General features: G+C 36.6%; 2 protein-coding genes across 2 annotated transcripts; both read left to right on the plus strand.

The window, feature by feature from the left end:
- The first annotated feature begins 576 nt into the window (after positions 1 to 576).
- LOC143580400 (ABC transporter B family member 12-like) lies at positions 577 to 1,618 on the plus strand. The gene is made up of 4 exons (XM_077063431.1): positions 577 to 727; positions 804 to 1,021; positions 1,342 to 1,461; positions 1,562 to 1,618. Exons 1-4 carry the CDS (start codon positions 577 to 579, stop codon positions 1,616 to 1,618), a joined length of 546 nt encoding a protein of 181 aa, XP_076919546.1.
- A 3,523-nt stretch (positions 1,619 to 5,141) lies between these two features.
- Positions 5,142 to 6,513, plus strand: LOC143580405 (cytokinin riboside 5'-monophosphate phosphoribohydrolase LOG8-like). Its single transcript, XM_077063436.1, has 6 exons — positions 5,142 to 5,228; positions 5,314 to 5,344; positions 5,694 to 5,793; positions 5,867 to 5,937; positions 6,082 to 6,225; positions 6,301 to 6,513. The coding sequence occupies exons 1-6, from the start codon at positions 5,179 to 5,181 to the stop codon at positions 6,379 to 6,381; spliced, it is 477 nt and encodes a 158-aa protein (XP_076919551.1). The 5' UTR covers positions 5,142 to 5,178; the 3' UTR covers positions 6,382 to 6,513.
- The last annotated feature ends 65,576 nt before the right edge of the window (positions 6,514 to 72,089 follow it).

Genomic DNA, 72,089 nt, shown 5'->3' on the forward strand with positions numbered 1-72,089 from the left:
CATAATATTTGTGCATGCCTGATCCTTTTGGAATTTACAAATACAAAGGGCTCATTGTTGTGGATGTTTAATGTTATTCAGCTACGTTATTAACCAGATATTCTTTTGTTTTATATTAGATTCTTTTTGTTACTGCTCTAGCAGGCGTCTGTTGAGGGTTTGACTTAGAAACATTTACGGTTCGGTGACATGGTGGTAACACAATCATGCATGGTTAGTCAATGTTGTTGGGTTGGATAGAGTGCAATTTCCTGTTCAATTATACTGTTGGTTGATCCATATGACATTGTTGTCTATGGTCTATGGGCTTTGATAGGCATGGCAACTTATGTCGCAGCCGTCGAGCGGGCTGAGCCTTGGTTAAAAATTTGACAGCTCGGTTTAATTGTTGGTCTCTATGGTCTATGGCTATGATGGCATTTCGATTTTTGGCGTGGTAACTTGCGTTGCTGCCGTCGAACGGACTAAGCCTTGATCGGCTGAGCAAGACAATTTTTAAATGAAATAGTTGATTATCTTATCATAACAACTTTAAAGTAAACAATCACATATAAATGCCCCTCTAATTGTAGAAAAATGTTTTGTTTTGTAGTGGCGGCATTATGGATGATGACAGGAGAAAGACATGCTGCAAGAACAAGGAATTACCTAAAAACAATATTAAGACAAGATGTTTCCTTCTTTGACAAAGAAACAAACGTAGGGGAAGTTGTTGACAGGATGTCTGGTGATACTGTCTTCATAAGCCTCTAATTTTCATCTATATGTAAATTCCTGGAATGCTAATAAAAATATTTTTTCAGGTTGGAAAATTCACACCGTTAATGGCAACATAGGCGGTTTCCTGAGAGCCTATGCCAAGGGATTGCTTCTAACACTTGTCATGTTGACCTCTATTCCTTCATTGGTTATTTATGGTTCACTTATGTCAGTTACAATAGACAAGATGGCATCACGAAGCCAAATCGCTTATGCTAAAGCAGCCACTGTAGTCGAACAGGCACTCGGATCAATCAGCAAGGTAATATATATATATATATTATTTTTTATATTTATTTAAATCTTATAACATTCTATGAATCTTTTCAAGAAACTACAAAGACCGTAGCTATCCATTTCATAGTAAAAAATACAAATCCAAATTGTGTTTCATATTAATAAACAAGTATAGTATTTTTTTACTGTTTTCTGGAGTAAATATGAAATGATATATCTTTTAGAATGATGAAATAATGAAATGATATTTACTGAAAGTGTTTAAAGTTCTACACTATATATAATCAAGACTGTTTACTAATTACTAATTTTCTTTTTCATTGAGGTTGCTTCTTTCGCGGGGAGAAAAAAGCGGTTGAAGATTACAGTAAGTCAGCTATAGATGCTTGGTATCAGCCGTCTGTTGTGGGTTTGGTTGAGGAGCATTTACGGTTTGGTGACATGGTGGTAACAATATCGTGTATGGTTAGCCTTTGCTGTTGGGCCTGCTCATTTTTATTCTTGGTTAATTATTTTCGAAAATCAAATTTTATTCTTGGTTGATACATATGACATTACGTTGCAGCCGCTGAGCGGACTGAGCCTCGAGCGGACTGAGCCTCGGTTAAGAAGGTGTGCTTGATTGCGGAACATGTAAGATTTGCTTTAACCGTCAGTTGGTGAATATCACATTGTTCTCTTATGGTCTGTGGCTTTGATGAAGCTTCTATTTTTGGTATGGGAAATTACGTTGCAGCTGTCAAACAGGCCGAGCCTCGGTTGGTAGTGTTACCATAACATATTTGATCTCAACTTTAACAGAGGTGGTGTTAAGAGAAAATATCATTCGTGAATAAATATTAAATGGACCTGTAGGTTTTTGTAGTTTTAACATTTTTATTTTAAAATTTATTTAGTATGTTTTCTGTTTTTAATTGCTCTGAGAAGTCAAGTGTTAAATACACATTTTTTTATTCTTTTATTATGTAATTTATGCTAAATATTAGCTTTCAGAAGTGAAAGTGCTAAACATGTGGTGCATCTGACGAGTTTGCAATTGTTTAGTCAATTTTACTGTAGTTTCGTGTTTCGTGTCAAATTTCTGTTAACATGTCATTTTAGGTGACATTTTGTTAAACTCAGCTGGAGTTTTAAGTTGTGAATGGGTGTCAGGCAATTTAGTAAAAGTTTTGAGGTAATACTTCTACGGCGGAAGTAGCTCAAAGTGAATTTTTTTCTAGGTTTTTTGGGATTACATAGGTGGTTTTTCATGGTGTTACGCCCCTCCCCGCAACGCGGAGGTAAAACTACTAGTTATTTATAAATATAGGTCTTGGTTTGAGTCAGTTTTCTTTTGCAATAATAAGGTGTTTGATCGATCATTTGTCTTGAAGTGTTATCAAAGCTATAAAGTGTTTGATCGATCATTTGTCTTGAAGTGGTATTAGAGCTCTGATACCACTTCAAGACAAATGATCGATCAAACACTTTATTATTGCAATAGAAAACTGACTCAAAAACCCCTAGGTTTTGAAGTACGACAACTAGGTGCTCTTACTTACGCAAGATTACACTTAACACTTGACACCGCCCGTCGTTCGCTTGCCCTCCGTCCCCTTAACAGCATTTAATAGTTAGGGGTGTACCATATACTTAAAATAGCATAATAATAATATTAATAACATAATATATACTGTATAATAAATAAAGGTTTCTCGTTGCCACATGTTATCAGATAAAATAAATTTTACAAATTTTCTCTCATCTTTCTCATATTAAACACATTTCTCTTTTATATTAATAGTTTTATATATATATATTTTTTCGCCCTTCTAACATCTATTATTTTATTATTAATTGTTTATTGGATTACATCGAAACAGAAGGCAAGCAGGCAACAAGCTGCGCCGCTACCCCTTTGTTTATATGTATTTATTTTTCTTTTCAATCTATTATTTTCTCTTTTTAATAATTATTTCTTGATTTAAAAAATATAATACCAACATAAATATACTATTTAGTTTTATATTAATATGTTGTTTAGTTATAAGTATTAAGCTTTTATATGTAACGATTTTTCACGTTGATTTAGATAAAATAATTGATTTCAAATTCCAGACAATGAAGTTTTCAGTTTATATTTGTTTTGCAATGAAAATTAATAAAAGTTAAGACCAATCACTACAGATGGTTGATTTGTTTTTGAGATAAAACATGTTTTAACGCATGGTAAATTATGTGTTTCATTATCTAAAGTTGAATGCAAACAAAGTAAAGCCACTAATTTTGCTATGGAGGTTAAAATCTATACTATATAATAAATATAAAAGATTTCTCATTGCCACACAAGATATATTTTTAAAAAATTTTCCCTCCCCGTTCTCATATTAAATACATTTCTTTTTCTTATTAATAGTTTTATTATTTAACTTTTTTTCTTTTCAATCTATTATTTTCTCTTTTTAATAATTATTTCTTGATTTTAAAAATATAATACCAACATAAATGTACTATTTAGTTTTATATTAATATATTGTATTAGTTATTAGTATTAAGCTTTTATAACTAACGAGTTTTCACATTTATTTAGATATATAAAATAATTAATTTCAAATTTCAAACAAGGAAAATTTTACTTTATGTTTGTTTCGCAATGAAGATTAATAAAAGTTAAGGCCAATCACTTTAGATTGATTTGTTTTTGAGACAAAACATGTTTTAACGCATAGTAAGTATGTGTTTCATTATCTAAAGTTGAAAGCAAAATAAAGTAAAACTACTAATTTTGCTGTGGAGGTTAAAATTACCAATATTGTATACAAAAAAATATTTAAAGGTTTAGGAATTTTCAATCTTTTATTTCCATATTGTGTAATTTATTCTACTAGACATCATATCTTTGTATATGTTAACATTTTTATATTTCACATTATGTTATTATTTAAATAAATTTATTTACTTTAACCCGTGTTTTATAAAAGTACCTAACCTAGTAATAATATAATATAATAGTAATATTAGGGGACAAGTTCAAAATATGTGAAAGTGAGATGTGAGAGGCATTAAAATGAAAAGTGAGAGAAACAAAAGAGTTTAAAGAAATATGATTCTCGAGTGGGACAACCCCCTTTCAGAATAATAACTTGCGATGATGGACAAGTTGAAAAGAAAGATGATTATTATTATTAAATGACCCTTTTTGCTGTTTTTTATTGTTTCCATAATTAGATATTATTTACCAGGCTCCAAGCAGGTGTTAAATCCTCCATGTGGGCTTTCTTTTGTGGCTTCCTTTCGTCATATACGCTGAAAATTGAATTTCGAACATATACTATAATAATTATATATTATTATTATATCTTCTAATATATTAGTCTGTAATCTCAGTTTTGTTCCCAAAACAAGATAAATGCTCAAACTTTGATTACCCTTTTTATTATAAAGACTTTGGATTTAAAATGGAAGGGGGTTCAAGCAGCAAGTTCAAGAAGATTTGTGTCTTCTGTGGAAGTAACCCGGGTTATCGGCAACGCTTCAGTGTTGCTGCTACTGAATTGGGAGATGAATTGGTAATTTGATTGATTTCCTTTTGTTGTTTTATTTTGAAGTTTTTTGTTGTTTGCACTCCATCTGTTTGATAAAATGCCTTTGAAATTGGATTTTATGGTTTTATGATTGAATGTTGTGGATACGAGACGTAGGATTAGGGTTAAGGACTTTTAGGATGGTTGTTATGGGTGGGGCCTATTAGACTTAAATTCTCTTAGACGGGTGGCGGCCTTATGTTTTACGTGTTGTTGTTATACTTTTTTACGTTGTTTCGGTTATTGGTAGCTTAGTTGTGCTATATTTTTAGTACTGTTCATGGCGTATAGTGTTCGTGTTGTTTCACGTGCACCTTGTGTTTCTAATATATTTTTCATGTCCATGTATCGTTATTGGAGCCAAGGGTCTTACGGGAGAATAGAGGTATGGTTTGGTTATAACTTACATCCCACCCTCCCCAGGCCCTACCAATAGCGTTGTTATGCGTGGGATTTTACTGTGTATGGTTGTTGTTGCTGTTCTGATTGAATGTTATTGGGATTTTTGCATCATCAAGTTTTAATGTCTTGTTTCCTTGTTTAAGTTTTGTGATTGTTTTGTTAATTATAGGTTAGTAGGAAGATAAATTTGGTATATGGTGGTGGAAGTGTGGGTTTAATGGGTATGGTGTCTCAGAGAGTTTTCGATGGAGGTTGCCATGTTCTTGGGTAATATACACAAACGTCAATTCTTGTTCTGTTCTTTATTTTAATGCTGGTTTTAACAAAATCATTGGTTCTTATTCACTTGCAGGGTTATACCTAAAGCTCTTGTACCACTTGAGGTGTTTCCCTTATAAATTTTGAATTTTTGAGTTTGTTTTAAATCTTTCTTGTCCTTGTTAGTCTTCTTTATTTAGTATGTTACATTCCTGAGGTTAAGTATGCAGCAGTACTTGCAGAGGTTGTGATTATGCAGTTATGTTTGATCCATGTAGGACCACATGCTAATAGTTTGAAAAAAGATAATGCAAAATCACTCTAAACGATCATATAAGCATAATAATATGACAACACATGTGTAGTTTGTAGTTTTGATAGTTCTGTGCTAGCAAGATCGTTGTCCATTATTTAATATCTTTTCTGTTTGCATCTTTTTGTTGAATTATAGCCTCAATTTACTAATTTTGGTAGATATCTGGTGAAACTGTTGGAGAGGTACGGATTGTTTCAGATATGCATGAAAGGAAAGCTGAAATGGCTCGAGAATCCGATGCCTTTATTGCACTTCCCGGTATCTTTATAATCGTGTTCAAATTTCTTAACTTTTTACCTGAAATTTGTATTCATGGTGACACATATTTCAGGAGGTTATGGCACCATGGAGGAAGTTTTAGAGATGATCACATGGTCACAACTTGGAATTCATAAAAAACCAGTGAGTTGTCATTTGTATTGTTTTGAGAATCGGTAGTGACAGTGTCAACTCGTTTACTTATGAAGTTATGAAAGTTAGCTAGTGAAATAATGTAAAATCGGTAATCGTATATTCATATTTGACACAAATAATTTATATGCTCAGGTTGGTCTCTTAAATGTTGATGGATATTACAACAATTTGCTTGCTTTATTTGACAATGGAGTCAAAGAGGGTTTCATAAAGCCAATTGCTAGGGACATTGTTTTATCAGCCTCAAATGCACTAGAGTTGTTGACTAAAATGGAGGTATAAAGAAATTAAACCATAGTATTTTAGTCTTATCTATTCATTTATTTACATTGCATGTCATTCTGGCTACAGCAATACAAGCCCGAGCATGATCATGTCGCACCTCATGAAAGTTGGCAGATGGAGCAACTGGGGAACTATCCAAACCAATGAACAAAAACCAAATTGGCTTCATTCAACTTTTAATTCCTTGAGTTTGAAAGTTTTGACTTTGCTTGATGAATATCTTCTTAGCAGGTTTGATTTTATGTACTCATTTTCATCTTGTGTGGGTTTGGTTGTGCTAGAAAAGATATTAGCTGTAATGGTTTTCCTTTCTATTCCCTGTTTTAATTTGAAAGCTCGAAAATAATCGTTACAAATCATACTCCTAGTTAAGTTAGATCAAGATGTTTGACCTTGACAAACTCAGATTGTGTTCAAGCTGGATGGAACATGAATTGTTATCATGTAACACCATAATTCATATGTTATTAGAATAACATAGCAGAGAGAATATATTAGTTATGGTTTATTGCTCTATCTTTGTAGTAATTAATAAATTTGATTTGATTATGTTTCTTTTGTAGTTATTCTCATCGGAACATTTAAAATATAGGTGCTACTAAATGTACCTCCCTCCATATGATTTTTACTAAATGCACACCTTTTAGACTTATCAAATTAATTACTATTTTCCCTTAAAATTATTTACACATATTAGTCCCTTCAACATTTTGTTTTACTTAATAGTCTCTAATAATTATATCAAATTAAAAACTCTTTTGTTATTACTAATTATTTTATTTATTTTATTTATTGTCATTGTAAATATTATAATTATTTTTTTTAATAGTATCAATATTATATTAGTCTCTCTCTCTCACACACACACACATATATAAATATAATAATACATCGATAGTGATAATAATAAATATTATTATGATAAAGGACAATAAATACAAAAAGAGTGAACAACAACAATAATAATAATAATAATAATAATAAAACATTATAGGAATAAAAAATAAAAATAAAACTTTTATAAAGAGACCACAAAATTTTAAAAATGTTAGAGGGTAGTAATATATCAAATAAAATTGTTGAAGGTACTCAAAGTTCATGGAAGGGAGATACGTTTATCCTAACCCTTAAAATACTTGATGAATAACAACAACATGTAACGGGGTTTCCATTATTCTATACAACACCATAGTATTATTAACTCAAATTAATTCATGTTACTATACCAATAAAATAAAATACTGGTCGCCACATGTCAGTCCCATATTGATTCTTGACTATTTTTTCCCTCCTAAATTCTAATCTCCAATCTCTTTAATTCTAGATATTTATAGTAATGATATTAATGCTTGATAATTTAAGATTGTTATTTATTTTAAGAAACTATTAAAAAACAAACCGAATATAAAGGGTTTTAAAATTTTTTTTACATATCATACACCAATTAAATAAACCAATATTTGGGAACTACTACTAATAGTCAAACACAAAACTTAATTAAATTAATAAATACTCCGTCTATTGTGTTTAATTATACGCATATATAAAGTAATCAGAATAATTAACTGAGTAGAAATATCCATAAACAAGAAAAAAACATATGTTCTTCATTTTTTTATATTTACATTTTGTTTACATATATGTAAAATACTTTATTATATAAAATTTTTTAATGTTTGTTCTAAAATGAGCTTAAAATTATATCAAAAGTAAGAGATTTTTTGAAACCCACTAATTTCTTTCTTGTCAATAAATTTACGTTTCGTCTAAGTAAAAAAAAAAAAGAAACTCATCTACACAAAAAAAAACAACAAAATTTCCTATGATCATTGGGTAATTTCAATATCATTTTGAACGAGAAAGAAGATTTTGTAACTTAATAATGCAACTAATTTATTAAAGAAAAATCATCTTAATGATTAATTTGATTTGTTGACGTTAAATAAGGTGATGGGCATGTAGGTTTGCTGAAATTAAATTTGTAAATCAATTAAAATAAATTTATAAATCATGCTTGAAATTTGAGTTCATACCATAATTATTCACCAATCAATATTAGTTAACTTCAATCAATGATTTAATCTCTAATTCAATGCATATTCCGGATTCGGATACTTACATCCTTACATCTATTTTGTCACAATCCATATTCATTTGTTCATTTTCACAAATAAGTTAATACAAAAAAATTATGTAAGAGATTTTCTCGAATTTGTAAATTTTGTATTTTAAACTTCTTATCTATAGGTTAGATTTATCTTTAATTAATGTGGTTTCTTTCTTTCAAATAATTCATCTGATTAATTTTAAAATTTGTGAAATCCCGTGTATTACTCGGGTTCTAAAACTAGTAAAATATTATAAGCCATAGAAAATCGTCTTTTATAAATATATATAAGATCAGGATCATGAGAGAACTTTTTTGGAAATTGCACCCTTTAAACTAACTGACGTGACACGTGATTTTTTTATTTTGGGAAAATTCCCAACATAGTCCCTTTTAGAGAGATAAGTCCCAAAATAGCCATTTTTTGTTAATTATTTTCAAAACTTTGTACTTGAGAGACACATTGGGAGAAGATATAAATTATGAGGGAGCATGCTAAAGTTTTAAAAATATGTAGGGAGCAGACCAATTATGGGAAAATGTTGATGGAAAAGTCCAAATTTTTTCAAAATATTAAGGGAGCAGGCCATATTTTTTCTTAACTTTTTTTCTCAAAATACAGTCTCCCAAGACTGTTTTTTTATGTTTCCAACATGGGCGTACATATTTTCAAATTATAGGAAAATGGGCTTTTTAAAATTCGTCTTGGGAGACGCATTCAGAGACATTTGTTCTTAGGAGACGAGATTATTGTATTTCTTCTTATAAGTTGGATTTATTCTAATTTCGTGCACTCCGGCAATACTTATTTAAATTCCGTCTACACCGACATGATTTAATTATTATCCGTCTACACCTCAAGACGGAATTAGAATAAATCCAAATTATAAGAAGAAATATAATAATCTCGTCTCCTAAGAACAAGTGTCTCTGAATGCGTCTCCCAAGACGAATTTTAAAAAGCCCATTTTCCTAGAATTTTAAAATATGTACGGCCCAGGTAGGAAACATAAAAAAACAGTCTTGGAAGACTGTATTTTGAGAAAAAAAGTTAAGAAAAAAATATGGCCTGCTCCCTACATATTTTTAAGACTTTGGTCTGCTCCCTCATAATTTATATCTTCTTCCAATGTTTTCTCAAGTACAAATTTTTGAAAATAATTAACAAAAAATGGCTATTTGGGGGCTTCTCTCTTTAAAAGGGACTATTTTAAGAATTTTCCCGTAACATTCGGCCTCTCGTACCACCAATATTGTCCGCTTTGCCCACGAAGAGCTCACAATTTGTTTTTGGTTGCTCAGGTGGAGACTTCCCAGGAGGTCATCCATCCTGCTACTACTCCCACCTGAGCACGCTTAACTGTGGAGCTCTCCTCTCGTCCACTACCATTAAGCCCAAAACGCGTTGGTGATTTAAGAGGCGGGACATTTACTTATGAACCAATGATCTCTTCTGTCCACAGCCAATGTGGAATTTGCCTAGGGTGTTACATTTCCCGAAAGAAAAAAAGAAAAAAAAATCATGTGTCACGTCAGTTAGTTTAAAGCTTGCACTTGGGGAGGTGTTTTTTATGGAACAAATAAAAAACAATCACTTCACTGTGAATTAAGATACGAATTTCGTAAGTGTAGTGGTGGGTTGAAAGTTGGAGGAGAAGTGACATGTGGCGCTGGTCAGGATGAGAGGCTAGAAAAAATTAGGGGCGTAACGATGAGGCTTGATTAATTAGCCCCATCACATTGTCAAGCCATATTTTTTAATTTTCTTTTTATAAGTAAATTAAACAAATAATAACTAATTAAATTAAATAAATAAAAATTCATTAAATTAAATAAATAAATAAAACATAAAATTAAAAAACAAATATTAAAATAAAAAATACATCAAAAAATTAAAAAAAATACATATAAAAATATTAGTTTATGATTCGTCTTCGCTTTCTTCGTTTTGTTGATCGTTTTCGTATTTGTTTTCGTCTTCAGTGGGAAGATTATCCCAAACACGTTAAACCAAATCCGCCTTAAGTTAGTTATGTATCTCACTTGATGTGAGCTCGTGATTGTTTCTTATTCGTTGTTGTTCGGTTGGTTCAGGTAATTGTTCTGGAATGCTTCCTGGTATATAGTGTTAACATATGCTTTGCTCTCGTCCTCTAAATTCATATTACGCAATATGATACACGTATACATGGCATCGCTCATTTTTGCCATCGACTACACACGACATGGGTTTTTCACATAATGCCAACATTTTTTACAACCCCGAAACACCTCTCAATATCCTTTCGCGTAATCTCTTGCTTCTTCTTATAATATTCTTTTTTTTCTTCGATAAGGTCTTGAACGTTTTCACGAAGATCGAGTACTCCGGATATATCCCATCTGTCAGATAGTAGTCGTGACGGTAGTAGGTACCGTTGGCATAAAATGGTAAGACCGGTTTGCTACAGTTGATGTAATACTTCAGCGCGGGCGTTGAGAACGTTTATGTCATTGTTGGACCCGAAAGCCAAAGTAGGCCGACTAAACCCAAAGGTCTTGTGAACAAATGGCTTGAAGATTAACCGTTGGTACTCCATGTTTACCACGAGTGTATTAACCTCGCCATGCGGTTGGACAGTTGCCCCACTTTTAATACATGCAATCTAAACTCCAGATCATGCCAGTAAAAGAATGTTTACTTTCATGTACCTCGTATATGCGAGCTAGGTCATTTGAAGTTGGATTCCTTAGATAACGACCACCGTATAATTGTATTATTCCTATGTAAATAAATAATTAAAACAATTTGAATTAAAGGAAAGTAAGTTATATAAAACAATTTAAGTTATACTGACGCAAAAATAATTAATTTAAAACAAATAAAATTTAACTGATGCAAAAATTCTCCAACGCGTCTCGTGTCATTTTCTCCGCCATCTTTAAATAGCCGTCGTTGATGTCGGTCGTGTTCCCGTATGCGAGAACGCATACCGCCGAAGTACACTTTTGGATGGCGGTGAATCCTAAATACCCTCTTGTCGCATTTTTGTTGAAAATACGGATATTCTCGCTCCAAATCTTCCTCAATACGCAAAAATAAACGTCTAGACATCCGAAAACGACGTCTAAACATAGCGTCTAGGCGGGTCGTCGATGTCACACCCCAACTTAAGGCGGAAATGTCGGGGCGTAAGCATGATTGTTCACAGCTCAAGGTAACTATTATTAATAAATGTGACAATAACTATTAAATTAATTTATTTCATTCAAAACACACATCATTCAAATAAAATAAATAATCCAAAAAACAAACATTAATAATCCCAATATTAACTTAAAGTAAATTATCTTTTAATAAATCATAGAGTCTCGACTAGGTGTCCATAACTTCCATCTTCAAGCCAATCTATAACCTGCATATGCGTTGAAAATAAAAATAGAGTTGTCAACAATAAGTAGAGTGAGATTGTCACCAGATTTGCAATGATATATAATAATATGAAAGGTAAACAAATCGTAAATAATTGCAGTAAATATAACCAAACCATGAGCAAAGAAAGTGTCAAGATACCATTGCCAAACGAATCGGGCGCTGGTTAACATGACGGTCGTATGATCATACTATAATGAGAATATGTTGGATCTCTCCGAATGCGTAAAATAAACAAGTAATCATGTAGCAAGTATGTTCGATTAATCACACACAATATCATGTTTGCTAGATTAAGATATGTATAATAAGAAATACTAAATAGTATGCATATGTCCCAAAACATTTGAAAACATGGTAAAATAGGGGAATGACAAAAACTCACCTTAAACAATAAGCAAGTGAGTAAAATAAGAATAAAATAAACGATCTTCCGTTAATGCGCCAAACGATATAAACCAACAAAACCTGAAACTTTGAGATAAGAAACTATAGTAAAAATGAACTCGTTGCCGCTGGAATCAATCCAAACGGATAAGTAAAACTCCGGTTATGTTAGATTTAATATTTAAACGAGTCGGTACTGACCAGAATCCGAACGGTGAGTCAGAAGTCGGGTTTTGGTCAATAGCCTTAAAATTTCGTAACGAGAATAAAAGTCTTCTGGATCGAACATTGAATCCGAGCAGAAGTATGACAAAACATAAAGTCAAACTTGTTGATTGTTTTACCCTTTAACGGGTTTTAATGAGATTGACCAGCCAACACCCTTCAATCACCGGAATTGATTGAAGGTTATTGACTAGTGAATAGGTATGAACAAATTCTCAGTTTACAACATATCTGGAAAATGAAAGAATCAACAGAAACTAAGAGTCAAAGGTCCAAAAGCAAGCAAGGTCAACCGTTTATGCGTGTATCTTCAACAATAATGCAAAAACCAAGAAGTTTGATGAAGCACAGAGAGGGGTGATGTCTGGAGAGGCTCTATTAGGGTTAGAGCAAAGTTTGTGGCAGGTTAGAATGATCTACCTATTCTAATAAAAGAAAATAATTGTGACACATGTTATTCATCTAATAATTTTTTTCCCACCAAAACTCCTTCACTTTTATATCTTATAAATTAAGACATTTAATATATATTTTCTATATATAAGTTAGATAAATCTTATATTTAAGTTCAAAATTCGGTTATAAAAGTCAACATAAGTTTCCATATCATCTCCAAATTTAAGTTGTTTTTATTTTATATAAAATCAAATTTATTTAACTAATATAATTTATTTCAATAAACAAAAAGATTAGTTTGTTAATAACATATACAATAATCATATTACAATAGTAAAAAAAAATGAAAACATTATATTAAAAAATATTTGATTTAAATAGTTTCATTTTGGGTTCTTATAGTGTTCCTTGGAGTTTAACAATATTTGTTTGATTTTATTTTTATTATTTTGATTTTGAATATGTTTTGACAAGTTTCCTTATTATTTGATTCATATGATTTTAGGGTTTTTTTTGTATTTCGTCGAATTGATTCGTACTTAATTCTCATCTTGAATGTGTTTTTATCTTAATTGAATGATTTTATTGCTGTTTTCATGTTGTGAAGTTTGGTAGAATAAGCTAAGCTACATAGTTAACTAAAAGGAAACAAGTTAAAAATAATCCAAAATATGTATTTAAATGTACAAGTACCTTTTAATGTTTTCTATGAAAAAAAATATTACTTTGTAGTGTTATAGGTTGTATATTTAGCACATTATTTGCGAACATTATGTTATTTTTAAAATTTATTTTGTAGGTTCCACTAATTTTGATTTCAAGGACATAGTTGGTATTTAGTTTTAAAATTTTAGTAATAAGAATAAGAAATATATATGTAATATATATTTTTTTTCACATACATTATATACTTATTGATTAACTTTATTTGTAAATTTATTATTTAGATCATCTTGTGTAATACACGGGGTCTAAAACTATTATGTTTATATAGGAATTACGAAAACGAATCAATTATGGTTAATATGCTTGTTTAAGCAACCGAATATGAAATTAATGAGTAAATCAATGAAATAAGCTGTAGATTTTGTGCTTGATCAGTAAGTTATGAATATGGACTTGTATTTTAGTTATAATCACTTTCTTGGACCTTAATTTACTCAACTTATGCCTAAAATAATCGATTTACATGCTAAAAATGAGTTAGGAAAGGTAATCAAGCAATGGATCTGCACAACAGTCCCCCCGTGGCGCACGACCAATAGGGGTCTCACCGTATCGCGGCGCTCCGGGTGCCAAGAGGTAGATTTTGAATTTTGACAGTTTAGGTCCTTTAGTTTGAGAATTGGATAAATAATATAATAAACCTTTTATGCATATAACAAGAAATGAACATCATGTAAAGTTGGGTATAAAGTGAACATAAGAAACTTAAATACTTATAAATGCTTCATATTATTAAGGATTAAGATCCAAATAAGGTTCGCATAACGATAAAATGAAAACAATATGAATACGGTAAAACCTGAGATGTTACAGTCAAAGTAGTCTTCTATCAAACGAACGTTCGCGGCCTCACGTCTCAAGTGATATGCGTTCGTCTCGAGCGTGGCTGAGAACTAGTCGAACCAGAAGCCATCTTATTTGCTACGGCTCAAAATGCACCCAAAATCTCAGCTTCTTCCTCCGCCGTCTCTTGTATGACCACAGCTACCTGCTTCCTAGTATTAATAAATCATTCCTCTATATCGCGAATGTTTATAGATGAATCCATTTTTGGTTAAGAAGGTTGAATGAATTTGTTTTTGGATGTTGACAAGGCGGATCTTGAACATCTAGTATGGATAGGCCGAAAGTCACGAGACACAAAATTTTTTTCCCTACTTCTAAGTTTTGGGTCGACAACCCGGTTCGGGTCGGGTCAAAACATAAAAACTCTATATTCCATCGTTCAACTACAATTATTCTACTTACCATTATTACACATAAAAAAACGAATTTTTAAACAAACAAAGACAAGATGCGAGGAGAAAGACGAGTAGCTGGAAAAGACAAGATGCAAGGGGAAAGATGAGTACCTCAAGGCTCAAGTTCAAATTCAAAAACCGAATTCTCATAATCAAAAACACATATTCCTAATTCATGAAGGAGACCAAATTCAAGCACTAATTCTTCCAATAATTCAAAACCCTAGCATAACAAATAAGAAATAAAAACGTTGAACTTGTTGCTTGCCTAATGTCTGAATTGTGATCCGTGAGCACTCGGACTCGACCCTGGTCTAGTGGTCTAAGTATTCTACGAACGCCTTGCTTCTGCTTCGGTTAGATTTTATTTTTCACTCCTTAGCCCAAGACAAAAACTCTTCTGCTTCAGTTGTTTGATTGGTGTTGGGAGTGTGGACTTATTTTTAGTATTTTTTGTTTAAAAAAATTGGGCGTATGAGCTTTCTTTACGCTTATTAGGTAAATGGTTTCCCGTTCGTTGGCTTTAAGGAATTTATTAAGAAAAATCAAGTGTGGGCCGGACACAAATTATATGAATGGGCCGGATAAAAATAATATGGACAGGCCGGACGCAATATATATATATATATATATATATATATATATATATTGACTTTTTGGAAAAAAAAATTACTCTATTAAACGAAATGGCTAGATGGGCCGAGGCCTGCCTTGGCCCATTATATGATCCGCCTTGGATGTTGAGTTGGTGTACGAAATGATGAAAATGGTTGAATTGGTTAGGTATTTATTAAGTTTATTGATTAATTTTTTTTAGAATATGACCGTTATCAACGGTCAAATGATTAAAACAATATCTTTTGTTTCCACCGCTGGTGATAAACCCACATGCCCCCCCCCCCCCCAATTTCTCCCCACTTCTCGCCGGGGTTAGGGGTGGAGGGGTGTTCTCGCCCTAAATTCTAGCCACATTACGGACAGTCTAATTGTGTTTTTATTAGTAATCTTCGTGTTTAATGAAACGTACGTAATTAAGCTTGCTTACTGATTACACTTACTGAGATAAGTGAGAACTACCTGAAGATGTAATTACAAACTGTCGTTAGGGAGCAGGTGTGGTTTTGTGCAAGTCTAGTAATGGTTGCAGTTGCATTACTAAGAACTATGTATATGCATATTTTTTTAACGACGAAATTCTTGTAATCCTGTCGTCTGTCAGACTTGAAACTGAGACTTCCCCCTCTCAAACTCATGTGTTTAAAGGTTTTATCTTTGTCAATAGACCACTATCCCATTGGCATGTATATGCGTTGTGCATATATGCGTTAAAATTGCTAGTTTATAAATGATTGATTAAATATGAAACCATAAGTGATTTCATGTTTCAATTGAATTTCTTGACGGGTGAAGAAACACTAACCGGACCCCGGGCAGATTACGGATAACCTGGGGGTTAGATGTTTCCCACGAGGGGTTAGACCCGGTAAAGATGGTTCTTCTGATAACCTGCAAAACAGACACCGTGAGCTTGTCACTGAGAAGGGGGGGGGGTTCCTCCTTGTGACCACCCTCCGGCGTGAGAATCAGACTAGATTGCTCTTTAAATATAAATGTATATTAAGAGATTGCTAGAGCAGATATCAGGTATAATATGATGATAATATGATAAGATATGATAAGATGAGAGGGTCATACCATTTGTGGTATTTATAGCCGAAGGTAGGTTTCCAAGGAGGTGTGGCCGGCTGCAATAGTATTCCTGTTCCACCAACAGTGGCCTACGCACGTGCCCTGCTGGTAGTTGGTGGGTAGGCAGCGGCTGATAGTGACCAGGCCTACTGTGTTCTATTCCTTTTCCACCAACTGCCGGCTATGCACGTGGTATGACAGGAGTTGGTGAGTAGGCAGCGGCTAATAGTGACATACAGTACAGGAGCATGCTGCTCGCCATACTGTTGTCAATAAGCTGTCGTATCTTTAGTCAGATCTTTTGCCCATACCTCGTCAGGTACAGTACAGAAGATCTTCCCGTATCGTACGGACTGGCTTATTTGGGCGGGAGTATTCCCCCTCCCGCCCTTGTGCGGGATTGTTCCCGGCTTTGCTCATTCCTTCAGGTGACACTGAGTGATTGAGAGCTAAGTGCCTTGTCCGTGTAGCCTTGCTGCGCGGGTGGCCTTCCCTGATGGCTTGTATCCGCAGCTGCGGGAACAGGCAGAGTCCTTCACCATTGGGAGGCATTTCCTGCGGGAACAGCTTGCGTACTGCGCGTAAGGACGTCACGTCTCTGAGCATGGTGGGTCCTGCAGATCCAGTTGGTTTCTGCGCAGACGTCCCTCTTCAAGGTGAGTCTTGCGGGTCCAACTGGGCTCTGCTGGGACCTACCTCTTCAAGTCCCTCCAGTCCAATGTTCTTCTCATGAGTGTTTAATAAAGTGAGGTGAACTTTTGGACTTAAGCAAAGGGTTTTGAAAAGGGTTTTTTAAGGTTTTCCATGGGGATTCTTCCCGCGGAAGTCCTTGTCACTTGCAGAAATTCCCGACTTTCCTGCTTGATCTTTGGGTATGATGCGGGTAGGTCTGTAACCTTCTCGCAAGTCAGGAGCGTTGAGTCCCACTTGTGTGGATTCTCCATGGGGTTTTGGTAGTTTTGAACATAGTGATCAATTATGTTAAAACCACCAATTCCATCCTGGAGCTTCAAACAATGTAGTTCTCGACGTTCCCGCTATGCGGGGATGTTATTTCCGTTTCCGCAAGCATTGCCCAGAAGATCCTTCTTGGTTTCAATTCCCAGCGGAACGCTAGGTATGTGAAGGGTTTTGCCTTGACACTCTACCCGCGCTCGTCTTACGGTTACTTTACTTCCAAGGTATTCCTGGCGTCAATTCCCTGCGGGTGCTAGGTATGTGAAGGGTTTTGCCTTAACACTGTACCCGCACCCGTCTTATGGTTACTTGGTTGCTGAGGTATTCTTGGCTTCAATTCCCTGCGGGTGCTAGGTATGTGAAGGGTTTTGCCTTAACACTGTACCCGCGTCCGTCTTACGGTTACTTGGTTGCCAAGGTATTCTTGGCTTCAATTCCCTGCGGGTGCTAGGTATGTGAAGGGTTTTGCCTTAACACTGTACCCGCATCCGTCTTACGGTTACTTGGTTGCCAAGGTATTCTTGGCTTCAATTCCCTGCGGGTGCTAGGTATGTGAAGAGTTTTGCCTTAACACTGTACCCGCATCCGTCTTACGGTTACTTGGTTGCCAAGGTATTCTTGGCTTCAATTCCCTGCGGGTGCTAGGTATGTGAAGGGTTTTGCCTTAACACTGTACCCGCATCCGTCTTACGGTTACTTGGTTGCCAAGGTATGGGGTATTTTCCCGCTTACTTTTGAATCTTTTTGAATTTTTTTTGAAATTCGAAGAGTTGGTGAAAGGATAAGAACAGTCCAAACCTCTGAAACGTCGTGCGACGGTTTCTTCTGACTGTGTCAGGACGTGCAGAAAGTTATGGTGACGTGACAGTACATGGTCATTCCAGACGCTTTTTCAGGCGCGTGGGCGCGATTTTTCGGGCGCGTGGCCGCGAAATTAATGGTACGCGTCCTGTCAACAGCTGTTGCCAGCTTGCTTTTTGCCACGTGTCATAGTTTCATTGCACCTTCAATTTCTCTCTCTTCCGCATTAAATTCATCGCATTAATTGCGATTAGTATATAAAGGGGGAGAGGGTTCTTTGTAATCCACACTTTCACTCTTCTCTTCATCTTCTAAACGATTTCCGGCGAATACTCACCTTTTCAGGCAAGCATTCTCTTGAAATCGTTTTCTTCTTTCATCTTGTAAGATGTCTTCTCATGATCTCGAATCTACAGCCGATGACAAGAGTACTGCTGGCGAGTGCCAGTGTGCTCTGCCCGTCGATCTGTGTCGGTACGTCGTCAGGAAGTTCATGCTCGAGTCTCTCGAGCCTGAGTTTCCTGAACCCCATCAGACGGTGTACGATGCCCCCAGAGGCAAGATCGGGGTATATGCTGCATTCTTTGTTTATGGGAATCTTAGGTTCCCATTGACAAAGTTTGTTTACCGTGTCCTTGAGAGGCACGGTGTGCACTTGACCGAGGTGCACCCGATGGCGATTGCCAAGATTCGGCACTTCGAGTGGGTGTGCCGGATTCTGGGCATTGAGCCCTATGTTGACCGCTTGATGACCTTCTACACTTGGAGGTGCATCCAGGGGTGGTATACTCTAATAACCCGGATTAAGGGTTTGAAGATTTGCGCAACCGAGCGCAGTCTTCGCTCGTGGAAGAGGGAGTTCTTCTACATTTCGGCTCGCGCCATCCCCCTTGCCATGAAATTCAAGAATGGGCAAGCACTTCCCAGCCTTCACGCCTCCAACTACCAGGAGGCGGAATGGTTTCATGAGGAATCCGCAGATGGTCCTCCGTTGGTGCGGAAGAAGAAGGCTGCCGGCGGGAAGGGGAAGGAGAAGGTGGCCTCCACTGTCGATCCGGTGCCTCGGTCTGATTCGGAGACCGAGAGCGAAGAGGTGGCGGGGAATCCCGGTGGTGATAAGACCACCGCTCCGGAGGTTGCGACTGTCACCTCCGGAGAGCCCAAGAAGACGACGGTGAGCGGCGCAAAGAGGCCGGCTCCATCGGGTTCGTCCCCGCCTCTCCGTACCTTTAGGCTCAAGAAAACCCGTAAGTACAAACTTCCTTTATCTTTTAACTTCATAGTTTTCCATCATTAATACTTATCTTCTTTACGCAGGCGTGGATGTTGACGCATTCCAGAGTGGAGCGCAGAGTATCCCTCCGCCCATGACGGTAGGCTTGGTCAGCCTACCTGAGGCGACGACCCAGGCGCCTGCGCCTGCTTCCGCTGGTTCAGTTGCTCACTCCTTTGAGTCGACTGTTCCAGCTGTGATGACGTCACCGCCGGCTGTGAGTGCTATTTTTACCGCATCTTTCACCGAGCCGGCGGTTACTTTTGCTGCGGATTCCGCGGCTGCGACCGCGGCGGCTTCTACCATGCCTCCGTCATCGGCAACGACGGCCGAACCTTCAGGTATGCATGGGGCTTATCGCCAACCTCTGCCTCCTTCCCATCTGCCTGACCTCTTGGATGGATTTCCGTTGGGTTCAGGTGATGGGTTTGGCGGCTATCGGCCTGTTATTGACCCTATAGGTGCGTAGGGTTCTTTTGGCCCATTTTATATATATATATTTTTTTATCATCTTTTCCTAACTGCTTTATGTTTTTTGCAGTGTCGGATTCCAATGAAGTGTATGTTCCACGATGGAACATTCGCCGAGGAACAACCCTTCGCACCCCTGTGGAGTGCATGGAGTGGGCTCGTCACGCTACTCCCAGTGGTGCGTTGGGGGAAGCCATGGCTAGCTACCAGGACGGTAGGCTAACCAATGAGCTTCGGGTTCTCCTGGCCCGGATGCAGCCGCGCGTCGAGCTGCTTTGTCGTGAAAACGACAAGTTAAAAGCAGCTCGTCTTCAAGAAGTAGCTCGGGCGCGGGCTGTCCGGGAGGAGAACGTAAAGCTTACCGCAGCTGCTGCGGAAAAGGAGAAGGCCTTCAAGGCCCTCGAGGTTGAAGTTCAGGCCCGGCTCGAGGCCCGTTCCAAGGCTGCCCAAGCTGTTAACGAACAGCTTCGGCTGGCTAAGGAAACTGCAAGGAACGCAACCGAGAGGGCCACCAGGGCTGAAGCTGTTGCTGAGCCTCTACGCGTGGAGAATGAAGAGCTTAAAGCCAAATTAGAGGCTCTCCAGCAGGCTCATGATGCCTTGGCGATGGAAGACGCCAAAAAGCTCCAGGAGATCTTGGACCAGAGGGGGGTGCTTGACCATACTGAGCGGAAGCTAAAGGGCGTCGAAGAGGCTGCGGCTAAAAAAGTGTTGCTTGCCAACCTCAACAAGAGTGAATCCGAACGCGCCCGTAACGAAGCTCAAGCTGCCCTCCAAGAAGCTCTGGTTGCCAAGGAATGGCTTCTTCGAGAAGCGTTGTCTCAGGTATGCTTTTTATTTCTTTACGCTTTTCTTTGTAAATAGAAAAGGTTCTGATACTTGTGTATTTTCTTGTAGGTTGTGCATCGGGTCTTCTCAGAGACGTCTTATGATGATGCTATGAGCGCAGCCCTCAACGCTTCTCATGAGGATGGGGAAAAGGCCGGCTTCCTGCTTGGTCTAGGGTTCGTTGAGAAAGGCATCCCGCCTTCCAACTTCCCTTTGTATAATGTTGATACTGAAGCTGTTTACGACCAAGCAGTGAATCAGTACGCCGCCTTCCCACATCCGGTGGTGGAGAAGGTGAATCAAGTTGCTGCTGCTGATGATGGGTTAGCTATCCTTAAAGCTTTCCTTGAACTGCCACGATCTACTGATGGTGCTGGTCCAAGTGGAAGTGGCCCTGAAGCTTGATCCTGAAGATCCCTTCCCACTGCTAGGATAGATTTATCTTGTATAGATTTATTTTCTTGTAGGCGGGTAGTTACCCGGCCATTCTTGTAATGAATCATTGTGAAATATAAATCTTTGTGCGGGTAAGACCGCTACTTTCTCTGGATTCCTTGCTTTATAAACGTTATATGACTTGCATACTTTAGTTTAAATTAGCAATTTTCCAAGTGTAGAATAAGTTAACCTTTGAACGTGGTAGATAATAGGTTGAAGTTTTGCTTCCTCTTTCGTGATTGTGCGGGTAGGACCGTCACTAGCACTTAGTAGGATGGCTAAACTTTACCTACATCTGACATGCGTGGAGGTTTTCCTCATCTTTTTGAAATTTCTAGGTGTTTAGGATAAGTTAACCTTTGAACGTGGTAAATAATAGGTTGAAGTTTTGCTTCCTCTTTCGTGATTGTGCGGGTAGGAACGTCACTTGCACTTAGTAGGATGGCTAAACTTTAACCTATATCTGACCTGCGTGTAGGTTTTCCTCATCCTTTTGTTTAGAAATTCTGTTTTGAATTAACCGTTCGACGCGCGGTTGTCAATAGGTTAGTGTTCAGTTTCCTCTCATGATTCATGCGGATAGACCGGCACTTTCATTTAGTAGGATGACTGAACTTTTCCCCTTCAACTGACCTGCGTGAAGGTTTGCCGTTTTTTGGGTTTATGCGGGTTTTGCCTCCTTCCCCACGCAACGACTTTCCACGTAATTATGCGGTGAAAACCGGCATATCCGTGTTGAATAAATTAACCGTTCGACGCGCGGTTGTTAATAGGTTAGTGTTCAGTTTCCTCTATCATGATTCATGCGGATAGACCGGCACTTTCATTTAATGGGATGACTGAACTTATCCCTTCAACTGACCTGCGTGAAGGTTTGCCGTTTTTTTTTTTTTTTTTTTTTTTTTTGGGTTTATGTGGGTTTTGCCGCCTTCCCCATGCAATGACTTTCACACTTATGTATGCGGTGAAAACCGGCATCAGTGTTGATAGTTCATAAAGTATAAATGTAAAATCATCAGCGTCGATGTTCTAAGGAGAATCATTTCCATTAGAAGTGGCTCTTGGCCTTTTCTTTACAAATTTGGAATTGATCTACATGCAAACTGTGTAATTGAGCTCCCTTTGTTGGGATGGGAGTGCCATCGAGCCGATACGCACCTGGTTCGGGATCTCGTTCTTTACGCAGCATGTAGTCTCCACATTGAAGCTGGAATTTTTATTCGTGTTTTCCCCAGCTGGGGTTCTACACGCATCAGCCTGCTCAGCGTTCATTGCGCCACGAGGTGCGCGAGCGTCCCATCTCTGACAAATGCTTCGACCATGTCCTTCACGTCTGTGCATTCTTTAGTGTTGTGGCCTTTTGTCCTGTGAAAGTCACAGTATTTGCTCCGATCAGCATTGGGACGATGTCGGATTATTGGAGGCTTTGGCCATGGGAGCTCCTCAGTGGCGAATATCTCGGTGACGCTTTTGGTGAGCGGCGTCCATCTGGAGTTCTGGTTCGACTGTACGTTACCCCTTCCGCCTAACCGATGTTGCAAGCCGGATGAGGTGTCAAAGTTTACCCTTGACTGCCAAATGCCTAGATTCCGCTTTTTGTTTAATCGGGCGGTAAGGACGTTGTCTTCTCTTGTTTTCTAGGTGTAGAGGTTTGTGCTCTGTGGGAGATCTCTACCCAGTTGCTTCTCCGTTTCCGCAAAGCGTTTTGCTGCTGTCATGATGGCATCCCATGTGGATGGCATGCCATCTTTACCCGTTAAGGTGCGGATGAGCTCTGGGTCGTTCGCGCCCTGGATGAAGGCAGCGCGAACAAGATCTTCGCTGATATTACCCAGACTTAGCTTCTTTGAGTTGAAGCGAGTGATGAAGTCTAGCAAAGATTCATCTTCCTCTCGAATGCATTTGAGGATTGTCCATTGCTCCTCGGTATACTTTCTTTGCTGGTTGAAGTGTTGGCTAAACTTCTGTTGGAAGTCTGCCCAGTCGTAGATGTGGTTGACCGGTAGACGATCGAACCACGCTCTAGCAGCCCCAACAAGCGTCATTTGGAACATGTAACACCACGTAGGTTCCGTCCAACTACTGACGGTTGCCCCCGCTATGAATCTGTTCAAATGATCATCTGGGTCAGATATACCATCATATGTGCCTATGCTGGACATTTGTTTGGCACTTTTTGGGGCAATTGCTTCCGCAATGTCCCTTGCAAATTTGGACGTTCCCGCATTTGCAACGTTTGGTCTGAATGTTTTGGAGAAGTGGACTTCCACCTGTGTTTTTTGGTTTGAAGGCTTCTCCAAAACGCCTTCTCGGTTGGGAGTCTGTTTCCTTACGCTTCCCTTTTGCTCTATGGCGAGGGTTCGCGTCAGAGTCGGATTCCTCCGAGTCATCGTCCAAGTATTCTTCGAATTCGTCAGCCTGTTGGACAGAACGCAAGCGTTCGTCCAACTCAGCTTGGAATTCCCTCTGACGTGCCTCCGCCCATGCCTTAACTTCATCGAGTGTTTGGCGGGGGAGTCTTGTTCGTTTCTCTAACTGGGTATCGGTGAATCCCAGTGAGCGATTATTTACTGCACTTGCCCCAGCTTGGGTAACTGGGGTAGTGTTCGTAAAATTTACTTCACTTGCCCCGGCTTGGGTAACCGGGGTAGTGTTTGTAAAGACTGTGTAGCCGGTATTCCCCCCAGTAGCTGGGGTTGTGGTTACCGGAATTTCTTTAACCATCTTTCCAGAAGTTTGAAAAAACTGAAAAGAAATGAAGTTCTAGCTTTATGCACGGATGGCGCCAATGAAGAAACACTAACCGGACCCCGGGCAGATTACGGATAACCTGGGGGTTAGATGTTTCCCACGAGGGGTTAGACCCGGTAAAGATGGTTCTTCTGATAACCTGCAAAACAGACACCGTGAGCTTGTCACTGAGAAGGGGGGGGGGGTTCCTCCTTGTGACCACCCTCTTCAACGGGAGATCTGTACTGCCACCGATAATGCCTTTTAATATATAGCTAGGTTACAAAACCTATATCATTTGACGAATTCAGCCGGTATCATTTAAGTTCGTGACAACAATGACACCAAATCCAAAAAATAAATCTGTGAGAGCCCAAAACGGTATCGTTAGTATAGCTTATGATCAAAGAGAGATGAATTTAGTTGATATTAGTTAATTTTGCTACGGTACTGACACTAAACCCAAAAATTAAATTAGTAAACGCCCATAGTACTTGTGTAGCATATGATATAAAAAAAATATTCAAAATGACGTTTATTAGATTGTTAAAACTTGGGCATTGAAGCGGCGAGTCAATGCGAATTTTGTCGGTTTCAGTTACTTTCTTTATGGTAGAGGAACTAAATAAAAAAAACAAAACTCGTATAACTTATGATACAAAAAATAACATATTTAAAACGCCGTTTATTCGTTTGGGAAAATCAGGGTGTGGGCGGTGAGTTGGCGGGAATGCAGTCGATTTCGGTTCAGTGATAAACTGATAATAATAATAAAATGATATGTGGTACCGTCTATCACTTTCTATCTATATATTACGATGGTTTGATGGTGTAGTAAGTAAATAAATAAATCCGTCAACACCTAATACAACAAATTAATATATTAAAAAGCAAAATTCAAGTGTTGTGGTGAGTCGACATGGATTCGGTCGGTAATCGGGTTACGGCACCGATAATAAACCGAAAAAATAAACTAATCAACAAAACTGGCGGCAAACAAAAAGAAACACCGGGTATTGCGGCCACGAACTGACGCAAATTCGGACAGTGATGACATTAAAAAAAATAAAAACTACGAGTTACAATTGCGTCTTAACGGAATTTCGGACCCGAATATAACAAACTAGCATATAAAAAAAACACGGCGAACCAAAAATTAAAAACAAACCAACGTGTTGTGACCTTGAACCGATGTGGATTCGGCAAACATAGATGGTGAATTGGTGTCGATTATTGATGTAGATTATTGATGATCAAATCCTTTTATTTTTGTGTTGATTGTTTCCACTTCAAAATGGTTGATTAGTAAATATGTTATCTAGTGTAACATCCCGAAATTTCTAAAGTAATATTTAATATATTATTTGTCGGGTGAAATAAACGAGTTAGTGGAACGATAATAATAATAGCAAAATATGAAGACTTAGTAGGATAATTAGATGGGATTAGATATGGACCAAAAGGAAATATGGGCCTTCGGTCCATGGGCTTAAGGGAGTATAAATACCCCCTTAAACCCCAATCATTTCCATTCCATCCATTTATCCATCCTAATCTATACACACTCCAAAACACACAACCCGAACCAAGATCCAAAGGCAAGGACCCGAGCTCGTTGGTGCTAGATCGTCGTGACGAACCAAAGCAACAAGTCCAGCTCGTGTTCGTAGTTCGACTCATTTACGGTACGTTTATATCGAGAACATGTTCGTTTAGGTTTGGATTAGTATAGAAATGATAGATCTGTGTTTGTATGGTAAAAACGAATCCTACAAAGCTAAACTTACTGAAAATGGTTAAGATTTGATGGGTTAATCGATTGATAAAAGAACCCGTAACCTATATGCCTAAATCGCACCCCTTAAACATCGATGTTAGGTCGATTTGATGGTTGGGGTTTGTAGGCGCTGGTCAGACGATTCCGTGGATACCTAAATCGAGTTATTTGGTTAAGAAACGAAGATGATTAAGGACGAACAGTATCTGCAGCCGACAACTTCGCCTGCAAGCTAAGTTCGCCTTATGAACTTCGCCTGCAAAGCTAAGTTCACCTGCAAAGCTAAGTTCGCCTGATGACAACTTCGCCTAAAGCTAAGTTCGCCTAAGGTTTAACTTCGCCTAAAGCTAAGTTCGCCTGATGACAACTTCGCCTGCAAAGCTAAGTTCGCCTAAAGTTTAACTTCGCCTAAAGCTAAGTTCGCCTAAGGTTTAACTTCGCCTAAAGCTAAGTTCGCCTGATGACAACTTCGCCTGCAAAGCTAAGTTCGCCTAAGGTTTAACTTCGCCTAAAGCTAAGTTCGCCTGATGACAACTTCGCCTGCAAAGCTAAGTTTGCCTAAGGTTTAACTTCGCCTAAAGCTAAGTTCGCCTGATGACTGCCCCGGACCCCCGTTCGTTGTGGGTAGTAATTAAGATTAGAAAGATGATATAAGTAGTGATAGTTAATTGATATGTATACTTGTTATACAGTCAGCCGAGAACAACTGAGGAAAGGGATTACGATTAACGGTGAACGTAACCGTGTTCATGTGAGTTTCTAGCCCCATTTATGTGTTATGTTTTCGGGGCTGTGTGCATACTCGATATGTTTGTTAATACGCTTATCCTAAGAGATAAGTGTATGCCTTATGTGAATGATGTGATATGTATGAATGATGGCTTGACGGTACGTGAACGATCTTCGGATATTGCACGTACTGTCAGGTTGTAACGCTAAGTATAAGGTAAGTATGATATGTATGCTTATGTGTATGAATGTGATAAAGTTAATAAAAGCAGGAAAGGATGGATGTACGGTAACGAAGAGGGAATCGAACCCTACTAATATTCGAGAACTAGGGAACCGAACCCTACTAATATTCGAGGAAAGAGGGACCGAGCCCTAATAATACTCGAGGAAGGAGGGTACCGAGCCCTAATAATACTCGAGGTATGATGTATGGTTGTATGGTAACGAAGAGGGACCATACCCTTATAATATCTGTGATGTTAGGGACCAGACCCTTATAATATCTGTGACGTTAGGGACCAGACCCTTATAATATCTGTGATGTTAGGGACCAGACCCTTATAATATCTGTGATGTTAGGGACCAGACCCTTATAATATCTGTGAGGTTATAGGGCGAAAGGCTCTTTAAAACGTATGATTATGTATGTAAAGAAAGTATGAAGGTAAGAATGAAAGTATATGCAATTATGTGTGAATGAAAGAAAGTTAAGAGGTTAAGTATGAAATGTAAGAAGGTATTGTATGATTATGTGATTAACTAGAACTCACTCAGCGTAGCTGACTTTTAGTATGCACGCAGGTGAGTAGGATGAGGCAGCTCGCTTGAGGAGACACGTGGCACCGAATAAGAGGCTGGCATCGGAAGACTCAAGACGTTTAAGTTTAATGTTTTGTTAATTTTGAAAGACAAAATGATGTTTTAAGACAAGACGTGTTTTGTTATTAAATGTTTTATGAAAGCTTTTATATTCCGCGAATGTTTTAATTAACTCTGATATTTAGAACTGCGTTTATGAGTAAATCCAACACGAAAGTAGGGCTACCGGTAACGGGGCCTTACATCTAGGTGGTTTAATACTGGCTTGATATGGAACGCTTATTTAGTTTTTTATGATGAATGCAGAATGTTGTTATAGTAAGTACAATAACTATTTTAATAATTATTTTGAGAATCATAATTAAAATAATATGCCTTATTTATTTTTATTATTTGGCAAATCCCGTGTAATATACTTGTTCAAAAGCTAATAAATTTATATTGAAAGATTTATCAGAGAACTTCGGTTTTGATCCATATGGTTTCTTAAAATTATCAATTTTGGTCCAATAGTTTATTTTAGGCTTTCATGGTATAATAGTTTCAATTAACTATCAGTTTTAGTATAATCCACTAACATCATTTACCAACTGTTAGTTAATACAACTTTGAGGGACATTTTTATATTTTTCATAAACTTTTAATTCATACGAATATTTCTTTTTTTACTAAATATAAGTTTTATACTTTTTGTTTTTTTTAACTATTATGGTTTATTATATTTGTTTATATATAAAACATATACTGTTTTTTAAATATTTTTTTTCGAACCAGAGCTTTTATGCAACTGTGTATTTATTTATTTGTATTTGAATACTTTTTTTTTACTTTTTATAGCCGTAATAATATCTAGGCTTTAAAAAAACAGAATATTTATTTTTTTAAGTTCCATTTTAATTCTACACTTCTACTAATTATAGATGATTTAGATAACTTAACGTTTCTGCTTTTACTTCTCAATGGTAAAAAGAGCACATGTTTATTTTATATTGTTTTTATTTACTTTTCAAGACACGGGGGGGGGGGGGGGGTTAAAAATCTGTTTATTAATTTTAATTCCTGGTTTGTATTTTTTTCGAACAACTAAAATTTTGTATTCTATAGAGTTTGAAACAACTATTTCACATCTTAATCACATTGCCAACCCATCAAAATGGGAATGACGTCATGGTTTGTATTTATTAAAAATATACACTTGCATAAAAGCATTAGTTTCGAAAAAATATTTATTAAAAATAAAAAGTGTATAGATATTTATATATAAACAAATATAATAAACCATAACACTAAAAAATAATAGAAAGTATAAAACTTAATTTTGGTAGAAAACCCAAAAATTCTTATGATTAAAACTTTGTGTGAAATACAAAAAAGCCCCTTAAAGTTGTATTAAATAACGGTTGTTGGATGACGTTAACGGGTTGTACTAAAACTAATAGTTAATTGAAACTATTGTACCATAAAAACCTAACTATTAGACAAAAATTGATAATTTTAAGAAACCACAAGGAACAAAATCAAAGTTCTCTCAAGATTTGTTTAGAAATTTTGGGTGCGTCACTATGAGTGAAAAGTGCAATGTGCAACTCTATGATTGCACGAGTTGCAACGTGTCTCTCTTTCATTGGTCGTGACAAGTCATCAATTGGTTGTAATAATTTTATGTAAGAAGATTTAGTTATGACCCTAGGCTCGTAAATCCGATGTGGAAAATCCTGGCTTTTCTTTGATGAACTGAACGTGTCATTGTGAGTGAAAGGTGCAATGTGTCACTTTATGATTGGATGAGTTGCAACGTGTCACTATTTGATTGCCCATGACAAGTCATCAAGTGAATGCAATAAATTTATGTACGAAGATTTAGTGGGGCCCTTGGTTAATAAAATCCTAAGCGGAAAACTCAAACTTTTCTTTGATGAATTGAACACGTCAGTATGAGTAAAAGGTGCAACATGTCACTCCATGATTGCACGGGTTGCAACGTGGCACTCTTTGATTGGTCATGACAAGTCATTAGACGATGAAGGGTCTATGTGGCAGGCATTGTAAGCCGATTGTTTTGGGTATAAAACATGAAAGCGGGTGCCTGAAGATGTAAATGAGCTGAGTGCCGAATTAACACATTGAAATGGATCTTCAAGAATTAGAGAAAGACCAATGAAGGCTCAATTTAACATAGGATATTTGTATTGGTTAAAAGTTCATTGTTACTCTCGGAGGTGGAGCATTATTTTCAGTGAACCATCGTTGTCAATTGTAAGTTATGTTTGCCTGTGGTCTTGAATCCACATTGAAATGCATTTTTTTCTTTAATGTTTGACCATGATTACTATTGTTTATAACTTCAATTGTTGTATTACCTACAAGGTGATAAGAAAGTTGAATCTTTGGCTACTATCACAAAGTTTGATGATTTGCATTTTGTCGAGAGAGAGAGAGGATTGTAAGTCTATTGTATGTTATTGCTTTTACCATGTATTTATGCTCATATAATGCTCTAATCAAAAAGCCTAGTCTCCTAACTTTGATGAAATCAATGTTGATTTGATAAGCAGATTACATGACGCACTGCATATACCAATCCTGTCACTTCTTACAAAAGCCGGTTCAAGGCAAATGGAGCACAGATTTTATGGAGCAGGTGGGGGGACCTCTGGCTGTTTCCTCCGGTTCTTCATCTCGTGATGCCCTTCTGCTGGACGGTTGAAGAAATCACCAAGCTTCGAATATTCTAAAAATTGTAGTTATGATCGTGTTCGTGATTGACTTCGTGAAATTGTTCAGTGTAAAGTTCAAGAGCTTGAGTTTAGGTTTCCTGCTTATAGATTTGCAGTTAGGTTTTGCTGGGATTTGTTTAAGACTTGCAATCCTCTAGTTAGCTTAACTTTTCGAAGCGAATTCGTGTTAAGTGTGCTTGATGCAGAGTTCCTGTTTCGATCCGTGTTTAAAGACTATCAATCTTGTATCTATTGTTTATTCGTGTAATAGATGTTCTAAGAATATATTAATAAAAATGATCTAATATTTGACATTAATTAATAAATTATTTGATTTTATCAAACAGGTGATTTGATTTACATGAAAAGTTATATCCACCCAGGTGCATTTAACAAATTTATCAAACAGTTAACACTTTTAGTAAAATTAAGTAGATGCACTAATATAATTATTCAATGATTGTGTAATTGTGTTGAATATATTCCCGTCTCTATTTTTTTTGGGGTCAAGTTATCCAAAAATAAGAATAATAAGAAAGATTTGTGAAAAAAAAGACCCTAAAAAAATAATAATAAAAGTCATACCTCAAAATTAAAAAAAATAAAAAAATAAAAAAACAGAATGCTTCCCCGTCATTTTTGATCTAAAAAAAAAATAAAAAAAGACAAACTGTTGAGGAAAAAAAATTATGCCTTCTTATTTATCATTGTGTTTTTATTTATTTTTGGTATTGATTTTTTTTACTTGACATTGTGTATTTTTTTCTTGCTTTGTGTTATATTTCTCAACATTATATATGTTATATTTTGCGATATATTCTGTCTTTTTTATCGTGTTTTTATTTATTTTCGTTATTGTGTCTTTTTTCTCAACATTGTGTCATTTTCGGGGTTATTATTTTATTTTGAATGTGAAAAACGTGGGAAACATTTTAGTTATATTTTATTTATATTTTGAGTTATAATTTTTTTATTATTTATTTTGAATTTTTTTAAAGTTTTTTTTTCCACAAATTCTTCTTAAACTCTTATTTTTGTTTCCCTTTTGTAGTTTAACTTTTACCTTCATAAAATCCTTTGAAGACAAATATCATGTCAAACGACAATTTTGCTCCTATGTCTCTATCATGACCACAACCTCTCTTCTCGTAATGTTTGCACTTCTACTCCCTCTCTATTTCAGGTCTGTGGGCAGTGGCGGATCCAAAAAATTTTCTTGCATGGGTCGGAAAATCTTTGGGTCAGTACTAAGTTGCTTATCGCTATATAAATTTTTCTTCGGTCTGGTTCGGTTGTACGGGTCGGGTCAAATCGATATATAATTTCTTTTTCAATCCGCTTTGGTCGTTTTAGTCGGGTTAAATCGGGCGGGGTCATATGAAAAAAAAATAATCACACAACATATCATATTACCATATAACAAAAAAAAAATACATGATACGTCATTAGTTATGCATAATTAAAATACAATATATTTATAGTTGTTTTCTACGTGTTTTTATTTTGTGGTATCTAATCATAGTATCATTCGTTCGATATTCATATATTAAAAAAGTTATAAAAGCAAAACAAATGTTATTAAAAGTTAAAAAGTTAATTAATCATATACGAAATAAATGGTTAAGTAATTTTGGCAAAAAAAAAAACATACTGACTTTTATGATATATTAGGTTATAAATAAACTAACTCAGAAATAACTAAATGTTTTGTTGATATTATCTATATTTTCACATGTCCTATTAAATTTTGGTAAAATAATGGGCTGTGAAAGAGAGTTAATAAATGCCCATTACGTCCTTAAAATATTAAATTAGGTCATCTTCTTTTTTTCTTCTTTGACTGCAACATAAGAATACTTCTTTGCGTCGGCTATCGGAAATATGGTTGGTTTACTCATTTTTTTCATCTCAAGTTCTCTCTGTTGGTGGTCGTTCTCAAATCCAAAGGGGTCGGTGTCAAAATTTCATAGGAGTCGACCGGAATTTTAACACATATATACCACTAAAATTTTTTTTCTCACAGGGGTCGGTTAACACATATATACCAATAAGATAGCTACGCCACTGTCTGTGGGCCGTGTCTCTAAAAACTTCCGAGTAGATGGTCTGAAGATACCTCGATTGCAGAATAAAAGACTATTTTGCCCCTACCAAAGGTGGTTCGGTACTTCAGTTAAGTTCAATCCCCAAGAACTCAAACACATGACGCCTCTTAAACGCTTCTGTTTGATTTGACTTATTCAAACCGGACGATATATAAGCAACACCATGATCATAAAACACTTTTGTTGCCTTGTTTGAGTTAATTACAATTATGTGCCTTAACTTCTTGATAATGACACTTTGAAGTAATTTGATCTTTTTGTGCCACCCTTTTTAATTAGCTGCCTTATTTGTATAATCGACCACTATTCTATATATACAATCACTGTGTGTGTTTATAGTAACTAGTTTTTTTTTTTGGAACGGCAAATTTCATTTTTAAAACAACTAGCAAGAAGCTAGAAACCGAACAAAAGAAAACAAGATTACAACATAAAATTACACCAATCACAACAAATTTTTGAAAGACGAACGATTTTTTATCCAAAGAAATTCCAACAATTTAATATCTTCCACAGTTTTGGCGAAGCAAATCGTCTTATATGAAAAGATGACTTCGTTTCTAGTCTTCCAAATGCACCAACACGCTGTGAGAATAATCCCGTATAAAACCTTGTTTTTTAGTCCCCAAATTTCTAGTTTCATAATAATGTAGCAAGTGGCGCATCGAAAAAACATAGATGGGAGGAATGTGACTGTGACATTCGTCAATTTCGGGTCTTGTTTGTATTCGTTTTTGTATTTGTTTATTATGTAAACCGACCCGATTTGTAAACCGAAGCTTATGTTATAATCAAAATGATGGATTTATGTTACAATATTATTTCATACTTGTTGGGTCTTGAAAACATCCTATTTTTATTTTTATTTTTATTTTTATTTATTTATTTATTATTTATATATATATATATATTTGTTGTTTTGTGTTTTTGTCTTGATCCATTTTGCATGAAAACTCTTGTGTCTCACATCCATATTTGCAACATTACCCTATATATACACCACCTTTCCTCTTCATTTTCCCTTGCTACAACTCAAAAAAAAAAAACTCTCTCAAACATCAAAGATTCAATGTTATCTTCTTAAGTGTTCTTAAAGGTTTTTAGTCTTTCATCTTAATTAGTTTATGTAGCCTTATTAATACTTGTTATTGGTTGTGCAACATATATATAATATACACCCCTTGTTTACCTTTGGTAGTTACTTCTCCGATTCCGGTCGGTGAGGTTTCGGACCTCATAAGGCAAGGTTTCATGGAGGACTTCGTGTCCTTGATATATATATACATCTATATAACTTGTTCATACATATTAATTTTGCTTATTTTAGTTTGTTGGTCATGTTTACAAGTTCCATGGTTATGGGTTTTTAAGAGTCTATGCATCGGTTTAACCGTAAATAGTTCTAAACCGAACTTTGTTACTAGTTTTGCTAAATAATTGTTTAAGCATACTTATTGTTAGATCTAAGTTTCTAAAATCATTTTTTTTACAAATTCTATGGTTATGGGTTTGTAGAATCTTACCTCGATCTTAACCCGAAACATGATCCGAACCGAAAACCAAACTTTTGTTTAAAGACTTTATTGTTAACTATTGGTTGTAAAACTTAAAGTATTTTTATTTGTACATTATTATACAAGTTCTTTAGTGTTTGGACATGTGGAAACCATTTATGAACTTGTTGTGAGATGGAAACCGAACCAAACCGATTCTTACTCGCTTAAGACACACAAGTGTGTTTTTTTTAGCCATCAAGACTTGTATATTTCTTTAAAAATAGTTACAAATTGATTTTTAAATATTTTCTTAAGTACTTGGAAATGTTGGATCTAACTTGATCTCATAACAAAGTTTGGACCGACAAAACCGAACACTCGCTTAACGTGCGTTGTTAGTTCTAAAACAATGGAACTACATACTTGGTTAAGTCTTATTAAATTTTATTGAGTTATCTCATAACATTCAATATTTTGGAAAGTTGACTTTGGGTTTGACCAATTATCAAGACCAAAACCGACAACCCGAACACTCGATAAAAAAAAACCGTTTTAGTATCTTTATTCCAAAGGGATTTGCATTCTTGCATTTTACCCACCTTATTACTTAACATAGGTTGAGTAAATATTAAGGTTAGATACTTTAACCCGGTTTCGAGCAAACTTACATTTTTAAAGGGTTATTATTATAAATTCTTAAATAGTTACATTTTAAACCTTGAACTTTAATTATTTACATTTCTCAACATTTATTTTGTTTAAAGACCTTCAAGACAACCTTTCTAAATTCAAGACTTCTTTTCTTTTTAGGCATTGTGCGTTAAACTCGTCGTTCCGACAAATCTCCAAATTATCATCTTTCAAGTTTACTACTTGAAGGTGAGTACTTCATACACCATTTTCCATCTTTTATTTTGGGGGTGACATTTCATACTTATTCAACAAAATGCTTTATATTTGAATCAAAACCACAAACGTATTTGTATACTTTACCTAAATAATTGCTCGATTTGGTGTTCTGTGCTTATATGCCTATGTGTTTATCGCTTTTGGCTGGTGGAACTATAAAATCCTAGACTATTTGACATCCCCTTATAGCAAGGTGTCGTTAACGTAATGCAATTAATGATAACTGTAAAATCCTAGACTATTTGGCATCCCCTTATAGCTAGGTGTCGCTAATGCGTTTAGCGATACCTATTTATCCAAATTACCACTTTTATTTATCGTTTCGTATGCAAGTTTTGTGGCTATCTTTATTATATACTAATATGATTAAACTTATGAATTGCTCACCAACCTTTGTGTTGACAAACTTTATTTTATGAAATGTTGCAGGTTTGCATCTTGGTTAATTTATGATTGTGAAGAAAACGACATCAAAGACCTTAGGATATTAGTAAAAACGAACAATACCAAATTTGCCATATTTTGTGATATATTGTTTATGGTTATTTTATGGATAATTGTTATGTGACATTTTCGATGTTGTGAAATGAAATGAGTTTATTAAATACTGTCACTTTAATTAGTGTCATGTGCTTATGGACAATCGTTACACCTCGGCATGTTCCGCCGCCTTTGGTCGGGGTGTGACAGTGACACCAATTGCTAACAAATTGCCAAACTAATATGGCAAAATAACTAGAAGTGAGGAGATGATCACTCGTTTCTTCATATTCTCCATAAAATCTACAAGTCACCAAACCCACCTCAATGTTTCTTTTGGATAAAGCCACGAGGGTCGATAGTCTATCCATTTCCGCCTTCCAAGCATGAATGTTTACTTTTTTATGCACCCAACTATTCCACTTAAAAATAAACTAAGCACCGAAATTTGAGTTATTGAACAATATCTTTTTCATGGAGGATACTGAGAAAATTCCGAAAGGTTCGCTATGCCAAATCCAACGGCCTGGGTTGTTGCTTAAAGAGAGTTGTTGCAACAAATTTAAACAACTCGAGAGTTCACTCGATTCACAACGGTTCAAATTCTTTCTCTTCCACCGCCATTTCCAAACCGTGTTGTTGCCGGTTCTCTCATAACACGATATCACCAAACACGCCTTAACTTTTTCATTCAATAAATGATTAGGAAAAATAACTCTTAATGGATGTTGAGTTATCCAAGGATCAATCTAAAACCTTGTTTTGTCTCCAACACCCATCTTCCCTTTGATAAGACTCCTCCAAATTAAGATTGAAAAAGGTAAGGTGGTTTTCCAATTTAGCTATGAAATTCCACGTACCTGGCTGATTTTTTGAGTGAGGGAGAATAGGCTACGACCTGTTAGAAGAATGCAATGCTAAAGTCACCTTTCGCCAAAGAGCATTAAGTTCAACCTTGAATCTCCACCACCACTTAGTAAGGAGGGCTATGTTAGCATCCTAAGAGGGGTGAGACCCAAACCACCCTCCTCTTTGGGAGTCGTAACTCGGTTCCAACTCACCCAACAAATTTTCTTTTATCCTCTTTAACCCTCCCCCCCCCCTAATTTTTTTTCTCCTTTTCGCCTCTAATTGATCAACAATGTTGGTCGGTGCTTTGAACAAGAAGAAAAAATATGTGGGTAGAGTTTCCATAACCGACTTCAGCAAAGTTAATCTACCTCCAACCAATAATGTGGACGCTTTCCAAAGAGAAAGTCTCTTATCAAAGGTTTCCATCACCGAATTCAAATTGCAAATCCTAGCCCCTATAAGAAGGCCCAAATATGAGCAGGGTAATACTCCTGGATTACATCCCATTAGGTTAGCTAAAGACGAGACCTCTTCCGGAGTAACCTTTACCCCCATCATATTAGATTTCAAGTAATTTATTTGCAGCCCCGAAACTAGATGAAAACATCTTAACAAACGGGCCATGTTAAGCACATTTTCCTTCTACCATTCACCCACTAAAATCGTGTCATCAGTGTAGAGAAGGTACGAAATAGAAGGACCATTTTTAGGTAAGGAAACACCCCAAAAAATACTTCTCTCATTTGCCTTTTTAAACATGCAGGAGAAAGTTTCCATACCGATATTAAAGAGAAAACGAGATATTGGATCACCTTGTTTCACACCTATTTGAAATGGAAATTCAAATGAAGGTGAGTCATTGACGAGAACTGACAATCTGGTTGAACACAAAACACCCCTGATCCAACCCCGCCATTTGGAGGGGAAATTCATTTGTTCAAGAATAGAGTCAATAAACGCCCAATTGATGTGGTCAAAAGCCTTTTCAAAGGCTTAAATTGAAGATATCATGAAGTTATTTGGAAGCGCATATATAGCATATAGTCTTAACTTACACTTCAACCGATTTTAGTCTTACCTATTTGCACATCAGCCTTTAAAGTTTCTATTTTAAACATTACAATCCTTACACTTTTGTCAATAAAACATTTATACTACTCGTACAATCATACGTGGCATCAATTGGTTGGTAGATGGGATGAGTTTTTTTCTTGAATACCGACACTATACTGAACCCAATAAATAAGATATAGTATTCGGTACCCACTTTTCTCGAACTTGATATTTGTTATTTTCAATACTTGCATCGGAATTTTTTTTTATTTGGTACTTGCACCATTCTGGTAACCTTACCAATTTATCCTATTTGGTACTCATACTCTGTTGGTATTACCGTACTGATTTATCATATTTGGTACCTGTACCAAGATTAATTGAGATTAGGGGAAAAAACCCAAAGTTGTGGCAAAGCAAGTAATGTCCCGAAATACTGGTGCACATATCCGTACCGTGACAATAAATTCGGTACGCATTTACATATACTAGTACGCTACCAATCTTATCCATAAACGTGAGACACTATAATAGGTACGTGCAGTCATCTTTTATAGTAATAGTAAACATTAGTTAACGAGATTAAATTCGATAGCGAAAGTACTTTTTTTTATTTTGTTTTTGCAAGAGTTTATATAATTCAGATATATTCAGTGTTTTTATTAGGCTATGTGTAGTGGAGGGCTACAAAATGGGGGGATTTTCGACACGTGGCGCCACGTTAGCAGACGGGCTATTTTCATTTTAGGGGTGTAGTGGCTTGGCTTGTAGCGCAAAAATCGCTCCCCCCGTACTTATATTATTATTAATTTCGTCACACAGCCGGCGACAAAGGTATGTCGCCCCCCCCCCCTCTTGTCACCAGAATATCGCCCAGGGGACGGTGTTGTCGCCCTTTGTTGCCCACAATCCAACCCATTTGTCGCCCGCTACACATAGTCTTATCGGTCATTTCTATGTTAGTACTGTGAGCTACAGCACCCTACATGTGCTCTACATTTTTATGAGCGCTTACAACCATTCAAATGTTGACCTACTTCTAGAGCATCAACAACGGGCTTTGTGGCACTCACAGACTCTTAACTCCACGGACAAACCTGCACTGTGGGAGTAAAGTGCGGTTCCAAAGTTTGCAGTGCCAAACAAGTCACAGACGAAAGTGGCATGGCCAACTCTAGCCCAAAGCAAATGAAGCCCAAAGCAAATGAAGCCCTTGCTTTAGGCCTCAATTAAGCGTGCATATATCTGGAGGTGCACAAAAAATTTGTACCTGGAACTGGACACGAGAAAAACAAAGGAACTGGGTTTTTTTATACCCGGGTATTTTATACTCCAAATCGGAACCGACCCTGCCCGTAGGGTATGGATAGGATATGCACTTTGAGCTCAATACCCGTACTCTGAACCGTACCCGATTGATACCCGTAAATACCTGGAACCGGTCATATCCTATACCCATACCCGGTTATAATACCTGTAATACCCAATATAATACATTAATATTTAATGTATATTTTAATGTCTAATTCACAAATTTTATATTTAAGTTTTTTCAAAATACATATTGTAATGTAAATAATTTGTACCAGAGTGAATTTAAGGTTTTCGGAATTTATTAATTACTTTAAAACTTATAAAGCAAACTTAATTCTTAAATGAATCTAAATTTGTGTAAAAAGTTAAAAATTCAAAATCGGGTATTAATACCTGGTTCCAATACCCGAACTCGATCATACCTTACCCGAGTACATAGGGTTGAGTTTTTGTCCTTGATACCTGTACCCAAACTCTATCTGGTTTCATACCCAAACCCAGTATTAGAAAAACCCGATTTGTGCACCTCTACATATATCCATAGGATTAGGATTTAGGAATGATAAAATCAAGTTTGGGGACTACAACAAAATCAGTTCAATCCAACCATCATTCCCTAATATATGTCGTTTAGTTTTTTATTATGTTCTTGGAAGTTGGAACGAACATGCTCTTACTTCTTACCAACTTTCCTCTTTCATAGAAAAACAAACTTTGTTCTGTTGTAGTGTGTTATGTTCTTCAATTGAAGTGCTTAATTGAAGCTTTTAATCTAGCATGCAAATATTTTAATTTTGAAGGCTCGAGGGTACGCTGTTTTCTCCCCTAACTTTCCTCTAATTTGGTTTTCCCTAAAACATATTGACTGTTTTCTAATATATATATATATGGGATGACTCATGCGAGAAGTGATATTATAGCAAGAAGTGCGAAAAGTTAATTTGAACCATCGATTGCGTTTAGTCAATGGTCTACAAAAGATATGGCAAATTTGTAATTACAAACACTTACTTATAACATATTTTTAATTAAAAATGGTGCATATGTCTTTTGTGATGTAGCCCTCATTAAGCTAGACATTAATGTGTTCAGCAGTTTCATTTTTTTATGTTTAATCAATGGTTATAAAGTCATATATGATTATTACCATTTTAAATAGTGTGTAGGATTTGTGTAGCTTTATATTAGTTTCCCATAGAAGTTACCAACATAAAAGAATATCCTACACTATAGTATGTAACTTGTGTAAATTTTATTTTGTACTGTGTAGGTTCATATATATACTGCATAGATGGTATCACGTATATGTATTAGAAAATTTTATAATCATAGGTTATTAGCATGATCTGTTATTTTTTATATGTAGTTTAATGAAAAAAAAATATTTTATTTTGTACTGTGTAGGTGGCATTTTGAATTGTGTATGTGTAAACTTTATCATGAGTAGGTTCATGTATATACTATGTAGGTATTTCGAATTGTGTATGTGTAAATTTTGTCGTGTGTAGGTTTATATATGTACTGTGTATGTGTAAATTTATAATATGTATCATTTATGTCCTGTGTAGATTCAAATATGTATTGTGCATGTGTAAATCTTATCGTCTGTAGATTCATATATGTACTGTGTAAGTGGTATTTTGAATTGTGTATGTGTAAATTTTAGCGCATATAGGCTCATATATGTACTGTGTAAATGGTATTTCAAATTGTATATGCGTAAATTTTATCGTGTGTAGAATAATTTATGTACTATGTTGGTAGTTTTATGAATTCGACATAAAGTTGAAAATCTTTCTAGATTTGATTGTATGTAAAAGTTTTGTGAATTATTATTCTAAAAGGAATAAGTAGCTATATCTAGGAAATAAGGTAATTGTAAAGTAATCCAAGATTTCAAGTTATGTGTAACCCAGGCTTTGTTGATCGTATGTACATATATATGAATATGTTAAATTATATAATATGATATAATGATATTTAATGTATTTAACTTATTTTTATTAGCCGTAAACGAATATGTGCTGGTAACGTCAAGATAAAATCTTGAGAATGTAAAAGAAAATTTAGGATGATGAAAAATTAGAAATCAAAAGAATAAAAATAAATAGAAAAACTATGATTTGAAACTCCCTATAACATTTATTGGTTACCAAAAACAAAACCTAAATATTTTACTATTATACCCATCTAATTAATTAAAGATAAAATAAAAAGAAAAATCTTGATTGGTTCAAATGTTCTATCGCACTAAAAAGTACTTCTGAAATAAAACTAAGCATATATATATATATACACACACTATATATATATATAATACATGAGACATGGGCAAATAAAGACATCCCCTTTTTAAGTAATTTACAACTTGTAAAGCATAAGATGCACCTCTATAACATGTAAGATAAGGGCAACCTTATCCATTAGAAAATATATGCATAGAAATAGTTACAACATTGTCCCCTAACTTTTATAAATTTAAGAAATAGTTACAACTTTGAACCTTCAACTTTACCCATGCACTCCTTTTGATTTTAATTGTAAACCAACTTCCCACCAATGATTTTCCAAATACCATAACTTTTTCATACGTTAATATATATATATTTTTTAAATTGCACCATAAAAATGAGCATTTTATTATCTTTAATTTGGGTATGGTATTGCTCTAGTTTTTTTCAATTAAAAAAAAATTAACACATTACGTATGGGCGTTCACAATTCGGTTTTAATGGTTTCTAAGTTAAATCGTGAGCCAAACCGTTGGTTTGATTCTTTTATCATTGAAAACCGAAACCGAACCGTTGAAAATTTAAACTAAATCGTTACTAACAGTTTGGTTTCATGCATTGAGCTTCGATAATAAGTTTACAGTCTTGCTCGATTTTATATGGTCGATTTTCGGTAAAATCCGTAAACCAAACCGTTTGCTATGATTTGAACATTCAGAAACCGGCTGACCAAAAGTGGTGATTGGTTTAAATGTTTTCAGGGTTTCAAACAAACCTTGAGCATCCATAATTGTTACATGATTAGTAGGATTTTTGTATCTTGCTGCATCGTGCGGGAACCTTTCTAGTATATATATGACTAGGTTCATTTCAGAAGTGATTCTTAATACAAAAAGTGTGAGAAGAGGTTTTAACCAATCATATTATTTCTTTTTTATTTTTGAATTATTTAAATGGAAGGGTGCAATAGTAAAATAACAAAATTTATTTTTGGTAATTAAAACCATTCAATTCAACGTAACTTACAATCAAAAGGTTTTTAAAAATTAAATTTTATTATTTATTTTTAGTTACATTAACATAACATAATTACTAACATTTTTAAATAAATCTAGTAATATGTTAAAACATGATGATGTAAAATCAGCTTTCGTTTTATCCTTTTCTTGTTACTTGATTTCTTGTTTAAATTTTACTTCTTTTGACTTATTTTTTATTTATTGATTTTGACATGTTTACTTCATAACGCATTAAAAAATATTATGATGGTCATTTTGTGTTAAAAATATATCAATAAACAACCAATATATATATATATATATATATATAATTTTAATAGCCTACATAGTTTATATGTACTTGGAGAATGAAATTTAGATATACCTACACATACTTTAAATGTCTACACAGGTTATATGCATATGGATAACCGGATTGACACACACCTACACAAAATTTTAACAACCTACACGTTTTATATGTATTTAGGAATGCCGATTATTAAATTACTTGTCCCTACACAAGCCAACGTATCCCTACACAATCATACTCATACACAACCAACATGCTTGGAGAACGATTAAAAACATATCATTACACAACCAACATACATCTATATAATTTTTTAACAGGCTACATAGTTTACATGTACCTGGAGAACGAAATTTAGATATACCTACACAAACTTTAATTGCCTACACAGGTTATATGCATCTGGATAACCGGATTGACATATACATACACAAAATTTTAACAACCTACACGCTTTGTATGTATTTAGGAATGTCCATTTAGTCTACTATTAAATTACATGTCACTACATAATCAGCGTTTTTCTATACAATCATATTCAACACAAAGAACATGCTTGGAGAATGATTAAAAACATATCATTACACAACCAACATATATCTATAAACTTTTTTAACAACCTAAACAATTTATATGTACTTGGTGAATGAGATTAACATATACCTGTACAATTTTTTAAATACATACACAAATTATATGCATTTAGATAACCATATTGGCATATAGCTACAAAAAAATTTAACAACCTACACAGTTTATATGTATTTGGAGAAACATATTAAATATACCTACACAACATTGTATCAAACTACATAGATTAAATAAAAACTTTTATTTTATCAAAACTATTACATTTACATAAATAAAAAAATATGTACAAATAATACACCATCCTATTAGTTCAAATAAAATTTTCGTATAATCTTTGTCACATATCTCTTTTTCTTAAACTTCATAGTTTTTGTTGTGTCTAGAATTATTAAAATCAACCATCATAATTATTTAATTGTGTACCGTGTCATGTATGTATATTAAATAAATATATTATAATCAATATGTGAATATATTGATATCATATTTATTATGTTTAATAGTAACCAGAATTTGTTAATTATGATTTGGACATAAAAAGTGGGGAAACCGATTATTGATTTAATTAGCTCAATGCACAAAAGTCACAAACACCCTTTTCTATTAAAAACATGCATTAATTAGTTGTTATTTATTTCAAGATTGTCATTTCTTTTATATGCCATTGATTAGAATGATTAACGGTCAAGATCCACTTCGTGCATTTCTCTATATAAAATCACTTCTCGCATGAACCATCCCCTGTATATATATATAGGATTAAGTTCAGCCGTGAAATGATTTTAGTGCGAGAAGTACGAGAAATAAATCTGGATCATTGATCAATTGTAATTAATGGTCTACAACGAAAATGACAATTTCGTAATAATTAACACCTACTTTATTACCCGTTTTAAGATAAAGGGTGTTTATGTCTTTTGTGTGTTAAATTCGTTCCCCTTTTTAAGCCTAAATATCCTCTTCAAAATAACAATTGCAAACGATTTTTTATCAAGGAATTAGAGTCTCAAAATCTTCAATTGTATCCAAAAATTGATTCTCAAAGATTTAACAAGAAAAATAAGTTCTGGGTTTCTTCAATCGTATCAACGAGTTCTAGGTTATCTTCTTTGAAATTCATTACTGAGGTTAGTGACGTTTACTTGTTTTTTTGTTTGAAATAACTCAAAATATCACGGATTTCGGATTATAGATGGTTACATTCATAATCTTTGTTCATTCAATTACATATTTGGGGAAAATTATAGGGCTTTATTTGTATAATACCCAATTCTAATGCAATTTTCTTTTGAGTTAATGTAAATATACACTATCTAATGTATTGATTTATAATTTTATATTTATATTATTTGGATTTCATAACAAAGAATTGGATTTTTGTTGGAATTTAGGGCTACGTATTTGCATTCTGCAAAGTTAGTTTCTTTTTATTTATTTTCTAATAGTTTAGTTATAATATTATACTAATTTTGTTAACATACAATACATTATCAATTTCTAAACGACAGTGTTTTGGAAACCAAATATTTAATTTGCTCATATACTATATTATTACCTTCATAGATTAAATTAATTAGAATCATACACAAACCAGTGATATACAAGACACAATATGAGCGAAGTACAAAGACTAGTGAAGGCTTATGATGAGTAGAAAATAATTTGTGATGATATGTTTGTAAGTAATGATTTGTTTGTTTAGTATAATAATTTGTACCTACGTGTAATGATATGACGTCGGAATATTTGTATGTGTAAGGATAAGATGGACGTGTAGGTATAGATAAACACGTGTGTTTTTAATTATATGTGTACGTGTTTGCTTATATTACTGCTGTCTTTGGGAGTGAATTATGTGATATGTTTGTGTATATGTGGAAGAATATTATGATATGGATTTATAAAAATAAAATGATAATGTAGTAATTTAGGATTTGTGTAGGTGATATGTGTGCATAGATCGATGATGTGTGTATGATATTTAAATATTGATAAATGTATGTGTATATAGTGATAAGTGTGTGTGTTGTTTATATTATTGTTGTTTGTGTAGGAATTTATGTGATATGCTTTTGTTATATATGGATGAAAATTCTGGTTAGTTTTTTTTAATAATAAGATACCGCTGTTGTAAATTTAGGATATGTGTAGGTTTGGGGTAGATGATCTGCATAGGTATTATGAACGGTGTAGATGATATGTATAGGTACATCGATGATATGTAGGTAGTGTGTTTTAACATATATGATTTGTGCATTTTTTTGTTTAGATGGTGTGTGTAGATAGCATGCTAAACATATATGATCTATGTTAGAAAAAGTAGAATGTGAATTTTATTATATTAATTTATATGATATGTGTAAGTCATAAAATGTTCTGTATAGGTAGATCGATGATATTGTGTATGACATGTAGGTAGTGTGATTAACATATATGAGCCACGTAGGTTTTTGTTTAGAAGGTGTGTGTAGGTAGTATACTGAACATATATGATCTGTATATGTAGTAGATGATCTGTGTTTAGGAAAAGTAGGATTTTAATATATAATAAATGATTTATGTGGTTGTTTTGGTCAAAAATTGACAATGGTAATTTCGTAACCAAATTAGTAATCGGGAATAGGTGCTTGTATAAAATGAAAGTAAAAGTATTCGAACACAATGATTTGTTGCGAGGAAAAAACCCGTTATCCTTAGGATAACAAGCAAAAAACCCCGGGCGGTGAAAACTATCACCACTGGTTTATTAATAACAAAGGTGATTACAATGGTGGAGCTCAAACTTGATCGTGATTACAGAGGATGCGAGTACTAGTAAGTCTCATGTGTCTAGAGTGTGTTTGATCTTTTCTTTTGAGCTCTATTTATAACAAATAAAGTCTAACAACAAATCCTTTATTTAAGGAAACTCCTACACTAAATCAATTAGCCGTTAGCCCTTCAATCAGCACGTTTCCTTATTGGTCACGTCCTAATAACAGCAAGTGTGAGTTCTCGGGTGGTTAAGCAACCGTCTTTGACCTGGTAAACATGGAAAGTAGCAAAGATCGTGTTAGTTATATAATGTAATTAGAATACTTGTTACCTTGAGGATACCGTATCTTGAATCTGCTCTGAACATAACCTTTGCTAAGGATACTGAATATCTGTGCCCTAACAATTGTCCCCAAATTTTAATAGCTGTATATAAGGATTACAGCTGTAAAATTTTTGAATTTTGAATTTCAAATTTCGTACGGCGGATACTTAATACACGCGTCAGCCATTTTAACTACTCGCCAAACCCTAGGATACTTAATACACGCGTCAGCCGTTTTAACTACTCATCTTCGGGTAACTTATTTCTTCCTTCTTTTCCTTATCTTCGTGCAATCATGAGTCCGAAGCTTCATGATTCTGGCATTGAGGATTTTGTTTCCCAAAATCTTCTTGCCAATCCTGTGAACGAGATATGTACGTTCAATAATAATGATATTGAGTGTTTACGATCCCGAGGCTGCTTCCCTTCGGGAACTGTTTTCCGCTCCTTCGATCCAGCTGTCTTATCTGATCTTGTTTCTAAGACCTGGATTTGTTTTTCGTTTTTGCCATTCAAGATTGGCTTTACTTACCCTTTTCCAACCCTTACCACAGAGTTTTTTTACCAGAACTGGGCTTAGTTTTATCCAAACCATGCCGATGGTTTGGAGGACCTTGTTTGTCTTGGAGAGACTAATTGCCGATCATGCTTTGGATCTCACTCTTTCTGAGCTTGCCTCTGTCTATGACCTTCGTAGTCATGAATCCTCAAGATACCTTCTCAAAACCAGATCTGGCCGAACCCCATTAGTTTTGAAGAACACCCAAAACAACGAACAATGGAAGAAGCAATTCTTTTTTGTTAGGAGAGACTCGCTTCCGAATCCTGAAGACCTCCCACATCTTTGGGTGACTAAAAGTAGGATACGCTGTCTTGAAACTGTATGTTGTTATTCTTGTGTCTGACATATTCTTATCTTATCTTATCGCAGCCTTGAAGTTCTTCGAAATCGCTCCTCTTGGCAAAGAAACTGAGAACAAGCTAAATTCTTTTTATCTCATAGGCGAGAAGGAAAGAACGTTTCTTTTTCAGTTTGGTCTCCAAGAATCATCTCCGTGCGTGAGCTCCGTTATGTCTGGTAACGGACATTGAAGTGTTAGTATAAATATTTTAAGGATTAGAGATACTGAACTGTACACTTGTAGGTAAATTTGCTTCAGCCTTTGCTTTGGATGACATTGACAGCATGGTCTCTACTCGTAGTACCAAGAAAAAAGAAGTTGCCCCTGCCTCCTTACCAAAACCTGAGAGTAGTCGCGCCAAGGGATCCAAAAAGAGGAAAACCCAGGAAGCATCTGATTCTTCTCCGACCTGCAATCTATAGTTTAACAAGGTATACCTCCTGCCAGTATCCTCATATTCTCGAAATAATATATGCTGAGGAAAGTTGGTTTTGGACAGGGTTTGGAACAGCTATCCTCCTGCTTCAATGATCTTCATTTTGAGCTTCTTGATTCCAATACTCGCATAGCCGAGATGCTGAAGATTGCAACTGTCAAAACCAATTTTATTGACAAGCAGACCAAGGAAATTGAGGAGTTGAAGCAGGAACTTTCGATGGCCAAGAAGGAACTCGTCCACCAGGAAGCGGATCGTCTAGCGCAGATCCAAGAGGTTACTGAGGGTGCGAAGAGGTCTGCGGCTATTTCCATCTTCCAGTCTCGGCTTAAGATGGCCAGGGAGGCCAAAGATGCCGGTGTTGATACCTCTTTCTGGGATGTGGCTGCTTGGGAGAAGATTTTGGCTGAGCTCTTTAGTGAGGATACGGAGAATGCTGGTCCTAGTGGCGTGGTGAAGACTGCGGAGGAGGCAGTGGATGAGGCGACCAAGGGAGCGGTGAAGGCGGTTGGTGGCGAGGTGCAACTGGGCGAGGATGGCGGTAAAGAAAAAGCCTGAGCCCAATTTTTATGTTTATGTTTGTGGTTTAATGTTGGGTTGTAATGGTTGGTGAACAATTTACTTTCTCTTGTCTTGAACAATAGTATGCTTAGGATACATGGGTGGAGGGATCTTGATTTTCCAAGACGAAGCCCATGTAATCTTAACTTTCGAACATCTGGCAGTACTTGGGTGGAGGGCTTTTGGTTTGTCAAGACGAAACCCGGGTATTGACTTTCTAGTTTCCTGCACTTTATGATTAGTAATGATACAATCTTTTGGTTTAATCATTGTGTTCTGCATGTATGCCATTTTTAGATAATTTATCAGAATGAATTTTGACCAGAATATGTTTATGGAATATTTTCATCTTTTTGAGATTATATATCTTGAAGATAACATATCTTGAGAATATACTCTTTGTATTTTAACAGTTATATTTCCAGAAAAATCTATCTTTTAATAAAACACCTTGAGGATAATGTATAAAATATCTCAAATTATATAATTTTAGAAAACATGTAGATGATATATCTTTGGTATAAGATATCTTAGGGATAACATATCCTCATGTCTTGAGTGAATTATCACAATCAAACTAAAAGATCATACCTTGAAATACGAATTGTATAATGGAACTAAGTGCAAAGAGTACCTTTTTAGAGATTAATTGTAAATCTGATAGGCTTACACGTGATGTCCCCAATTGTTGACCTTTTTAAGTATCAAGCTTCTGGGATGTTGTTGAGTTAAAAACAACTTAGTAATCTTCTCAGTAATCTGTCAGAACAAAGTTAGATAATTTTGGCGACAAGGCCCATTAATTGGTGATAAAGCCTTTTTACTGGCGACTAGGCCTTTTAACTGGCGATAAAGCCTTTTTACTGGCGACTAGGCCTTTACTTAAGAGACATGAAGATGTTTAAGCTTGAGATAAAACTGGGGAAGGTCCCAAACGTATGGGCATGATTATGCCAAGACTTTAGATAACACGAAAGTGTTATAAACCTTAGATAACATGAAAATGTTATAAACCCTTTGTGTGACACGTCTGCCATTTATCTTAAGGATTCGGTATATAGCCAACAACAGACGGATTGTCAACTGGTCTGGTCAGCCTGTCTCGAACTATACCCGAATCATCGTGCGCTCCAGGCGTTTTTAGAAAGGTGAAGACCTTTAAACCGTTTGAGATATCCGGGATATCTTATTCGTGCGCCCCTGACGTTCATTGGAAAGGTGAAGACCTTTAAACCTTGAGGGATATCAGGGATATCATATTCGTTTGGAAGGTGATCAGCCTCTGACTGTTGTCGAGATAACATATTCTTAGGATAACTGCAAAACACTAAGCTTATCATGAGGGGTGGGTGTTAGCCTGGCTAACACCCCTCCGATGCTTAAGTCAGTAAACTTGATTTAGAGATAATAAAGTTCAAGGAATGTAAAAATAGATAAGGGAACATACCTTTATCCTAAGGATATGAACACACCAGTTAAGGATACTAACAAAAATATGTCTTAAGGTGAATAGCATTCCAAGCTCTTGGTATAGGAACACCTTCCATAGTGACTAACCTGTAGGCTCCTTTACCTGCTTCGGAATCGATTAAGTAAGGGCCTTCCCACTTTGGAGCTAGCTTTCCATCTGCTGGGTTAGTGGTATTCTGGAATGCCTTTCTTAATACCATATCTCCTATCTGGAACCTTCAAATCCTGATATTCTTGTTGTAGGACTTGGCTATTCTTTACTGGTATGCCACCATCCTGACCTTGGCGAGATCTTTGAGTTTATCAATGGTATCCAAGTCTTCAGTGAGGCTTCGGTTATTGGTCTCAGTATCTTGGATGCTGGTTCTTGCTGTGGGGTTCACCATCTCTGTAGGGATAACAGCTTCGGCCCCAAACACCAAGGAGAAAGGTGTTTGTCCCGTTGCATTTTTCGACGTGGTTCTATCAGCCCAAAGAACAAATGGTAGTTCTTCTGCCCATTTTCCTTTCTTGGATCCCAATTTCTTCTTCAGATTGTTGATGATGACCTTGTTACTGGATTCTGCCTAACCATTAGCTTGAGGATGTACTGGAGTTGAGGTTACCATCTTGATTCCCCAACTTTCACAAAAGTTGGCTGTTCTTCTACCGATGAATTGTGATCCATTGTCACAAACAATCTCTGCCGGGATACCAAACCTTGTCAGGATATTGCGTTTGATGAAGGATATCACATCCTTTTCTTTAACTTGAGCAAATGCTTCTGCTTCGATCCATTTGGAGAAGTAATCTGTCATGGCTAGCATAAAGACTTTTCCACCAGGAGCCTTGGGCAGCTTTCCCACAATATCCATTCCCCACTTCATAAATGGCCATGGGGAGATGATAGGATATAATGGTTCAGCTGGTTGATGTAATATGTTGCTTGTCTTTGGTAAGCATTACACTTGTTGGAGAAATCCATTGCATCTCTCCTCATTGTTGACCAGAAGTATCCTGTCCTTAGTATCTTGGATGCTAAGGCTCTGCCCCCAGTGTGGTTTCCACAATCACCTTCATGTATATCCTTGAGAACTTCTTGTGCTTCCTGATATTCCAAGCATCTCAAGTATGGACCTGCAAGTGATTTTCTGTACAACACATTATTTAGGATAATATACTGGGTTACCTTCATTCGGAACGCTCTGGAATTTTCTACTTATGGGATCTCGTTATCCTGAAGATACCGTATTATGGAATTGGTCCAAGATGCTGGATTATCCTCAGAATTTGAAGTTTCTAAGACTTCAAGGTTCTCCTTTGTTGCTGGAGTCAAGATATGCACGATAGGTATCTTGGCATCTCCTGGTATTTTGATAGCTGATGCCAAGTTTGCTAAGGCATCTGCTTTAGTGTTCTCTTCTCTTGGTACCTGCACTATGTCAAATGTCTCGAAATACATAGCTAATTTCTTAACTATTTCTAAATATTTCGCTAAGTTTTCTGCATTCGCTGCATAAGAGCCATTGAAATGGTTAGCTAATAACAAAGAATCAACGTAAACTTGAAGATACCTGACCTTCATATCCTTAGCTAATTGCAAACCGGCTATTAAGGCCTCATACTCAGCCTCATTATTAGTAGCCTGAAATTCACAAGATATAGATAGAGGTATTATGTCCCCCTGTGGCGATTTTAGCAGGATACCTAGACCTGTTCCTCTTATGTTGGAGGCACCGTCAGTATGTAGGGTCCAACTTTCCTTGACTTCCAATTGCTGAACTTCTTTTTCAACTTCTTCAATTATATCCTGGCTAAAATCAGCCACAAAGTCGGCAAGTGCTTGAGACTTGATAGCTGTCCTTGGCTCATACAAAATATCATATGCGCTAAGTTTTAAAGCCCATTTTGCCATCCTACCTGACATTTCCGGTTTTCTCAAAACGGCTTTAGTAGGATAGTTAGTCTTTACATGTATTTGCATGAGTTTCAAAATAATGTCTAAGTTTAGTGGAAGCCATTATAAGTGTTAAAATTAATTTTTCAAGATAAGAATACCTGGATTCAACATCTAGTAGGCTTTTACTTACATAGTATCTTGGATGTTGTTGACCTTCATGATCCTTGACCAAGACAGCACTGATTGGACTCCCATAAACGGCTAGGTACAGGGATAATGGCTCACCATCAATTGGCTTCATCAGGAGTGGTGCTGAGGATAAGTATTCCTTCAGGAATACCAATGCCTTTTCTTGCTTCTCTCCCCATTCGAACTTTTGATTTTTCCTCAAGATATCATAGAAGTCTTTACACTTCTCTGAAGATCTTGAGATGAATCTATTGAGAGTAGCTATTCTTCCGGTTAATCTTTGGACATCTTTTACATTTCTTGGTGATTTGATTTCCAAGATAGCCTTGATCTGCTCGGGGCTTGCTTCTATTCCTCTTTTTGTATAATAACGTTTCTCTCAGGAGCAAACTTCCGTCGCTTCAGATGTATTGGCCTGAAAGATTTGTCTATACCAAGTTTATGAGTGATAATAGATTTAGATATACCTCTCATATCTTCATGTTTCCAGGCGAAGGTAGAAGCTCTTTTCTTTAGGAAGGATATTAACTCTGTCTCAATATCCTTAGGAATACTTGATCCTAAGAATACCTTGATCTTAGTATCCTGAGAATCCAAAGATACTTCCTTTACATCCTGCTCTCTTGCTTGCAAGACCTTCCCTGGTTGTTGCTGTAATTGCTATGCTTGAGTAGGCTTTGTAGTCCACTTCATTGATGAAGCATAACATTCCTTGGCATCTTGCTGATCACTTTCAATTTTGATGACTCCCCAGGGACTTGGGAGTTTCACACCCTGATGGTAGGTCGAGGGTACTGCCTTCATGCTGTGGATCCAGGGCCTGCCTAATATCACATTACAACAAGATAAAGAGTCAATAACTCAAAACTTTTGTAGGGAGTTAGTTCCCTCAATATATATTGGAAGTTTGATTTCTCCCAAGGTGTTCTTGGTTTTGCCACTGAATCCAACAATAACTGAGAACTTCGGGATAATCTCTGCTTCTGGGATATCCATTTTCTTCAAGGCCTCCATCTGGATAATGTTCACAGAACTTCCTCCATCGACGAGTGTCCTGCGCACAAAACAATTAGCTATACATAAAGTAATTACTAAACCGTCATGGTTGGGATCCATAAGGTCACATCTATCTTCCTCATCGAAGGATATGATTCTTTGAGTCGTCAATGTAGAAGTACGGAGAGGTCTTTCTCCGTTGTCCATTTTTGTTTCTCTGGAACGTTTCTTAGCAGCTGAATACGAGGTTCCGCAGATGTCAGATCCTCCCGAGATGAAGGATACCACCTTAGCTCCGGGTGGTGGAGAAGGTGCTCTTTCAGGTATCTTGACAGGATCCTGGCTTTTGTTCTTGTTTTTTCCAGATAGTTCCTTCAGGTGTCCTTTGCTGAGAAGGTATCCAATTTCCTTCCGAAGTGCTATACAATCATCAGTGCGATGGCCAAAGTCTTCATGGAATGCACACCATTTTGACTTGTCTTTGTTTGATCCAGGCTTCTCATTCTTCTTAGGCCATCTGGCCTTGTCAGCTAAATCCTAAATGGCACAAATTACACCACCAATATCAAGGTTAAAGCAATATTTAGATATTTTAGGATATTCTTCGTCGTCTTCGTCTTCTTCCACAGCATTGATCTTGGGATTATCCTGCTTGGAATAAGGCTTCGGTCTAAAGAACTTTTATGGAGAGTCGGATTTCCTGTTGGTAGACTCGTATTTCGGGATAAGCAAGTTTTCATGAGCCTTCTTATCATCCTCCACCCGAATGTATCTTAGTGCCCTGTTTCTGACTTCGTCAAGATTCCTGCATGGAGTCATGACGAGGTCGTCATAGAAAGGAGAATCATTCCTAAGTCCCATCTTGAAGGCTTCAACAGCAGCTGCCATGTCAAGGTTGGGGATTTCCAAAGCTTTCTGCTAAATCTAATTATGTAATCCCTTAGGGATTCATTGTTATGCTGGACAATTCTATATAAATCACCTGTCATTTTCTCAAAAGATCTACTACAAGAAAATTGGTTATTAAACAAGTTAATTAAATGAGCAAAGGAAGTGATAGTATTGGAAGGAATACCTAATAACCATTTGAGGGCCGGCTCTGTAAGTGTTGAACCAAACCCTTTACATAGACAGGCTTCTTTAATTTCTACGGGGATAGGGTTGACCTCCATCCTTTCCCTGTATTGAGCCACATGCTCCTCGGGATCCGTAGTGCCGTCATAAAGTTTCATATTGGGCGTCTGGAATTTCCTGGGAATCTCTACGTCGCATATGGGCTAAGTGAACCTGGAAAGTTTGTGACTGCCCGCCGGGACTTCAGCTATGGGACGGATTATCCCGAGGATACTGGAGATCATGTCCTTCATTTTCTATAACTCCCTGGCTATATTAGGATATATCCCCTTATCCTGCACAGATCCACGGTTAGTGTGTAAATTAGGATTAAGTAAACTGTTACCAAGATTCTGGTAAGGTCTTTGGTATCCTGAGCCAGAATGGTTAATTCCTCCATTGATAGTATCCTCAAGATAAGGTGGTGCCTGCATAGGGATGTTATCTCCAACATGCACTTCTGAGGACATCATAGGGGATTCTGATGAAAATATGCCGGCTGACATGGTTGAGCGAGGCTGCATGCTGACGGACCTTGGCCTCGTTAGTCCGGGTAACTCCAAGGATACCGAAGGAAGAGCTCCCTAGTATCCTGATTGCTGCTGTGATGGAATCCTTGCTGATTGTGTCCCCAAGGATCCGGGATTCTGAAGGACAGAAGATCCTAGAGAATCAAAATCAAGTACCCTGGGCATGATTGGAGTGGCCTCATGCCCTGGTTTCTTCTTGATTCCTTCAACCTCCTTGAATAGCCTTGAGTTGGTCTTCTCTTGCTGCTCCATGTGCATTTTGACTTGTTTCATCAAGCAAAAATATCATTGTTAGAAATAACCGGGTCTATCCGTGTGGAGGACCCCGTGAATGGTGGAATTTCTCCTCTGGGCTAAGTATTTTTCTTCGACAATGGTGGAGGTCCTGGGTTAACACTTGTAGCTGTAGTAACCACTGGAGCAAAGACTGAACTGGTTTTTGGTTGTGAGGCCATTGTAAAGAGAATGAAGGTGAATGAAATAAACGGAATTAATGGATTAAAGCACCGTTAGCCCCACGGTGGGCGCCAAATTGTTTTGGTCAAAAATTGACAATGGTAATTTCGTAACCAAATTAGTAATCGGGACTAGGTGCTTGTATAAAATGAAAGTAAAAGTACTCGAACACAATGATTTGTTGCGAGGAAAAAACCCGTTATCCTTAGGATAATAAGCAAAAAACCCCGGGCGGTGAAAACTATCACCACCGGTTTATTAATAACAAAGGTGATTACAATGGTGGAGCTCAAACTTGATTGTGATTACAGAGAATGCGAGTACTAATAAGTCTCGTGTGTCTAGAGTGTGTGTTTGATCTTTTCTTTTGAGCTCTATTTATAACAAATAAAGTCTAACAAGAAATCCTATATTTAAGGAGACTCCTAGACTAAATCAATTAGCTGTTAGACCTTCAATCAGCACGTTTCCTTATTGGTCACGTCCTAATAACAGCAAGTGCGAGTTCTCGGGTGGTCAAGCAACCGTCTTTGACCTGGTAAACATGGAAAGTAGCAAAGATCGTGTTAGTTATATAATGTAATTAGGATACTTGTTACCTTGGAGGATACCGCATCCTAAATCTGCTCTGAACATAACCTTTGCTGAGGATATTGAAAATCCGTGCCCTAACAGTGGTTGTGTAAGGATATAGTAATTTAGGAAGGTGTTGTATCTATGTGTTTATGGTGTTTGATGATAAAACTTATACCATGAAGACTGGTTACATTACTGTTTGATGTTTTTAAAATCTTTTGTATGTGACGGATAATGATAACCCTTACAATTTATACCTATAAAGTTATGTGTTGGTTGTGCAAGATTATTTTACTACACAGATCATTCACTAATTACACCAGAGAGTATGTCTTACACTGCATAGTAGCTGATAACTATTTTGAAACCGCATGTAATCATCGAAGTGGCATAAGGACATGAAGGCTGCTTGACTTTGATGGTGATTTTGCTCAAGAACAACCTACCAAGTTACTTGACAATGTTCGGGTATTGATGAATTTTATGAAAGATGTTGCGGAATTGATTACCGAGTTGTATCTTGTGTTGGAAATATATTACGGTTTGATCAAAATTTGTAGGATTTTTTTATTGGTATTGACTCGTTTATGATAATGGTTGTCAATTTGTAATTTTTATTTTAAGTATACTTCATTTGGGCAATGTGTAATATTTTATTTACACATGGTTTACCAGTAATTTTTTTTTAGAATGTATGACTCATTATATGATCATATAGAACATATGATTAAACAAGTAATAAATATGGGTGATTTTGTCTTAGATGTGTGTACATTGAGTATTCTGGTATCACCAAAACAATTTGATAAAAAAAAGAATTAGATGCAGGTTGATTTTGATTTGGAATATATTGACTGGGAATTGAAAATGAAGGATAAACTAAAAAAATTAAATAATTTTTTTTATATAAAAAAAATGTGTCAACCTTCCAAAACTGTTAGTACTTACCAAATACAAAGGAAAACACTTTTTACTAATATACCCTTGTGACTAAAATAAATCAAAAATGAAAAGAAAATATGATTTGTTAGATTTATTTCTCGCATTTATCTCAATAAAATGACTTCTCTTATAAACCATCCCCTATATATATATATATATATATATATATATATATATTTGAACTTAACTGTTTTTTATACAATTATTTTCTTAGTATTAAATGTTTAGATTACATCGAAACAGAAGGCAAGCGCGCAACAAGCTGCGCCGCTACCCCTTTTAAATTGTAAAACTCAATCTTTTAAAAACTACATTAGCTGATCTCGGAGTCATAACAATACTATGCATGACCCGCTGAACACGGGTAAGTAACTCCACACCTTTAGGTACGAGGAAACCAAAAGTGTCAAAAGCAAAAGGAATAAATACATGTTGGTTGTCAAGACACGCCTTCTCATGTTTTGCCATCTTGCCTGAAGCAGCGTTTAATGCGGCTTGACCGACTGCGAAAACACAACTTAAAACCGGCCTAACCCGGGTTCGAACCCGGGTCCTTCCGGCCAAACACACATAATGCAATCTGAAATAGCTACGCCCTTGTTACTCAACACTTAGGATATAGTAATTGGTCTTGACTAATCTTCCAACAAACCTATATGGGCAAGAAAGAAAATAAGTGTAATTATAAGAAATTGATTACTAAAATTTTATATAAAAAAATACATCTGTTAGTTTATAAAAGGCCCCCAAAAAAATCCCGCTACCCTTGGAAAGTGGATCCCCTCTGACGCCTATCTTATCATAAAAAAAAAGAAAAACAGAATTTTTTGAAATCTGAACAGCTACTTGTAATAGATCGTCGTCTTCATCGGCCTACATACTCCGGCTACCAGAACACGAGTTGATGCCATAATTTTGGTTCCTGTGTGTTTTTGGTGTGTTAATTAATAAAAGTTGCACGGCAACAAGATCATGAGATTAACTTGTTTTCATTGTATAGCAGTAATGATACTAGTGTAGAAATACAATAGTCCCTTCGATTATCAGGGTGGCTTGAAGAAAAATGGCTGTAACATTTTCATCTTTTAGGGTTCTAGGGTTTTATAACACAGCTAAATAGTTTGAGTTTTAGGCTGTATTTTTAGGTTTCTTTTTTTTTTTTAACAGCTAATTTTTTTCACCTATTTTACCCCACGTTTCAAGCGAGACTATAACAAGACACAACCATCGGTCATGACAAGTCACCAATTGATTGCAATGAATTTATGTAAGAAGATTTAGTTAAGACCCTAAGTTCGTAAATCCAAGGTGGAAAATCCATGCTTTTTTTTGTTGAACTGAACGTGTCATTGTGAGTGAAAGGTGCAACGTGCCACTTTATGATTGCATGAGTTACAACGTGTCACTATTTGATGCAAGTCATCAAGTAATTATAATAAATTTGTGTACGAAGATTTAGTTAGGGCCCTTGGTTCATAAAATCCTAAGTGGAAAATCCAAACTTTTTTTTGACGGACTGAACTCATCATTACGAATGAAAGATGCAACATGCCACTCTATGATTGCACGAGTTGCAACGTGGCACTCTTTGATTGCTTGTGACAAGTCATCAATTGGTTGTAATAAATTTATGCACAGAAATTTAGTTAGGGGGTTTGTAAAATACGAGGTAGAAAATCCATGCGTTTTTTTCTTTATTAATGAACACGTCATTGTTTGTAAAAGGTGCAACGTGCCACTCTATGATTGGACGAGTTGCAACGTGTCACTCCTTGATCCCCGTGGTGACTCTACATGTTGCTGTAATATAGTGTCTAGATGGAAAGGATCGTAAGTGTTGTAACGTGTCACTATTTGATTGCCTTTGACAAATCATTAATTGGTTGTAATAAATTTATGTGCATGAAGAATTAGTTAGGACCCTTTGTTCGTAAAATTCAAGGTTGAAAATCCATGCTTTTTCTTTGATGAATTAAATGCGTCTTTGTGAGTGAAAAGTGCAACGTGCCACTCTATGAATGCATACGTTGCTACGTGGCACTATATGATTGCGTGTGACAAATCATCAATTGGTGCTAATAAATCAAGGTAGGAGGATTTAGTTTGGGCCCATGGTTCGTAAAGTCCGAGGTATTCAGGCTTTTCTTAAATTAATTGAATGCGTTATTGTGAGTGAAATGTGCAACGTGTCACTCTATCATTGGACGAGCTGCTATATGTCACTCTTTGATTGCTCGTGGTGACTCAACAGGTTGTTGTAATAAACAGTCTACGTGGAAAGGATTGTAAACGAGTTGTTTAAGGTATAAAAGTATGAAACAGGGCTGCCTAAAGATGTAAACGAGTTGAGTCTAGAGCAACTCAATAATCAGTTGAATTGCTTGGATCTCCGAAAATCAGAGAAACATCAATGGAGATCCAATTTAACGCTAGAAATATGGTTTGTGTAAAACTCGTTGGTTACTCTTGGTGGCGGGGCATCATTACAAGGAATCACCTTTATCAACGGTAGGTGTAGATCCATTTTGGAATGAAAAGGAATGCCTTTAATTTTATGTTTTTGACTATAATTGCTATCGTTTATAATTAAGATTGTTTCTTTACCTACAGGATGATAAGAAAATCGAATCTTTGAAAAGTTTGATGATTTGCATTTTGTCGAGAAAGAAAATGGTAAGTCTATTGGGTTTAAACCAAGGTTAATTATGACATTAAGTAACACCTCTACTTTGATACCTAGGATTTTAGTAATTGTTATATCTTTTGTTTTAACTCGATTTGTACAAAATGCTGAAAACTTGTACGTCCATCCCAGAGCATATTATTGGAAGCAAATGCACTAGAAAGTTATCTATCTAACGATGGACACGAGAAACCGAGCCTGGCCTGCTGCAGAAAATGCAGTTCTTTCACTTACATAGAGCTCAAGCCATGGATTCGGAGCAAGTCTTTGCTGATCGGGACAGTGAATACGAAGTAGATGCTGATGTGGCTGATCTAGAGGACCGGAGGGTGCTTGACGACTTTTTGGATGTGTCAGCACACAACAAACAAACAAACAATTGAAACTCTTCTGTTAGAAAACAACAGGTGCTAGCAGATGGCTATATCCGATGGGCATATGAAACTTTTTCTAAATTACATGGTCCAGATCTTGTCAAGGCCCCGTGTGTGCTCTGGTGCTGTAAAATGTTTATGGTTAAATTATGGAATCATGGTCTTCTAGAATCGCGAAGCTAGAATAATTGTAATGCGATCCTGAAAACAGTAGCAAAATCAGGGGCAACCGGTCAAGGTCAGGGTGAAAATCAAAGCCAAGACATAATCTTACTAAAAAAAAAAAAGATAGGTAAATCCATTTTCCACTGTAGTAAGAGTTGGAATAATCAGTTTTGTACTTGCTTCGTATCAAATTGACTTTGGTTATCATTTATCAATATTTTCACAAGATATAACATCATACTTATATTTAACCAATAGTACTATAATAAAATTAAAACATGGTTTGGTTGGTAGAAATTCTTTACAAAATGATAAGATTAAATTCTAAATCCTTCACATACTGAATTTGTTTGAAACTTCAAATTCAATATGTAGACAAAACATAGGTAACTACTTAAAATACCATGCGTGAACTTCATTAAATGAATAACTTTAAACTCTACAAAATCAGTACAACTTTGCTGAATTTAAGGGGTCGTGCTAGAGGCACCGGCTTGAAATTAGCGTGCATCACTTAGTACGCCATGGATAGCCCTGTCCATGGCATATAGGGAATGCGTTGACAACTGATTTGATACTAGTACGTTGTTGTTGACCCTATGGCCACGTATAGGGTCGCGTATAGCCCTATCCATGGTAGATTGACTACGCGACAACCTGCAGGTATCAAATCAGTTGTTAATTTTTACCCTATACGCCAAAAATAGGGCTATCCATGGCGTATTGAGGCAAAGTTGAATTACTGAGCCGAAAGGCTCCCGTCCTCTCCTTCTCCTTGTATAATCTCCACACACACACACTTACTTTTCACACATACACACAGCCAGATGGGGAAAAATCCCACATTTCACATACCACTTTGATCGTAAAAGGCAAAAAATGTCGAGGTGAGACTCTTTATTTTCGGAGTTGAACGAGGTATCGAATATTCCCGATTTAAACGAGGAGCCAAGGTTCGGGGAACATAACAAGCAGACTGCCTTACCAAATTTGAATCATGTATCGTTGTATCTTTATTTAATTTAATAGCCGTTAGTTAGTTTTTAAATAAGATATGTTAACCATATTGTTTGTTATGAGTATTTCGTATACAATAGTCACCCTTCATAGGTGGATGGAAACAACACATCGAATTCATACGAGGGTCAACCGTCATACTGATCACAGCCAAAACAGCCTTACGGTCAGCCCTCGTACTAGTTACCAGAAAATTCGTATTACATTACCCAGCCTTCATACAAGTTCCCCGTAGAAGGGTCGTATTACGGTAGTTGCCTCCGTACCACTTACCAGTAGAAGAGTCGTATCGTTCACAAGCAGAACCGGATTACGTTCGTGATACCTTTCAAGAGACTAACGGCTCAGACAACGAGTCCTCCGTACATCTATCTCAGAGCGAAGTTGATGATGATTACAAGCGCGAGGTGACGGTTTCATATAAAACGGATAATGTATGAAACAAGAGACGGGACCTGACATCGGTTTTCATTTAGTGGGTGATCCAAAGGGCGTTCCAATAATAAGGTCAATCCCACATGGTCTTACCCGTACATCTCAAAAATCATAGATGTCAAGTAAGATGGAAACTGCGGTTTTCGGGCAATCGCTATGGGCTTAGGAATGGGTAAAAAAAATGGAAGGATGTTAGGGTTGCCATGATGAAAGAGATGGACATGAACCAAGCTTGGTGGAAGTCAAGATTAAATACGGAGACGTCGGGATAATTTGATACGATACGTAATCATTTAGAATTGTTTTGATATGGTTCGAACAGCACCCGCAATTGTTGGTTTTAGTTACCCGCCCATGGACACGTGGCTACTCAGACATTTCAGTGCGTTCTAATACTTCTAGAGTCGCGTATCAGCCAGACCTTTTTCCCGAAGAGAGAGAGTCCAGAGCCGTTATACGACTATCCAGTTATAACCATTGCTAATATTGGATCGGTATAAAACTAGAAGGGAATTACCTCGAAATTGGGCAAGACACGCAAATCCTGTGACACAAAGATGAAGGGCTATGTATGAAGATCGTGTAAACGAATATAATAGAATCATGTCAAGTTGGCAAGTGCCCGCTCCTTATATTGATTTAACTGGTTGAACTTATGTATTTCTACGGGTTGTATTTTCGTACTAGTTGTATATAAAAATATTAAAAAAGAAAATAATATAATAATATAAAAGCTATAATCGAGTTGGCAATTCGTTTAGTTTCAGATTTTACTTAATCGGGTTACTTATTTGGGTTATTAATCGGGGTATAGGATTTAATCGGGTTAGTTATTCGAGTAAAAGCTATAAGATAAATGGGGTGGGTGGTTGGGTAGCCAAATTCTGGCAATCAATTTTGAAGGGACGAAGCTATCCGCTGCGTTTAGGCTTATACGCGAAGGATAACTTTATTTATTTATTTATTTTTATTTTAAATAAGACTATAAATATATAGTCATTAAATAATCTTTTAATTTAATAATATTATAAATATTAATTAACCTTTTTTAAGTATTAAGTTTTTTTTTAAATTTCATAATTTTATAAACACATAAAATAAATAAATTTTTTAATTATATTTTTTAATAAATAAATTTTCTAATTAATTACATTTTTAATATATAAATTCATACTTTTTAAAAAATAATAATTAATTTTTAAAAGTATATAAAATAAATAAAATTTCAATTTAATACTTTTTAAATAAATAATTTTAATAAATAAATAAATAAATTTATTATATTTTTAATAAATAAATTTATTAATATTTATTCATATAAAGATGGAGAACGCCTTTGTGGACATGGCAAAGCAGTAGGGATGAGCTCGGTACCGGTACCGGTACCGAAAATACCGATCCCGAAAATCTCCAAATCTTGAACTGGTACCGGTACCGAAATATTCGGTTCGGTACCGGTATTGAAGGTAAAAATTCGGGAAATACCGGTACCGTACCGATCCCGAAACTCGAAACTTTGGTACCGATTCGGTACCGACGGTACCAAATCGGTACCGATTTCGGTACCGGTACCGGTACCAAGTACCTAATGCTCATCCCTACAGAGCAGCCGCAGGTCCAGATTGAGGGGATGCAGTCTTAATCGATTACCCACATATGCAGTTTCAGGTTGCTTCTACCTCATTCGACAGGTTCTAGAAGCTCCGGCAGATTAGGCCTCGGCCTAGCACGATCATTTGTTGGGCGTTTATAGACGGTTGTGGCGAGAGGGCTCAGAAAACGGATATTACCCTGGATGATAGGTCATGGTCTGAATGACATAAAAGTAAGGGATTACAAAATATTTTTACATATTTTTCAAATACATCGTATTGCCGCTAAAACGAATAGCTACGAGTAGATTGTAAGGTCAAACTAGTAGCGACAAGTAACTGGTAAAAAAATACTCGTACTGGAAATGTATAACGGAAGAACCAGCCATTGACCAAGATCTACTTGTATTGACTAATTGAGCTTGCAAACTAATCGTTTCAGTTAGTCTTTTGTAAAACTAACTGGTTCGATGTATTTGGTAAACAAAACACTTAGCCATGGTTAGCTTGGTAAACACTTAGCCACGCTTAACTTGATATATACTTTTTTGAAAGGCGATATATACTTGTGTTAAGCTTGTTTGACACAGATGAGCCTATACCTGAAACTTCTGGCCTGAAATGAAGAGAATGTGGATCCTTTAATGGGTAGTGACCCTTTTAGGATCATGAAATTAATTGAGAACGCGAGTAGGGGTGATATTTTACCTGATCTAAATCAGGTAGCCTATGAAGGATCAACATCTAGCTAGACGACAATTATTTCGAAAAGAAGACATGCTGGGCACAAATTGTTTCTCACTCTTTGAAACTGAATAATAAGCTTTGGCGTTCTAAATATACTGTTACTTCGAGTCTGAAAACGAAACTGAGTTTTGGATGAAGAGGAGTATGCAGAGGTTCAGTCAGCAAGGAAATTAAGTGATTCAAATAAATGAAGATAGTGAAAGGGTAGCTCGAATTACAATAGAGGTGGGAAAGGATTTAGGTTTTATAGTCTCGGGTCAAAAAGAGTGGATCGGGAAATTGATAATTGAAGAAAAGGGACTAAATAATTACCAATGAATTTTATGACATATAATATACGTGAGATAGGAGAGTACAATAAGGCGGAGCAAGTGGTTCGTGAAACAAGACTACTTCCTTTCTTTGGGTGATGCATCCAAGCAAAAGGTCGAGCTTGGATTGAGAGAGTTGGTCCAAGTTCAATTTTGTTTTGAGTGTAAAACATACGTACCAAAACAAGCATATGTGTAGCGGATTCCTCTGGCTTGTGTATCGTTGCCGGAGCACTGTGCAAGCCTACTGCAGTGAGCAATATGGAGGACATAAACATCGAGATGCCATCGTTGTGGCTAGCTGTCATGGAGGTCTGAAGGTCGCGTGTGGAAGATTTGAGATTGCGCAACCTTTTGCCAGCAACAATTGATGCTTCCTTCGGTAGTTCAGAAAGCATAGCATATATTAGGTTTTTTAGGGTTTTTGTGTTCTATCTGTTAATTGAGAAAACTAAATTGTGAAAAGTTTTAATCAAAATGCCATCTCAGCCTGTTGCATTGTGTTTTGTTTAATTGTGAATGTAAGTCATAAATGTAATCTCAGCATGGTTTCAAACTTTCAGTAGATATGTTATCTAAGTGGTTTAGGAATGACTTGATGTGGAATGAAGGTTCAACTCTGTATGGTGATTATGGGATGTTAGAAGTTAAATCTATGAATTTATGCTTGAAACTTAAGTCAGGAGCCTTGAATAATTGTAAAGCTAGTGATGGTGGTACTAAATTGGAAAGGCGTGTGATAAAACTGATAAAAGCCAAGTTTGAAAAATCCAGGGTTAATTTTGATATTAGACTAGAGGAACACGTCATCGTGTCGGACCTCATTACTCATGCACAGAGACAACATGTCATTCTGTGATTGAGCACAAAAAACAGTGTGTCGTTCGTTGATTGGTCATGTTATGTGGCAATTGTTTCAATGAAAAGAATCCAGGTGGATGGGACTTCAAAGGAGTTTTTTCGGGTACAAATGGACGTGTAGGGTTACACACAGCGGCTACCAGACAGATCACTCTCAAAGAAAGGAGAGCTTTGTGCGCAGAGAGAAAAGTTTGGAAAGATCGATCGATCTACTTGAAACTTTGAGAATCAAAGAAAGATCGATCGGCTTACTTGAATTTTTGAGAATCAAAGAAAGATCAATCGGCTTACTTGAATTTTTGAGAATCAAAGAAAGATCGATCGGTGTACTTGAATCTGTGAGAATCAAAGAAAGATCAATGGAGAAGCAGTTTAAAGCAGGAGATTTAGTATGGGCAAAGGTTCATCGCTACCCTTGGTGGCCTGCGATTATATACCATGAGGATCTGTCAAGCCTGGAGATTCGACAGGCAAAGAAAGTAGGTTTTGTGCTTGTTTCTTTTTATGGAGATGACTCATATAAATGGTTAAATCCAAAGGAACTCCTTCCTTTTGAATCCAACTTTAGTTCATATTCAAATCAATGCCATTCTCAATTATTTGTTAAGGCTGTGAATGAAGCTGTTCATGAAGTCAACCACAGAGCTGCTATTGGGTTTGTTGGGTTCGTAGGCCTTGTTGGCCCGGTTTATTATATGAAGTCAAAAGAGGAGACGGGTGTGGGCGGTCGGGCCCAAGCCCGGCCCGGTTTAGATTTCTTGCATAATAATTTACTAACCCTAGTTCAGTCTCTATATAAACAACATTATGTACTTGTAATATTTACTCACTCAATAAAGATATACCTAGTTGCCACCCGTGGACGTAGGTCAGTTTAGACCGAACCACGTTAAATCCTCGTGTTCGTTTACTGCTTTCGTGTGTGTGTTCGGTTTCGTGTGTGCGTTTAATCCTAACAAGTGGTATCTAGAGCTTAGGTTCAGATCACGCGAAGAACACGTTGAACCAGCCGAGTCGCCGCCAAACCATCCAGCCGCCGCCACCCTACTGCGCTAGGGTTCCGCCGCCGCCTACGGTTTTCCGATCGCCGTTAGGGTTTCCGCCGTCGTTTCGCCGCTACTAAACCCAACCCGCGCGATCTGCGTTTTTTGTTGGTTCTGTTTGGAAGCAGTCATACACTACGCTCGCCTGAGATCTGAGGACCGTCTGGTCAGATTTAGGGCAGGAGCAGTGTGTTCATGAACAAGAAAGACATTAAGGGCTTGTTGGATTGAGAATACTCATTGGGCCGTGAAAACGAGGCAGGAGCCCGATCTGTTTTTTTTTTAAAGCCAGAATATTTGAGATTTAACTTTCCTTTAGTTTGGTGTGGGCGTGAGAACACAACAATCACCACAAATATTATTATTTGATTTGTGTTTCTTGTGCTTGCAAATTATTGTTGTCCCACGTGAAAGAAAATAAGGAAAGCCAACTACAAGCCACCATCAAGAAATAAATAGTTGGGTCAATATCCGACTAAGCAAAGAACCAGCGAATCAAGATCCTATTTTTGTTGAAGAACAGTTTCAAGTCAGAAGAAATTTAAAGAAACTTAGAACCAGTGCCAACCGCGTTTGTCAGGTTTATCGTTTCAGTTTAAAGTTTCGGTTTCTGATTTACAGTTCGTTATTCCGCTGCACGTTAAATAGGTTGATTGTTTAACAGAGTTCAGTTGAACAGTCGTTAAGTTCAGGCTCGTGTTGCTGTGTCTGTCTCTGTTTTTTATCCAGCTTTTCGTTTTAGTCATTGTTATGGCAGAAGACGGAAAGTTTTCGATACAGAAGTTTGACGGACAGAAGTTCGGTTGGTGGAAGATGCAGATTGAGGCACTACTTTGTCAGAAAGACTTGGATGTAGTGCTTGAGGATGAAAAACCAGAAAAGATGTCAGAAGCAGATTGGAAGAAGTTAGACAAGAAAGCTAGGGCTTGTATTACTTTGTCGTTGTCGGAAGATGTGGCGTTTAACATCATGAAAGAAACCACAGCACGTGGTATGATGGAGGCGCTATCCAACATGTATGAGAAGCCTTCGGCAGCGAATAAAGTCTATCTTATCCGAGAGCTAGTGACAACAAGAATGAAAGAGGGTGGGTCAGTTACAACTCATATCAATAATCTTAATTCGATCTTGTCCCGCTTAGTGTCAGTTGACATTAAGTTTGATGATGAAGTTCAAGGCCTCTTGTTATTATCCTCTTTGCCCGACAGTTGGTCGCAAACAGTGACTGCAGTTTGTAGTTCGTCTACAAATATTACTTTCGATGGGATTTGAGATCTGATTCTGGGAGAAGATTCAAGACGCAGAAGTTCAGGTGAATCATCAGGCAATATGCTAGTCACAGAAGGTAGAGGTAGGGGAAAACAGCGAGGCAGTGGGAGCAGGAAGAGGAGTCAGTCTAAGACTCGTAAGGATATTGAATGTTGGGGTTGTAAAGAGAAAGGACACTTCAGGAATCAGTGTCCGAATGGTAAGAAAGAGGTGAACGTTACAGAAGACGACACAGATGACGGGGTCAGTAGTGATGAGGCTTTGGTTTGTAGTGTTGAGAGTAGCGTTGATGCTTGGGTGATGGATTCTGGTGCATCGTTTCATGCCACTCACTGTAGTGAAACGATGAAGAATCTTAAATTTGGGGATTTTGGAAAGGTTCGACTAGCGAATGATGATATTTTAGAGGTTACGGGTATGGGAGACGTTGATTTGATAACTTCAGCCGGTACTTCTTGGACTTTGAAAGACGTGAGGGTTATTCCAAGTTTGAAGAAACGTTTGATTTCAGTTGGGCAGTTGGATGACCAGGGGCACGATGTTAAGTTCGGGAATGGGCAGTGGAAAGTAGTCAAAGGGAATCTCGTTGTTGCTCGTGGCAAGAAAATGGGTTCGTTGTATATGGTCGATATGTTATCGAAAGGAGTGGATCCAGTTTTGGTGAAAGACAAAATCCGGTTCACAGAATCTCGTGGGCAGAAGAAGGTTCGTTTTGCAAGTAACAAACCCAGAGCCAAAGTGAAGATTCAGGATGAACGAGCTAGGAAGGTTAAATCAGTTGGGGGACATCGTGACAGTGGGAGCACAGGTCGTGTTTCAGTTACAGTTCCAGGTCGACAGTGGATTAAGAAAACCAGTATTCCAGCTGTAAAAGTCTCTCCAATGAATTACTTGCTGAATATGGAGAGTGTTTGTTCTCAGGTTATCTCAGGATCCGGTAGTTCGTTACAGTGGGAACCGGTAGGGACAGAGAATGGGTCAGGGGCAGTTTCAGCCGTGACTGACGTGTTGGAGCTCCGGGGAGCTTCAACGGGCCTTCAGGTTAATTGATGAGAAGGCGGTGGCAACTAGAAGAAGTTTAATGTTCAGATTACAGAAGTACAATCAGGAGTGCAGACGAGAGTACTCAAGGCCTCCGAGTGGGAGATTGTTGGGTTCGTAGGCCTTGTTGGCCCGGTTTATTATATGAAGTCAAAAGAGGAGACGGGTGTGGGCGGTCGGGCCCAAGCCCGGCCCGGTTTAGATTTCTTGCATAATAATTTACTAACCCTAGTTCAGTCTCTATATAAACAACATTATGTACTTGTAATATTTACTCACTCAATAAAGATATACCTAGTTGCCACCCGTGGACGTAGGTCAGTTTAGACCGAACCACGTTAAATCCTCGTGTTCGTTTACTGCTTTCGTGTGTGTGTTCGGTTTCGTGTGTGCGTTTAATCCTAACAGGGTTGACTTGACCCTGCAAATTTTTTGCACATTATAGACCTACACATGTGAAGGATTTTCTCGAAGTTGATACTGATGGATATAAATTGGGTGGGATTTATACAGTGAATCAGATTGAACGCTTTAGGCAAGAGTTCAGTCCGGTTGAGATGCTTTCATTTGTACAAAAGCTAGCAGTGGTTTCTACTGATGTCGTTCAAGATCTTTGACAGTCAAAGGAAACTGCCAGAGCTCTTGCATATAGGAAAACAAGATATGCAAAGATAGATGAGCCTTATTTCCAAGCGTTTCAAGTTGATCCTAACAAGCTTGGAGATCCCATAGTAGCCACAGACAACCAGAATACAATTTTAAGTCAAGGTAATCGTTTTATGTTTGAATATTTGATTATCTTGAGGCACTTTGGTTTAACTTTGGTTTCTACTTGTTTGATTTTCCTCATTGCAGTATGCATTCAGAATGAAATTGTGTTTATCAGGGCTTTAGATTTTTTATTTTTGATAGATGTACTTAAATGCATCTATGATGTATACTAAACTTAGTTATGCAGTAGCTAAATAGTTGGATAGCATTATTTTACCTGATAGCTATCTTACTTCACTTGCATTGATTATACATTTGCATATATGTATGTGGGCTTCGAGTAAATTAGCAGTTTTCACATTCCTATTTTGATTGAGTAGAGTTGTTTACATGAATCTTTATTAATCAAAGTGATTTGAACTATAAATTTATGATCTGTAACAGCTTTCGCTTTGAAGTTTCAACTTCTTTTAGATCACATAAGCGTTTTTGGTTCATTTTTTAGATGTCTTTATTGTTATGAGAATTCAGTCATTTACATTTTGATGGCATATATTGTAGATCATCCTTCTGATGCTGAAAGTCAACGTCAGAAAAAACCCAAAGGCAAACTCAAAAACCAAAACAAAAAATCTTCCGCGCCTTGGAAAAATAAACCAAAGCAGTCAGAGAGAAAAAAGAAACATCAAGATTCTATCACAAATACTTCTGAAGATCATGGCTCTAAGAAGAAGCGGCCCAAGCTGGTGATTGAAAAAAACCTTGATGTCGGTTCCTCTACCGCATTTGTTATAAGAACAACCGTCTTCCAAAGACGAGGTTGAACAAAAGCTAGATTTCAGTTCATCTAGTACCCATGAGACAGAACAACAATCAGTGTCCTTCAATAAGCATGACTCGTCACCTGCATATAAATGGTTAAAGAAAAGCACCGTGCCTTCAGCTTTCTCTTTTCAAAATAAGAGAAATGCAGGTGAAAGCAGTGAAACGGTAAACTATAGCCTGTGGACCAAAACTTCTCAAATTGACATGAATCTAGGCCACAACAAACCACAGGAAGACACTCCAGTCAATTCGATTGTGCATCTTTATCAAGAGATTTATGCTAAGTTTCGGGAAGAACAAGCTAAAAGAACACATGTGCAGGTTGGCGATGGTGGTATCGACATTTCGAAGAAGATGCTAGTTTTGCTTAATGAATGCAACCGGATTGTCCATGAATTAAATGAATTCAAGCAAGTGTTCATGCTGGTTTATGTTAAAAATCATACAATATTTTGATATTTTGGACTTCATATCCATCCATTTTGGCTTGATTTGTAATTTTGTTTTAAGTTCATACATTTTTGGCTTCATATTCTGTCTTTCTCTGTTCAGAAATTGTAATTGTTTGGTTGGTAACTTTTGGTAATTGTTTGCATAATCAAGTTACAACAAGAAATTATCTAAATGTAGATGCTTTTGTCCACATCCTCACACTTTAAAATGTGTAGGATGTTGGTATGTGCTTTACATGACTGTGATTCTGATCATCAGCATTGTATGAATTTAAGGTAGCACACCTAGGACAAGAAGGACACCATGAACTTGTCTGATAGGTTTGAGGGTCTGGTTATCAGAGTATGATAGGTGATGAACCGGACAAGCAAAGAAAATAAAAGAACGATGATATCTTGGCTTAACTCCCAAACTTTTATTATCAAGAAAATCTTACTCAAAAAACTTGATACATAGTCCCTACCCTTTAAACACGGTATATATATTCTAACCTAAACGCGTTAGAATATTTATGGACTCAATAAACACGATAATTATCTCCATCTAAACCTAAAATAGATTTTCCATAAAATAATTATCCATAAATAATAACCCGAGTACTTGCACACCAAGATAATCGGTTTCTTCTTTCCCAAGCCGCTCCACGCAATTGCCATAAGATGACTCAGGATTCTTCAACAATCACCCCCCGAATCTCTAAGTCACATACGGGAGATCTTCCAACTTCAACATGTCCAGCATTTCACTGAATTTTATCCGACCCAACACTTTAGTTAAAATATCTGCTCGTTGCATCTTGCCACTCACGTGCTCGACTTCAATTTCCTCTCCTTCAAAACATTCTCTAATATAATGATAACGGGATTTAATGTGTTTCGTTCTCCGGTGAAATACCGGATCGAGAGCAATCGCAGACATGTTATCCACATATAATGTCACCTTCTGAAGCGGCTTCCCGGTCAACTCGCTTAGCAACTCCCTAAGCCAAACTGCCTGACACGCAGCCGAGCTTGCAGCTATGTATTCTGCTTCACACGAGGATAAAGCAACAGTATCTTGCTTCTGAGAACACCAAGAAATTGGTGATTCTCCATAATAAAATACATGACCTGTTGTGCTTCTCCCATCATCCTCATCTATGTTGTGGCTGCTGTCACTAAACCCGGTCAATGTTGTTCTTTCTTCTCGTTTATATTTGATACCGTAGCTTGGTGTCGTTTTCACATATCGCGGTATCTGGTTTATGGCATTTTCATGAGACTCTTTCGGTTGTTGCATATAACGGCTAACAACCCCGACAGAGTAAGTCAAATCGAGGTCGGGTTTGTAGCAAGTACCGAAGGCATCCAACTATTTTCCGGTATCCAGTTGCATCAACATCGGTTTCATCTTCAGCTTTTGACAACTTCAGATTCAGATCCATCGGAACATAAGCCGGGTTACAATTCTCCATACCCGCTTCTTTCAGAATCTTTCGCGCATATGCCTCTTGCTTTATTTTTATGCCTTTATTGCTTTGAGAAACTTCCAATCCGAGATAATATGAGAGTTTTCCCAGATCAGACATATCAAACCTTTTAGCCACGTCTTTCTTGAGTTCAATTATCAAACTCAAAGAAGAACCTGTCACAAATAAATCATCAACATAAACAGCAATTATTAATATTGACTTATCGGACAATTTCAGATACACAGCTTGCTCTTGCATGCGTCTATGAAACTTCCTCTCTTTCAAGATACCATCCAACTTGATGTTCCACGCCCTTGGTGCTTGTCTTAACCCATAAAGAACTTTCGACAATTTATAGACTCTATGTTTTTCTTCTGGCCTTTCGAACCCTTCCGGTTGCTGAACATAAACAATTTCTTTCAAATCACCATGTAAAAATGCCGTCTTCACATCCAAGTGATGGATTTCCCACCCGCTGTTCGCGGCGAGCTTGGTTTAAAAAAGCACGCTTAAGGCGAGGTGAGGCGAGAAGCGACCCAAGGCGAGCATCTCAACGCTTTTGCTTACCCAAGGCAAAGCTTGTGCAAAAAGCGAAGGCTTTTTGCGCTTTTGTGCGAAGCGAGAAAGCGAGGAGGCGAAGGCTTTATGTACAAAAAGCGACCAGTTAGCTCATTTTCAACATAACCTTTATAATTAGCCATTTCTAGATTTTTCGCATTTGACAATAAACTTTTAAAAGCTGAAACATTTTTAAGTTGTGTTCTTTTGGAAACACTTTCGAGTAATTTGGTACTCGATAACTTGTTTCTATGCTACTTTTATATTTTGAACGATTAATGTGGTACTCGAAAAATTGTTCTACACTACTTTTGAAATTTTGGGATATATAATGTGGTTTGTATATAATATATGGCTTATAAATAATTAAATATTTTTTAAAATATGGTCGCTTCGTGTTTAAGAAGCGTTCGCTTTTGCGCTTTTCGCCTCGGCTGAGGACCTCTTCGCTTTTTTTCGCCTCACGCTTTTTTAATCCAAGGCGGCGAGAGCAATGAGAAACCGTATTGTTTCGATTCGAGCCACCGGAGCGAATACTTCATCAAAATCTATCCCGGGTTGCTGCACATACCCTTTCGCAACTAATCGGGCCTTGTATTTATTTATCGAGCCATCTGTATTTCTTTTTATCTTAAACACCCACTTGAGCCCGATTGCTTTTACCCCTTTCGGTAATTCTGTTAAACACCACGTATTATTTTTTTCAATCGAATCAATCTCGTTTCTCATAGCTTGCACCCATTCTGGAATTATTTTAGCTTCATAAAAGTTCTTTGGCTCTTCGTTTGCTGTTAACATTAACTCAATCTCATCCAGGTTCAGCTCGTAATCACCGAGTCTCGCCAGTAACACCCAAACACGAACTGATCTTCGCGGCTGGACCTGTAAGTTTGTTGGGCCACCTTCACTGTCAACAGACTGAGCTACAGAGTGGGGACTGTTCGGCCCATCTGTTGTTTGTCCGGCTTCTTGAAGGTAGACCGTACCAGACCCAGAAGGTATCGGACTACTTGGGCTGCTACCTGTATGCTCATTGTGTTGTGACACTTCTGCACCAACTTCAGTATTTAAAATTGGCCCAAAACCAAAATCAACAGTATTACCCCATATAAATGTGAACAGC

This window comes from Bidens hawaiensis, unplaced genomic scaffold (assembly GCF_021521415.1).
Source record: "Bidens hawaiensis isolate Kalapana, Puna unplaced genomic scaffold, B.hawaiensis_p1.1 tig00030468_1, whole genome shotgun sequence".
NCBI classification, from domain to species: Eukaryota; Viridiplantae; Streptophyta; class Magnoliopsida; order Asterales; family Asteraceae; genus Bidens; species Bidens hawaiensis.

Bases quoted from the DNA above. Each gene is read 5' to 3' on its own strand.
- LOC143580405 (XM_077063436.1), top strand. From the start codon at position 5,179: ATGGGTATGGTGTCTCAGAGAGTTTTCGATGGAGGTTGCCATGTTCTT. The intron at 5,345-5,693 runs GTGTTTCCCTTA...TAATTTTGGTAG, and splicing joins AAGCTCTTGTACCACTTGAG to ATATCTGGTGAAACTGTTGG. The intron at 6,226-6,300 runs GTATAAAGAAAT...TTCTGGCTACAG, and splicing joins AGTTGTTGACTAAAATGGAG to CAATACAAGCCCGAGCATGA.
- LOC143580400 (XM_077063431.1), top strand. From the start codon at position 577: ATGTTTTGTTTTGTAGTGGCGGCATTATGGATGATGACAGGAGAAAGA. The intron at 1,022-1,341 runs GTAATATATATA...TTTCGCGGGGAG, and splicing joins CACTCGGATCAATCAGCAAG to AAAAAAGCGGTTGAAGATTA. The intron at 1,462-1,561 runs GTTAGCCTTTGC...ATTACGTTGCAG, and splicing joins TGGTAACAATATCGTGTATG to CCGCTGAGCGGACTGAGCCT.